The sequence below is a fragment of the Aulonocara sp. 'chitande type north' Nkhata Bay genome, linkage group LG8 (assembly GCF_057382095.1).
Source record: "Aulonocara sp. 'chitande type north' Nkhata Bay isolate Kocher_YH1m ecotype deep benthic linkage group LG8, A_spYH_male_GT1.1, whole genome shotgun sequence".
In the NCBI taxonomy this organism is placed as follows: Eukaryota; Metazoa; Chordata; class Actinopteri; order Cichliformes; family Cichlidae; genus Aulonocara; species Aulonocara sp. 'chitande type north' Nkhata Bay.
This window is the reverse complement of record NC_141351.1, coordinates 18,109,536-18,181,624: the sequence shown is the minus strand read 5'-3', so window position 1 is coordinate 18,181,624 and position 72,089 is coordinate 18,109,536. Positions and strand designations below refer to the sequence as shown.

At 38.7% G+C, this 72,089-nt stretch overlaps 4 protein-coding genes across 10 annotated transcripts in view; 3 read left to right on the top strand and 1 right to left on the bottom strand.

Annotated features, from left to right (window-relative positions):
• LOC147323589 (uncharacterized) overlaps nt 1-4,745 on the top strand; it is a 5,388-nt gene extending 643 nt beyond the window's left edge. The window contains exons 2-6 of one of the 2 annotated variants that reach the window (XM_086304028.1): nt 106-234; nt 441-634; nt 1,132-1,279; nt 1,375-1,579; nt 1,661-4,745. In XM_086304028.1, the coding sequence (XP_086160154.1) occupies nt 483-634; nt 1,132-1,279; nt 1,375-1,579; nt 1,661-1,965 (810 nt within the window). In that variant the 5' untranslated portion in view covers nt 106-234; nt 441-482 and the 3' untranslated portion in view covers nt 1,966-4,745. Of the gene's footprint in view, nt 235-440; nt 635-1,131; nt 1,280-1,374; nt 1,580-1,660 lie in introns of both variants that reach the window. The other variant, XM_086304029.1, reaches the window with a different exon arrangement.
• Nucleotides 1,129-4,740, bottom strand: LOC147323590 (uncharacterized). Its single transcript, XM_086304030.1, has 6 exons — nt 4,414-4,740; nt 3,842-4,104; nt 3,456-3,646; nt 3,229-3,322; nt 2,854-3,047; nt 1,129-2,233 (listed from the first exon to the last, which is right to left on the bottom strand). Exons 1-6 carry the CDS (start codon nt 4,609-4,611, stop codon nt 2,046-2,048), a joined length of 1,128 nt encoding a protein of 375 aa, XP_086160156.1. The 5' UTR covers nt 4,612-4,740; the 3' UTR covers nt 1,129-2,045.
• Nucleotides 4,746-21,364: 16,619 nt separating the features above from the next.
• Nucleotides 21,365-53,300, top strand: LOC147323588 (melanopsin-like). The gene is made up of 11 exons (XM_086304027.1): nt 21,365-21,721; nt 28,160-28,296; nt 28,437-28,570; nt 34,024-34,227; nt 36,284-36,455; nt 36,689-36,850; nt 37,597-37,704; nt 40,470-40,641; nt 40,737-40,925; nt 46,011-46,082; nt 50,368-53,300. Exons 1-11 carry the CDS (start codon nt 21,599-21,601, stop codon nt 50,566-50,568), a joined length of 1,674 nt encoding a protein of 557 aa, XP_086160153.1. The 5' UTR covers nt 21,365-21,598; the 3' UTR covers nt 50,569-53,300.
• A 2,472-nt stretch (nt 53,301-55,772) lies between these two features.
• On the top strand, nt 55,773-71,288 carry ldb3b (LIM domain binding 3b). Of its 6 annotated transcripts, none has more exons than XM_086304024.1 (10): nt 55,773-55,864; nt 56,085-56,408; nt 59,634-59,785; nt 60,254-60,329; nt 64,007-64,029; nt 65,987-66,184; nt 66,827-66,850; nt 68,861-69,027; nt 69,189-69,225; nt 70,663-71,288. In XM_086304024.1, exons 2-10 carry the CDS (start codon nt 56,313-56,315, stop codon nt 70,757-70,759), a joined length of 870 nt encoding a protein of 289 aa, XP_086160150.1. In that variant the 5' UTR covers nt 55,773-55,864; nt 56,085-56,312; the 3' UTR covers nt 70,760-71,288. The 6 variants fall into 6 exon arrangements, with proteins under 6 accessions (XP_086160150.1, XP_086160146.1, XP_086160152.1 ...); XM_086304020.1 differs by lacking the exon at nt 64,007-64,029 and adding an exon at nt 60,704-60,948; XM_086304022.1 differs by lacking the exon at nt 64,007-64,029 and adding an exon at nt 60,704-60,948 and having other exon boundaries at nt 55,830-55,954.
• The last annotated feature ends 801 nt before the right edge of the window (nt 71,289-72,089 follow it).

Here is a 72,089-nt window from a genome sequence, read left to right as displayed (position 1 = left end):
TGTACAGTTAATTAGCACAATACTTTAGCTTTACACATTTGCTTTCAGAATAAGCTACTTTACATTTGTTGTTCTAGTAGTAGCATGATCTTTTATTTTAAACAGGTGGGCCCAACATATGGCCGCAAAATGATGAAGGGCTATCTGTCCACAAAAGGGGTACATGCTGCAGAGGGACGAATTGGGTAAATTTTAAGAGAGGTGCATCAACCTTATCATGAAGCAAGACGCCAGGTAGCCTATGTTATTTAATCTTCCACTAGAACTGTATTCCAATGTTCTTTGTCATATTTGTGATATACATCATGTAATGGTAGGGCCTAATTCTGTTTAACAGATGTACGCCCTGCTTTAACAGTTACTTGACTCTTCCTCAAACGTATGATCAAATCTGCCTTTATCCAGTCAGCTGTCATTTATTTTTGTGATTTTTTTGTAAGGGAGCTCGGAATCTTAATCCCACACCGTACCATGCTGAATGCATGGGGCACAAGGTTCACCTGGACCAAAACGAGAAACTTGTAATGTTTGGAGTCACCCATGTTTTAGCTGTAGATGGATTCAGTAAAAAGATTGTGAGTCATTCCACAATGCCAATCAAAAACAACTTGAGCATCTATGAATATGTTTTCAGGTAATACAACCTCTCAAACCATTTATTTCATCTTAAGTGTTTTGATGGACATGTTAGTCATATTGGACATGAGCTGCACCCAAATTTACAATATTTGAATTTAAATTAGACATGCAACAGATGGGTCTGGTTATGTTCCTGAATATAATATATTAAGAACTTACCAAACATTTTGATCAACATTTTCTATTAATGTAAAAATAAATAAAATGGAATTGCACATGAATCATTTAACTACTTTATTGCAATTAATCAGTGTTCATTTATGAATGGAACAAGGTTCTTGGATTTCCACATATCTTTCAATTGTTCTGACATACATCTAAAGTCTGAGCATGACAGTGACATTGCAAAGAAACTTAAGAAATATATGTTGTCCTACTACAACTAAAATATTACCCAAAAAAAAACATGAATGAATACATTCAAAATAATAACACCTTTGCTGGTCTTAAAGCAAAATAGTTAATAAATGTTCTTTATTTTTCCTGTACCAGACCTGCAGTGATCACCTATGGTATGTGGGACCAGGTGCGAGTAGACCATGGAAAGGAATTTTATTTAACACTGTTCATGCAAGAGATGCTGTCACATCATCGCTTCAATCAGGAGAGACTGCCTTATTTACAGACCTCATCCACAAGAGTAAGATTTAAGTACCATTAACATCAGCTGAAATTCTTATACTATTACGTGTACTACTACGTACATTTAAGACATGTTTCTTTTAACTCTTTTAGAACCACACAGTTGAAAGGATTTGGCCTGAAATCAACAACCGTGTCAACTACCCACTAAAAACTGCCCTACTCCAGCTGATGGACCAGGAGGAGATAGATATGGAGGATAACCTTGTGCGATACTGTGTGTCCAATCTAACCTGTCAGCTGTGTAACATTGGTCTTGCAAGTGTGGTAGAATCATGGAATGCTCATAGAATCCCAGGTAAAAAAAAAAAAAAAAAAAAAGTCAGATTGCTTACAACCCTGATAATGAACATTTAAACACCTCCTCTATTTTTTACAGGAAAAGGCATACCAAATCACTTTGCAGAACATGGGTGTAAAAGAAGAATTTCTCCAGAGCTCTTGCCAAATGCACTTGAAGCAGCAGACCTTTACAGGCAGCACTTGGGATCTGCACTCAAAGAATATTCGACTTTTGGAGTTGATCCCTTCACAACCGAACAGGACAAACTTAGAACAGAGAGTCATTTTGCAGAAAAATATCCTGATATTTCACATTTGTTTTTTAGAGCCGTAAATGGTGACTTTATGCCATACAAAGAAGCTCTGCTCTGTCTCATAAACATAACTCAGAGAAATGTATGAACCACTGCATCTGTAAACTGTACAGAACAGACAAAAAAAAAAAATCAACTGACTGTAAACATTTGTGTGTACACACTACATTACTCCTCTGCAAAAAAAGATTTCAATACAGAAAATGCAGCTGTTAGACCAGTAATTTGTAGAACTCCGTTGTTACTCTCCCTGCATTTTGCACAGTGCTGTGATGTCTCTTGCCACTGTTCCACACATGTCTTGCAGCCAATAATGCTTCTGCAGCACAGTGAGAACACTGGATCCTCAATGATGTCTGCAAAAGTAAATCAGATAAGTGAGACTGTTATCCATTTATGTTGAATTTAGTTCAAACTATAGGTTCAAAGTCAGTCTTGACATAAATTTACAGACAGCATGCAGAATATTTTTGGTTATTCTGTAATTCCTCTTGTTCACGCTGTTCTGAGAAAGTCCCTGTCTATATTTTTGTCTATAATTGATGAGGGGCAAAATCAGTACATTTTCTCAATTAGCAAGCAAGAAAAATGAAAAAGTTACAGGTACTTGATTCAATATATGCAACTACAGTCCCATTTTAAATGTGAACTTTTTAGTTTTACATTACTGTGAACAGTGTACCGTCACCCATACTGACATTGTAATCAATTTGAAAAGCTATACTTTCATAGTCAAGATTGCAAGGAGAACCCAAATTAAATGTGCATGTAAACTTTTGAATGTTATGTTACAGTAGACCTGCATCTTGATTGTCTGTGCCTAAGTATTTAAATGGACACTGCTGAATAAAGAGCCTATGTTTGGTAAAAAAATGTTTGTCCAAAGTAATGATTGAATGTGGTTTGACATTGTTTTAATTGTAATTAAAATGTTAGTGTAGATGTAATGTATTTACTAAGCAACATTTGAACATACTCATACAAACCACGCAGCTAAATCCCTCCTTGAGTGTCTGCAGCTTGGGGGTTGTGACTTTCTGGGCAACTGCAAGATCAGTGAGCTCTTTGATTGCTGCTGTGACAGCTGGCAGACTTTGAGATGCCAACACCAACTCTTCTATTTTGTCACTCACTTCTCCCAAACTGGCACTGTCATCATCTTTACGGCTGCTACAAATAAAAATGGATAATCAGATGTCAAAGCTACTTACTGGCTTAAAGAAACATCACATCACTTACTGATAGATGATGATTTATGTAGTGATGTCTTACTGCTATTATAGGATTTAAATCAAATTAATTCTTCTATATTGATGTTCATCCTATAGTATATACATATTTATTCACATACCTCAGTTTCTTCCTCTTTGTTCCCTGGAGGCAATTAAAGTCTTGTTCAGGCACAGCAAGAATTTTTCGTGCATTTTGTCTCCAGTACTGTGACCCTACAGATGAAAAACAAAACCAAAGAAACCTGTTTAGAAGCCAATACCATATTACCCAATAAATATTACAAAGAGTCTGGTAAGACATGTCTCTCCATAAGATATGGGCTTTAGCTGTAATATTATGGCTCACCTGTTGTGCCCTCCGACTCCAGAATTGCATTGCCCTGTGCATCTGTCAAAATTATTGGGTTGTAATTACCAATGGCATCTTGCACTTTTCCTACTATCCCTTGAAGCGTAGCCTCAGACTCCAGGAATCGTACAACCACCATTCTATTGGGAATCAACCTCCCACCAACTACATCTGCAAAGTACACTGATCTGTAAAACAAAACATAATAATTTTACATATCTTGTAAAAGACAGCAGGCCACAAATCCATTCAGTGATTGCTATAGGCAAATTGTACTAAAACAGCTTTGCTATTCTTAACAATTCAACTATCCATGCACCTTATGTTTCTTTTTATTTTGCCTGTTCTGTAATTTAATATTCAAGAACACAGACTCATCCTACCTCTGAAATGTTTTGGAGGACATAGGGGAACTTGAAGTAGCCTGCTGTGAACGTGAAGGTGCAGACGCTGCCACAGCTGGTGCTCGCATAAATGCAAAACGCTGCCCGCTGGAACCTGCTGTTGGAATTGACTCCATGTCTTCTCCGTGGACTTCATAGTGACCTCTGGGTGTAAGGTCTAATGCGCTGAAAACACCAGAGACCGCACCGGGGAACATAGCCACGTTTGAATCATCCGTGATGTACAGAGTATGCGCGGATACCTGTTTAAGAAAAGTTTCCGTAAATCACGTTGCTCTGCTAACGTGTTACTCCTGTGCACACGGTTAATAGGCTCTAAAGGCTTACTTATTAGCTAGTAGCCGGTAAAAGTCAATGAATAACTATTTACACATTAGCACATGTGCACAATTCACATATTAGCACAATGAAGACGGCTAGACATAGTATTAGTAAAAGTAGGCCTACATGAAATCACCAAATGTTAACGTTAGCCGTTCCGCAGTAAGGAAGAACAATAACGTTCATAAAAAAACTGCTGAAAGCAAAGTTTGCGAAGTTTACATATCTACCTGAAAGATGCGACCCAGTTTTTCTGCAGTCATGTCTTCGTCCCGGAGTGTCACTCTCTTAGTTTTCCTAAAAACAACGTAATGGTCCATCCTCTGTTTATTCCAGTGTAACTTTAAGGCCGTCGATCTCTTGTGTGGGGGACGGTGTGCGCGCGCCATAAAAAAACGCGCAGAAGAAGTACTTCCCGTTTCAGACATTGAAAATGCGTCTATTTTTTTGTTTTTGCGCTAGTATACTTTCATTATTTGAATCACGAAGAAATCCAAAAAAGCACGTCTAATTTTAAGTGTATGACGGCTATTTGTTACCACCGAATGAAAAAACAAGTTATTTTCGCCCATTTTATTCTTTATCAAAAATTAAAAAAATGAAAATTCTTTTAAATATCATTTTTTCGTTTTGGTTTCTGAAACAAAACTTCAAATACCGAAAAGTACACGGACCAATTAGAATGAAAACAACGGAATTTGAAAACAAACAACGGAATTTGAAAACAAACAACGGAATTAGAATGTACAGAACAGAGTTTGAATTAAAGCAACAGAATTCTAAAACAAACAATAGAATTTGAAGTAAAAGAGTAGAATTAGAATTAAAACAACAGCATTTGAATGAAAACAACAGAATTTGAATGAACAAACGGAATTAGAATGAACAGAACAGAATTTGAATGAAAACAACGGAATTTGAATGAAAACAACGGAAGTTTAAAACAAACAAAAGAATTAGAATGAAAACAACGGAATTAAAATGAAAACGACGGAATTTGAATGAAAACAACAGAATTTGAGAACAAACAATGGAATTTGAATGAAAACAATGGAATTTGAATGAAAACAACAGAATTTGAATTAAAAGAACAGAATTTGATCAAAAACAACAGAATTAGAATTAACACAATGGAATTTGAAAACAAACAATGGAATTTGAATGAAAAGAGTAGAATTAGAATGAAAACAAAAGCATTTGAATGAAAACAATGGAATTAGAATGAAATGAATAGAATTTGAATGAAAAGAACGGAATTAGAATGAACAGAACAGAATTTGAATCAAAACAATGGAATTTGAATGAAAAGAACAGAATTTGAATGAAAACAGTGGAAGTTTAAAACAAACAACATAATTAGAATGAAAACAATGGAATTTGAATGAAAACAACGGAATTAGAATGTACAGAACAGAGTTTGAATGAAAACAACAGAATTTGAATGAAAACAACAGAATTAAAATGAAAACAACGGAAATTGAATGGACAGACCAGAATTTGAATCAAAACAACGGAATTAGAATGAAAAGAACAAAATTAGAATGAAAACAAAAGAATTTGCATGAAAACAATGGAAGTTTAAAACAAACAACAGAATTAGAATGAAAACAAAGGAATTAAAATGAAAACGATGGAATTTGAATGAAAACAACAGAATTTGAGAACAAACAATGGAATTTGAATGAAAACAATGGAATTCGAATGAAAACAACAGAATTTGAGAACAAACAATGGAATTTGAATGAAAACAATGGAATTTGAATGAAAACAACAGAATTTGAATGAAAACAACAGAATTTGAATGAAAACAGAATTTGAATGAAAACAACAGAATTTGATCAAAAACAACGGAATTTGCATGAAAACAATGGAATTTGAACGAAAACAACAGAATTTGAATGAAAACAACGGAATTTGAAAACAAACAACAGAATTTGAATGAAAACAACGGAATTAGAATGTATAGAACAGAGTTTGAATGAAAGCAACAGAATTCTAAAACAAACAATAGAATTTGAATAAAAAGAGTAGAATTAGAATGAAAACAACAGCATTTGAATGAAAACAACGGAATTTCAATGAAAACAATGGAAGTTTAAAACAAACAACAGAATTAGAATGAAAACAATGGAATTTGAATGAAAACAACAGAATTTGAATGAAAACAACAGAATTTGAATGAAAACAGAATTTGAATGAAAACAACAGAATTTGATCAAAAACAACGGAATTTGCATGAAAACAATGGAATTTGAACGAAAACAACAGAATTTGAATGAAAACAACGGAATTTGAAAACAAACAACAGAATTTGAATGAAAACAACGGAATTAGAATGTATAGAACAGAGTTTGAATGAAAGCAACAGAATTCTAAAACAAACAAAACAACAGCATTTGAATGAAAACAACGGAATTTCAATGAAAACAATGGAAGTTTAAAACAAACAACAGAATTAGAATGAAAACAATGGAATTAGAATGAAAAGAACAAAATTTGAATGAAAAGAACAGAATTTGAATGAAAACAACAGAATTTGAATGAAAACAACGGAATTTGGATGAAAACAACGGAATTAGAATGTATAGAACAGAGTTTGAATGAAAACAACAGAATTCTAAAACAAACAAAAGAATTAGAATAAAAAGAGTAGAATTAGAATGAAAAAAAAGTATTTGAAAGAAAACAACGGAATTTCAATGAACAGAATAGAATTTGAGAACAAACAATGGAATTTGAATGAAAACAACAGAATTTGGATGAACAGAACAGAATTTGATCAAAAACCAAAGAATTTGAACGAAAACAACGGAATTAGAATGAAAACAACGGAATTTGAAAACAAACAACAGAATTTGAATGAAAACAACGGAATTAGAATGTATAGAACAGAGTTTGAATGAAGGCAACAGAATTCCAAAAAAACAACAACAATAGAATTTGAAGAAAAAGAGTAGAATTAGAAGGAAAACAACAGAATTAGAAAGAAAACAACAGAATTAAAATGAAAACAACGGAATTAAAATGAAAACGACGGAATTTGAATGAAAACAACAGAATTTGAGAACAAACAACAGAATTTGAATGAAAACAATGGAATTTGAATGAAAACAACGGAATTTGAATTAAAAGAACAGAATTTGATCAAAAACCAAAGAATTTGCATGAAAACAACAGAATTTGAACAAAAACAACAGAATTAGAATTAACACAATGGAATTTGAAAACAAACAATGGAATTTGAATGAAAAGAGTAGAATTAGAATGAAAACAAAAGCATTTGAATGAAAACAACAGAATTTGAATGAACAGACCAGAATTTGAATCAAAACAATGGAATTAGAATGAAAAGACCAGAATTTGGATGAAAACAACGGAATTTGAATGAAAACAATGGAAGTTTAAAACAAACAACAGAATTAGAACGAAAACAACGGAATTAAAATGAAAACGACGGAATTTGAATGAAAACAACAGAATTTGAATGAAAACAGAATTTGAACAAAAACAATGGAATTAGAATGAAAACAACGGAATTTGAAAACAAACAACGGAATTTGAAAACAAACAACGGAATTAGAATGTACAGAACAGAGTTTGAATTAAAGCAACAGAATTCTAAAACAAACAATAGAATTTGAAGTAAAAGAGTAGAATTAGAATTAAAACAACAGCATTTGAATGAAAACAACAGAATTTGAATGAACAAACGGAATTAGAATGAACAGAACAGAATTTGAATGAAAACAACGGAATTTGAATGAAAACAACGGAAGTTTAAAACAAACAAAAGAATTAGAATGAAAACAACGGAATTAAAATGAAAACGACGGAATTTGAATGAAAACAACAGAATTTGAGAACAAACAATGGAATTTGAATGAAAACAATGGAATTTGAATGAAAACAACAGAATTTGAATTAAAAGAACAGAATTTGATCAAAAACCAAAGAATTTGCATGAAAACAACAGAATTTGAACAAAAACAACAGAATTAGAATTAACACAATGGAATTTGAAAACAAACAATGGAATTTGAATGAAAAGAGTAGAATTAGAATGAAAACAAAAGCATTTGAATGAAAACAATGGAATTAGAATGAAATGAATAGAATTTGAATGAAAAGAACGGAATTAGAATGAACAGAACAGAATTTGAATCAAAACAATGGAATTTGAATGAAAAGAACAGAATTTGAATGAAAACAGTGGAAGTTTAAAACAAACAACATAATTAGAATGAAAACAATGGAATTTGAATGAAAACAACGGAATTAGAATGTACAGAACAGAGTTTGAATGAAAACAACAGAATTTGAATGAAAACAATAGAAGTTTAACACTAGGTTTACTAACCTGCGCTGCTTGACTACAGCACAGTGCTGTGCATAAAAGCAGACTGACCCAGACGGGAGAATCATTTCTTATTCGCATTTCTGAAAAATGCACATCAGGATGGCCTCCGTATCACTGCCACGCAGGAAGAACCTCTCCGCGCAACAGGCTTTGGCCTTGCTTCAGGAAATGGATGAAGCAGATTCTGATGGAGGAGAGGTTTCATTTGTCCAGCAGGCCACTGATACCTCCTCAGAAGAATCTGAAAAGGAGACGGAACAAGAACCCAACATGCCACCACAGAAGAGGCCCCGTGGTACTGGGAAGCCCAGCAAAAGACGGCAAAAGACGGCACTGTGTGGGTTGAAGAGGACATTGGAATGCCCAGTGCAGTAGCAAATCGTTTGTGCTTCACTGCGCAACCTGGACCCACAGAGTCTGCTAAGGTTTGTCACAGCCATAGTAGATATGATATTGATATAAACCCATTTAGAGTGAGATTCATGTAAATTTACCATTCTCTATTTGTTTATCTTCCGACAGCGTAAGATTACAAGTGTGCTCCAAAGCTTCCTTTGCCTGTTAGATGTGGGAATGCTGCAGACCATCAGAGAGTGCACGGTACATCAAGCCCGCAGAACAGAGCCGGACTGGAATTTGTCAGTTCATGAACTGATGGCATTCATTTCAATCCTGTTTGTAAGAGCAATCATGTGTCCTGTTGGTGCCATTGTGGATTGCTGGTCAGAAGGATTTCTGGTGCCAGTAATCAAAGAGACAATGCCCCGAGATAGATTCATTTCAATTATGCAACACCTTCGATTTGATGACAGGGACACGCGGGCAGAACGGGTGAAAACAGACAAATTTGCGGCGATCTCCGACATCTGGACAAGCTTCAACGAGAACTGTGCTAAGAGTTTCACTCCAGGAGAACACATGACCATAGATGAACAGCTGTTCCCTACCAAGGTTCGTTGTCCATTCACACAGTATGTTGCAACCAAGCCAGACAAATTTGGGATCAAGTTCTGGATGGCCATGGATTTGGACACCAAATATGTCTGCAGTGCATCTCCTTACTTGGGAAAGGCCCCCAGTCTTCAGAGGGGAGAGAGGCTGGCAGAGAACGTGGTCATGAAACTGATGGAGCCCTTTTTGGATGATGGGAGAAACGTCACAACGGACAATTTCTTTACTTCACTGTTACTGTCGCACAGACTGCTGCAGCGCAAAACAACGTTACTGGGCACGGTGAATAAAGTCCGGCGTGAACTTCCTCAACTTACAAAAGATACTGCAAAGCGAGAGGTATTCTCCACTTCAGTGCTTAGAAGTGGCGGTGTCTCCTTGACAATTTATGCACCTAAAAAAAACAAAACTGTGTGTGTTCTAAGTTCCATGCACCAAGACGTGATGATCGGTGACGGCAAAAAGAGGAAACCCAACACGATAACAGACTATAACCACATGAAGGTATGTGAATTTGTGTACAATTTTACACCAGTGCCACAATGTTTTCTGATGTGTGCTATACAGGCCTATAGAAAAAAATAGATACTCATGACTCTCTCTCTCTGGTTTTACAGTGTGGTGTAGACGTGTTGGACCAAATGGCATAAGAGCAGCAACACGCAGGTGGCCAGTAGCGGTTTTCTACAATATGCTGGACCTGGCGGCGGTGAATGCCTACATTTTGTACAAGGCATGTACAGGGTGGACAGGCAAAAGAAGAATGTTTCTGAGTCTTCAAGCTCAGCAACTTCGTTGCCGATTCATGCAGCACAAGGAAATATTAGCACAGAGGCAGGCTGTTGAAGCTGCTGCAGCTGCTGTGCCAGGGACTGTAAAGACAACGCAGTGCCAGGTGCAAAAGAGCTGCAACAGGAATCGCAGCAGGTTTACCTGTGCAACATGTCAGAAATTCACCTGTGCCAAATGCAGGGATGATGGACACTGGGTCTGCAAACGCTGTAAAGTTTGAAACACTTTGAAATAAAACAGACTTGTGTACCCATATATTGTGAATGTGTGTCTTTTGTATGTAGGTTGTAACACAGAGGTTTGGCCTGCCTTGGATCTTAGTAAAGTAAGTAAGTAAGTAAGTAAAATTTATTTATATAGCGCTTTTCACAGATAAAAATCACAAAGTGCTTTACAACACAGAAAATAGGAATATAAAAACAATATAACAGTAAATAAAACAATGTAAAACAATAAAACTATAAAAACAGCATAAGAAGAAATTAATCAAATGCTTTTCTAAATAAAAATGTCTTCAGCTGTTTCTTAAAAGAATCAATGGAGTCCGTGCAGCGAAGAGACAGTGGGAGAGAATTCCACAACCGTGGTGCCACAGTCTGAAAGGCCCGATCACCACGAGTTTTAAAACGAGTGCGCGGTACCACCAGCAGTCTCTGATCTAATGACCTTAAAGCCCGAGAAGATGTATGTGGTTTCAGCAGGTCAGATAAATATTGAGGAGCCTGACCATGCAGGGCCCTAAAGGTTAGAACTAAAATTTTAAAATGAAACCTAAAATTTACAGGCAACCAGTGAAGGGATCTGCATTGTCATTGCAAAAAAGTGGACAGTGCAAGACAAAAGCAGCTAAATAAAAACTGTACAAAGAGCACGGTATAGAAAGTGCACTATACAAACAATCTGGAAACACAAATATGGACACGTGTATTCAAAAATATTGGTGTGTGGATACACACACACACACACACACACACACACACATCTATATCTACATATATATATATATATATATATATCCATCCATCCATCCATTCGCTTCCGCTTATCCTTTTCAGTGTCGCGGGGGGCGCTGGAGCCTATCCCAGCTGTCATGGGGCGAGAGGCGGGGTACACCCTGGACAGGTCGCCAGTCTGTCGCTGGGCCAACACACAGGGACAGACAACCATTCGCACTCACATTCACACCTAGTGGCAATTTGGATTAATCAATTAACCTATCCCCACAAGCTGCATGTCTTTGGACGGTGGGAGGAAGCCGGAGTACCCGGAGGGAACCCACGCAAACACGGGGAGAACATGCAAACTCCACACAGAAAGACCCCGGCCTGATGTTGGAATTGAACTCAGGACCTTCTTGCTGTGTGGCAACAGTGCTAACCACCGTGCTGCTATATATATATATATATATATATATATATATATATATGCATATTATGTAAGGTGTGGCTATATAAATATATGTACAACTCTGTGTATATGTGTTTATGGACAGGCATGCAATGTAGTGACAAGGATTGACAAGAACTAACATGGTGCAGTGTACGCTGCAGGTAAGGAAAGAAAGTAGCCTTGCAGGGAAGGAAAGACCTGAATCTCTCATGGTTGGGGGTTGGGGGAGGGTGTCTTTGCACAACAAAAGCAGGAGAACAATAGAGCTGAAGACCTGTGAAAATCTCAGCGGGGTGCCAAGAGGTGTTAGGGTCGGGGGGAATTTACGCAAATTTGCGCAGGCTAGTAAATCTAGTAGTAGGGACTTGCACCAGGGAAAAAAAGGCTCAGTAATTCTAGTGTTAAATATCTTGTACTTTGTTTAGAGATTTTTGTTGACATCCTGAATTTCTGTGTAGCTTTGGTTGAACTGTTGTGGCAGCTTTTCTGCTGATTAGATGATGCCCTCGCTTTTTCTGTCTCACTTTCATTTGTTTGAGTTAACATGTAATGATGTAATGGTCACTGGGTCTGCAAAATTTTCCCTCAATTACATAATTTCTGACTAGCTAAAGGTCACTGAAAGAGTGCCTACTGCTGCTGCTCTGTGCATCTATTAACTTTTCAGTTAGATAAGTGTTATGATGATGAATTGTTCTTAATAATATTCTTGTATAGTATTATGGTAGGACATCAATCGAGCAACCTGTAGGTTACTTAGACAGCTGCTCTAACCTAAACTGCCCACCTAATTATTAAACTGCGCACCCACATACCCACACCCACACATGATCTAGATCTGACCCTGTGCATAATGGTAAAGATGGCGACTGTCCTACCCCTGCCCTCAAACAGCCAATCAGAAGCCAAAGTGGGAAACATATGAGCCATACTTTTTGTTACACTGATGCACATACACAGTAAAAGGTCATAGCAATTTGACTTGTGGATGGTTGATATATATAATAATGAAGTCAACTGTATTTTGTTTATTTCACGTAATGTATCCATGCCTTGAATTAGCACGGCATTTGTTTTGTGTGAGGCTTGAGGGACACTTATCATTGCTGGTGCTCATTACAGTGTAATGTATATGTAGTGTAATTCTTGCATGTGTACCAGGATATTAAAGTTTCTTAAATTTCATTTGTTGGCAGAGTTAGCGTTGATAAATGCAAAGAGATTTTATGTCCTCGTGACCAATGATATTAAACTAAATAATATTTGGATAGGGGCTTTTTAAATAACTGACATGTGAGGCTTTATATTTTCTATCAGGATTTTGCTCTATAAAAGGTAAATTAACTGGTAGTTATATAGCACTTTTCTACTCAAGTATTCAAAGCATTTTAAACCACATGTCTTGTTTCCAACATTCACACTTAAAAGAATGCACACACCCAGAGAGATTTTCTAAATATCAGTCATTTTAGATCTCTCGTTTCAAATGACACCAAGCTCAGGTGTGACCTTAGACTTGGGCACTTTCAACACACCTGACTGCAGTTTTGTGTCGGTTGCTGTCTTCTGAGTTTGTAAACAAGCGCCGACGTCTCAGAGCTGTAATTTCTTTCCTCTTGAATCGAGAAAAGAAATTATTTCCCATGGAATCAATTTAGCAGGTCCAACAGGGAACAGGGAAGAAGGGTTCTCTTCCATAACCCTCGAAATATCAAGCACTGGGTTTGAACAACATGTCAAGAAGCAGCCAGAATTTGGCTCGGTTATGTTTGACAGAAGTGGCTCGTTGTCCTCTGTGGTTCTCCCTCCCCAGCACTGCAATAAACATTTTTCATTTCTCCATCTGGAGGCTCCTCTGTTGGACAGAAACAGATGAGAGCATCTAGTAATCAAACTGTCAGGCCAGTGTTGCACAAAAGCCCCATCGTACAATATGTTGAACTAAATGGCCCACATGATCATTGGTCATCCTATCGGGTCTCTTGTCACACACTATAAACAAGAGATCTTTAGGACCTTATACACATACTCCTCTGCGCTTTTCATTGCTTCTGTTCTATCTTAATACACTGGCAGTTTGTGTATCTCTATTTATCATGTATTCCTCCCTAATCTATAGCTGTTTAAATTTTCAATGCATCTCAATCCTTTTACAGCAAATCTTTATTTTACTTTAACCAGTGTTTAACTGCCCCTTAGAGACAACAAAGACTCAGTTTGGAGGAAGTATCCTTGCCGTTTTTCAAGGAGATAGATCTTTAATGCTTTTCCTTTTATCCATCTGACGTCTGTATACTAACAGACTTCAGACTTACTGTGCACCATCAAAATGAGGACCCAAACCTGGTGTCAGCAGGTGAGGCAGACAAAGGGAACTTTAATGGCACTTAAAACAAAGTGGGAGCAAAAAAATGGTTCAGAAAATTGGCAAAAAACCCAACTGAAGACTAACTACAGTTTATCCAACAAAAAGATGAAACACAGAAAAGGGACTTTACTAAAGGAAGCAAAAACAAAGTCAAAAGGAGGTATGGATGGAGATGTGAATAGCAGCTGGTGAACAGACAGACTGTCAAAGCAAGCAGGATTATAAATATGGTCTAAGAACAAAAAGGACACAGATAAAAACTAATTAGAGTGTAGCAACCAATTATAAAAAGCAGGAAGGAAACAAAGATGGGAAATAAACCCATTGGAGACCACATATATTCTATGGTGTGTATAGTCCAATTGTTGCTGTGAATTGTATAAATAAAGCTGATTGGCAGTTATTAGCTAACAAGTCTTGCCACACTGAAGTCATCTTGATGAAGCCTCTGGGCAGTTATTTTGAAGCTGCTGTCTCCAGAACCATAATTGTAAGCTACAGCTACAAAACTGAAGGTCAAGTCTGATAAAGAAATGGTTTTTGGTGATTTTTCCCCAGAATAAGGTTTAAAAAGCCCTTTTTCCCCAGCACTTAAAATTCTTCCTTTTAAGATGTACCATTAAGAGAGGACTCAAAAGCAGCATGCAGAGGAAGGCTAAAGTGATAACAAAGAAATAAACTTTCTATAGCTTCAGTAGAAAAAGAATACAGTAAGAATAAAATGCAAAGTTAAGTAAAAAGCAGTTTTGTCCAGCTCAAAATGAACTATAGACTAAAATCTTTTTTTAACCTTCAGATCTGTAAAGGGTCATGCTAGATTTTACTATTGTAATGCACTGTGTACTGTTGTTAGTCAATTGTCTCTTGCTCGTATACAATTAGTTGAAAATGCTGCTGACAAATTATTATAAATATAGCTTTAGGAAACTGCTGATCTCTGGAACTGTGGTTGGGAAATAGGTTGCTGTTGTTTTATTTTATGTAAATATTGAGAATGTGTGTAGCATCAATCTCTAGTAAATGTAAACTCCAGATGTGACGAGGAAGAGCTGACTTTAAATGACGCAATCATTGGGGAACAATTTGTGATTGTGAATGAGCGCTCTTTACCGGTTTCACACTACGGATAATCCTCCATCATAAAACATCATACGGCCGAAATTGACTTACTTTTTAATTCAGAATGACCCAGAATGAGTGAGTGACCCCATAAACTCACCAGAAAAGTGTTCAAGGAATTCAAGAGAGGTGTTTTACGCATGGACTGTAGACATGCGACCACTGTGCATGTGATGCTAACTTGTCTGCCATTTTGAAAATGCAACAATCATGGTGATTGTTGCAAGTGGGGTAAAGCGAATAAGATCCCAGTAACACAGGCATAGAAACCGGTCTGCGACCATCTGGCAACCACCAGTCATCATAAAGGAACAAATGAGTACTCTATGACTGATTGCAAGTGGAGATTTATGGCAGTCGCTGGGAAAATGATTGCTAAAGTCACAGTTGTACAAGCTTGCAAACCAGACCGTAAGCCCCTGGCAGCCACCTAGCTCTAGGAAAAATGTGTATTCACTGGTTGGCAAAACCTCCTTGGTCACAAGCATGTTATTGAAGTTGTAGTTTGAATGAAAGAGGCAGATTGTCTACAAACACTGTCTAGTTCCTCTCAGAGCTGCAGTGAAAAATGTGACACTAACACATGGAGACCGCTTCGTTTGTTAAAAGTTGCGCCCTTTGAAATATTTAGAATTTTCAAAAGGCATTGAATTTACTTTGAAGGCAATCTTTCTCCATTTATGTTATACTCTTCCAATCTGTACTACTGCTCAGCTAGTAGTTAGCTAGCATTTGCTGGCAACCAAACTTGGAGGTATTTTGGTGAAGATCTTTTTTGTGTCCAATTTCATCCTGCAAGAACCAACCTCCACAAACTGCCGCCAACCACTTGGGGAACACATAAGGAACCAGCCTTAAGTGGGATTAGAATAACTTTGGTGATTAGAATATTCTTTCTCGTGCTTACGACATAAAGGTATTTTTTATCTTTAACTATTTTTAATCATTTTTCATACAAGAAAGAGAAAGTGAACCTTGAACCAGGGTAATAAACACCCTTTTTGACTTACTATGAAATGAAATAAGGTCATTGCTACAAGCTCATTTTTATCCATCTATTTTCCGCCGCTTATCCAGGTTTGGCTGTGGGGGCACCAGTTAATCTAGTTGTTCCCAAGCTAGGCAAGAGACATGATCTCTCCAGTGAGTCCTGGGTCTTCCCTGGGGCTTCCCCCTGAAGGACATCCTTAAACAACTTATCTAGCAGATGTCCAAGAGGAATCCAAATCAGATGCTCAAACCACTTCAACTGACTCACTATGATCTGGAGGAGCAGTGGCTCTGCTCCAAGTCCCTCGAATGACCAAGCTCCTCCCCCTATTTCTAATGGACAGCCCAGCCACCTTTCAAAATAAATTAATTTATACTTGTATCTGTGACCCCATTCTTTCAGTCACTACCTAGAGCTTGTGATTATAGGTGAGGGTAGGAACATAGCTCAGCCATTGAATTGATAGCTTTGTATTTACGCTCAGCTCTCTCTTTACCACAGCAAATCAGTAAAGCGTCACTCCTGATGTTGCACCAATCCATTTGTCAATCTGATGCTCCATTCTCTCCTCACTCATGAACAAGACCACAAGATATTTAAACTCATTCACTTGGTGTAGTAACTCGTCCCAGACTCAGAGTGGACATTTCAGCCTTTTCCACACGAGAGCCTTGGTCAAGGTGAAAGTGCAGATTCTCATTGCTTGAGCCACTCCTGTGCAAGCTGGAAGCTACCACCTGATCAAGGTCGAGCTAAGGATGAACCTCTTTGCCACTGAGCACTTTTTTAACTAATCAGTCATGCCCCATGTCCTTAGACTCTGCTTCCATTACAGAATGGATGACAGTGGGACTGAGGAGATCCTGGAAGTGTTACTTCCACTGCCTGACTATATCCTCAGTTGAGGGCAGCAGAATCCCACTACCACTGTATAGAGTATGAGTAGAGTGTCACTTCACCCTCTTGATTTTTCTAATGTTTTATGAGAATCTTTTTGAGGCTAGCCAAAAGTCTTATTCCATGGTCTCACCAAACTCCTCCCACACCTGTGTTTTTGCATCAGCCACTGCCAGACTTGCACTCTACTGGGAGCACCTGTCAGCAGCCATTGGAGTCTCACGGGCTAACCAACCCTAACAAGTCTCATTCTTTACCTCCAGTGTCTACTATCTGGTTCTAAGATTACCGCCACAAAAGGCACCACCAACCTTGAAGCCACAACTCTTGCAGCCATCTCAGCAATGGAGGTGGGGAACATGGCACACTCAGACTTAGTGTCCCCAGTCTCCATGGCGGTATCTGCCAGTGGTTCCCAGTGCACCATCACTATATGTGTGGGTACGCCAATGCTGTCCAGCAAATTGCTTTGATTTAGCATCACTCTTTGTCTTGCCCCCCACTCAGGACCAGTTTGCCTTGAAAGACCCTATAAAGGCCAAATAACAGCAGAGCTCCTTGGATTACTGGAATGCACAAACCCCTCTATCACGATAAGGTTGTAATTCATTGAGGGAGCTTATGTTTATACTTTAGCTTATTGTTGCACTAGCAGTTAAATTATTTGTGTTTGCTTATTTGCAATGTACTGAGTTAGGTTTACTTTCACTGGATGCTGCCTAATAGGATTTTGTGGTTGTCGAAACTGATATATTGTTTATTTACATGTAAAACAACAAGCAAATATGTAATATATGCAATATCCTGGATACAATGGGTTGCCTGATCTAAAACCAGGTCATTTTAATGTAACCTAATTATTTTTGCATGTGAGGAGCCTAATGGATGACGTGGAGAAAGAATAACCTGTATAACCTGAGCAGGACTGAGCAAGAGAGGGAGGAAGGGCAAGGATCATGCCACACAGAGCGGTACTGTTTAGTCCTGTGTATTAAATGTGTTATTTGTATAATGCTACTGTTGTGTGAGTCCAGACCCACATTCTGATCCTCTTAATATCAGCCAGTACTCTGAATCATGGGACCAACGATTCTGTGGGTGTTACAGCAGCCAGAGGGCCTCAAATACACTCTCATAAATACACACGGTACACATAAAATCAAAATAAACAGCAAGTATGCAGGAAGGATGAGTTTATTTGTTAGAAAGTTCAGTGCAAAGTCTAGAAGACAGAAGTAAAATGTTTAAACATCTTGAAACCCTAAACTTGTATGTTGTATGAATGTGTGTGGACACTTGGTTGCAAAGAAAGATACAGAAATGTATAAAGCATGATGCCCTCAAGCCACAGACGTCCGACCCGAGAGAGGTGGTAGATACTCTTCACATACAAGATTGTGGTATAACAGAGGGGAGTTAACGTAAGTAGGGTTAAGACAGTTAAAAGGGCACTTATGGTGTATTATAGAGCATTAAAGGGCTTTAGTAAGTATTTTCAACATGTTATTGTTGAGAAGTAAAGACCGCAGCAAAGACAGTTATATAAATGTTAAAATGGGTTACAGGGGAAGGATTTAGTCTGCCTTAATGTGCTAAAAAAAAATAAAAAACAAGTCCAAAGGCAAAAAGGGCAGTTGAGGTAAAGAGAACAAAGGGAGGAAGGGTTTCACATGAAGAATCTCTTGACAAATTCGAAGAAACACTCGAGAGTTTCTACGAATTTGTCAACATTTTTCTTTTGCTGTATCAATGAGTGCCTCTTCCCTTTCCCTGTCCTGAGACTGTTTTCCCCTACTTCTCAACAATAACATCTTGGATCAGCAGAGATGCAATGAATGCTTTATTGTTCACCCCGGAGCTGGTGCAGACGAGACCAAACATGCTCCTGCATGGTAAATGTATCGGTCTTTACCACTGTAGTATCACTGCTAACCAACATTACCTTCCCAGGAGTCATAAGACAGACAAATCAGTGCACCCCTGACCTTTCTCAGAGCTTCATCTGTCTTCCCATTAGTACCACAACTGTTACATTTTGTTGTTGAGCAATCTAAATTTTGGCTTCCAGATTTATCAGCTATTATGAATATCTAAAAAGTGATCTTACAGATACGTTGGTTTATACAGTTTTTGTTCACTCTGTCCAGTGTGATAGCGCTCTGCCTTCACTGAGCCTGATCTATGCTTCCCCCGTTTGTCCTTAAATGCTGTCTTGCAGGTTCCTGATATGAAGAGTTAATTAGTGCAGCTAGTAATACTTCACAACACATGCTGAACATTCAAACACTCACTTAACTCATTTAGCACACTGCAACCCCAATAAACACACTGCATGAAGTCATTGTGGCTTCTGCTTTTTTGCTGTTTTGGGTAATAAATTGGTAAATTTTGGTGATAGCTACATCTTTCCTACTATTTGTCATGACTCATAAGGCAGACACTGACACCACCAACAAATGGAAGACAAACCAAACATTGCAACAGTGGGAGAACACCAGATATCATAAAAACAGTTAGCATCACTTGTTGATTTCTAGATGCCGCATTTTAAAGCCTCAAAAGTGGCATTTGTCCACCACCATGTTGGTTCATACTGTGCATCTGAGGTGTGACTAGCATTACTGACCATGGTGGGAGTTGCACCAATCAGACATGGCTGGAGTCATCCCCACTCCATCATCAAAGCTTTCTTTCTTAACCTGGTAAAGGATTTATTAAAGCCTTTTTCATACTTTAATTCCTCTGCATGACACATGTTAGTAATAAGAAACGTATTTGTTAAGGTGATAAATTACAAAGCGCCTGTTTACTTGCAGAGTGAATATTCATCTTTGGTCACAATAATTTAATAGATGCCACAAACAGGCAATGAGAGAAGCATGTGGGAAAGAATGCTGTTTGACATGGAAGGACAGAGGTTGCTTTCACTTTGTTTTTAACTTCTTTTGATCTACTACTAGATGTCACTGGACAAGCACTGCTTGCTTTGCATGCCAAGTCAATAAATAAACTATATGGGTGCAGTGCACACACCAAAAATCACATATTGTCTCTATAATGTATAATAATTCCAGTAAAATGATCCCAAAAGCACAAGTAACTGCAGCTGAGTGGCACAGTTCATTGACTTGAATTAGCAGAAGCCAATAGTAGACAGCTAGGTGTTGCCACAGTGGCAGCCATGCACATGGCCACAATCCAAAGCTTAACAATTACACTCAGAGAGAAACTATTTACAGAGATCAAGACTGGTTTAAATGGTATTTAGGCATTTTAATGTTATACTTTGTGTGAATGCACCTACTTTTGGAGCTACCCTCAAATGGCCAATGGATAAACTTCAGCTTTTGGGGCTTCCGCACTGGCTTCATCTTTCAGCTCAAGACTTGAACAACAACTCTTTTAGTAACATTAGTAAAATAAAACAAAAAAATATAGCTTTATAGCAAAATAAAGCTAAAAGGCTTCAATGAAGAGACTTTGAAGCAACTGCAGAGCAAGCCTCCAATCGCTTTCTTTATAAAATTGCAATTTACAAATATTTCTTGAAACAATGATCTGTAAGTCATAGCTAAGTAGGCTAATGATAGCAATACACCTCCTTAGTTCACTATTTCCCAAGTGCACAGGAATGTGCTTACAGGAAACCAACCAGCCAGTAAATCCAAACAATTCCAATTGTGATTCACAGTAGGATTGGACACAAAAATGAGAAGATTAAGAGGCAGTCCCAAAATCTCTTTAAGTCATCATATTTCTTTAATACTTCATTTTTGTGTGTTTTTTTTTTTACTTCACTTCCTTTACAAGTACAACATTAGAATGAAAATCTAACAAGATCAACTCAAATACATTTTTCTTTTCCTCATCGATTAATGTATCCCTTCATTCTTTAGTGTTTGCAATTGGGTCATTCACAATGAATCATTTCTCAGCAACGCAATAAATACAGATTTTTACTTAATGTTACCTAAATGCATGTATTTTGCGAGCTGTAGCTAGCCAACATAAAACTTGGTTCTCCCCAACAAGAAAAGCAATAAATGACCATTCAACGCCATATGTGGAGGAGGCAGCTAACAATCTAGTGAATAATTCTTCTTTTTGTTTTTTCTTACTTTAACTCTTACCAGTAGGAACGACATATAATAATTCCAACCCAGGAGGGAGTAGGAAGAGAAGCTGTGCAAACAGGCAAATCTGGAGAAACACTACTTCACTCATTCCTCGAAGTTAAATAAACAAACAAAAACTAAAGCCCGCTTGTGTTCCTGTACATATGCAGACCCACTGACACACTCCGAGGCAATCCCGGGAAGGGATTGGGCGAGACACACGCACAGATAGAGAGAGAGCAGGTCTTTCCCACCCTATCAACAGCTGCTGTACTAACAGCACATTTCTGTTAGAGTGGGATATGAAAGCAGGGTAGGAATAATGACTGGCCACTTAGACTCTTAGACCACCTCATATATAGAATCAGCAGTTGACAATTCCACTTTATCACACACACACATCTTTATTTTTTCCATTAACCACCTTGGATCTTTAATGGATTCTAAGCTCCTAATTGGACCGGTGTTCCCGACACCGGACCCGACTTCCCGTACACCCTGGAATATCACCTCCATCAGCCCTCGCCGGCCCATGGAGCTTTCATCGATGGCTACAACTGTAAGTATCGCGCTACAACTCTTGATTTCTCCTTTCTTGTTTAAATGACTATCCCTCGACTGTACTGGAGAGCCCCTGCGCGTTGCATCGATGCGTAAAGGAGGCGAAAATGTGAACCAACCCACCCAAATGGGGAAAAAACGGGCAAAGGAACTCGCTATTTTTTTTCATTCAGAAAACGTGAGATGTTTGAGAGTGAGAGTGCGCGAGGTGTCACCTCTCTGTGAATGAATGAATCGCGGCAATCTCCCCATGCATGCGTATCTGCGCTCTGTTCATTCAGCGCGGGACCTGAATGAAAGCAGGAGCGCAGCGCAAATCCCGTCATCACCGGTGGTTCTCTGGCTTGCTCCGCTGAGGCTGTAAAGAGATGCTGTGGGTGTATTTAGGGTTTAACTTCTGTGGTGAGAGCGCGAATCAATTTTAACCTGCTCCTCGTGTAGTTTTCTTATAATAGTCCTCATATACCAGTTTGCAGGGACATCATCCACTTAATAACTAATAACAGTTCTTTAATATTCCAGGTGACTTAACGTAACTTTACTGTTTTTTTGGGGTTTTTTTTTTGTAAATTCTGTCCGCACAGAGGCACATGGAAACAAACCGATAAGTGATTTTAATTGTTTTCTTGTAATTGCTTTAGAAATTTGTTTTAAAGTCGTCCACACCTCTGTTACCTTATTTACAGTTATTTTCAAGCTGGAAAGCATTACCCAGCCTCAAGTATATATCAGATTCTATTTCTCTTTGTCTCCCTCTCTGATTCAGAGTAGGATTAGTTTACCCACCGCATCCAAAAAATCCCAAACAGATCTGTAGCATCGTGATCATCTAGACGATCTGTGTGTACTGAATATAGAACACAAGATACTGTTTAACTTTGCCCCACATGAGCCCATTTTGACCTTGACTAAGAATGATTTATAAAAGGAGATTTAAAGATGTACTGAGAAACACATGGGTGAAGTGATACACTGGATGTAGTTCAACAAGTGGGAATGGTATAGTTTGGATTCTGAATTTGAAGCTCAGACTTGCAGCCTTTAACCACTGTATTTATGTGGTCTGGTGTTCACGGGAGTGCTGGGAAAAGCTGATAACAGAGCCGTGCCTGGGGGTAGCTTCTGGAGAAACAGATGGGATCTTCTGCTCCGGATAAAAATGTGGTTTTCATTTTGATCTTCCTCTCTAGGATTCTCTTTTCTTCTTTCCACTGTTTGTGGCATTTTGTTAATTATCTATCTAATCCGCAATCTCTACAAGGACATAAGCCAGTTTAAAATGTCCATGCGTGTTAGTGCGCATGGATGCACATACATTTGAGCACAGCTCGTGTGAGTGCTGATATGATACGTGCATGTGGCTTTGTGTCTTAAAAAGGAGACTATGATAGAGCATGAGTGAGTGGGTGGCCTTTTGTAATCGTGTTTTGATACCTGGTAAACACAAGAGTTTGCCTCTGAAGACGCAGACAACCTTTTCTCTGCCAACATGCTGATAGGCTGATTAACAACTTGCTCTTGAGGTGTGGCAGATTCAGTGAGCAGATAATCAGCTGAGCAGTTACTGCAGCATTTATCAATCCCGTTAAGCCTCAGAACAACTGAAGGAAAAAAGGCTATTACCACTTAAAAGAGATAGAATAGGCTGCTGGATTGCAGTTACTGATTATTTGTTTATGTTTGCATTCAGTAGATATGGGAGTGACAGGACATGATTAAAGTTAAGTCAACTAAGCCCTAGAATAAATCCAGAATATGAGGTTTTAATTGTGCAAATATACAACCTTAACATATTTTTTAAAAACTGGATGGACGTTCCTTGCAGCAGCCTGTTGGTCAGTTGTGGTTGTGAATGTCCAACACACATCAGTGCACTAACATCAACACAAAACAAAATCCAATAACTAATTTTCTTAGATGATCTTTTATTAATTCCTGACAACCAGATTTCACCCAGATATTTTACTCACAGAAAAAATCTTTTAAGGGATTATGCCAATATTGTTTTTCTGAACTGCTAAACAAAAGCATCAAAGGCGCTTGATTAAAGATGAACTTATAGTATTGAACTGACTATAAGATCCTCTTTAAATATAAGAGATGGTTCCTATTTCCTAATATGTGCAGAAGTCTATAGCTCACTGATATCTGAGTGGCTACAGAATTGTTTTTAATAAAAACATAGAATCTCCTGCAGTTATGTTTATCATATATGGCTGCATCAGAGGGATGTTGATTTAATAATTTTTGCACACAGATTCATCAGTGCCTGTGCATGTGTGTGGGGAAGATACTGAGCTTGAAAACTCTTTATGTTTACAGATATTTAAGAGGGACCTACAGTGCTTTTTCTTATTTTCGTCAGTACTGACTGTTACAACTTCACATTTTCAAATTAAACAAATCTTCAAAATTGAGGTTAGCATTTGTAAGTAATCGGTGTGAGCCAAAAGCTCATGCTTCAGAGCTCAGTTTTTTCTACTCTTCGCTCATTGTCAAAGAGAGGGGATATCCCTAATATGGTCATCTGGAGCACACAGCTCTGTCTGTGAGCACAGCAGCTCCACCCACCTGCTGTTCAAACATTTTGTTTGTATGGAGCGCCCAATCAGAATAAAACAAATACTGATATAAATATGAGCATCTATGTTCTTCTTATTTTTATTATTATTAAAAACAAAAGAAATGACTTAATTTCATTCAGATTCAACTCCTATAACTTTTCTTCTTCGTGTTCCTCTTCTTCGACGTCTCTCACAATCTCATATATCCCTTATCTTAATTTTATGCTTCACTTCATTTATTTTTCTTTGCCTGTCTTATCTCACTGTTCATTAAACAGTCACTAGACCACTACATTTGTATTAGCTGTTTTTCAGCGATGAGGAAAAACTCAGCGATACTGGTGCGTCTGGCTTTAGTATGCGTTCACAGACATATTAACTATCAAGAGTATAAAGATAACATTTTAGTCTGTAAGTCTCATAGGAAAATGCATAGAGGACGAGGAGCCTTCCGTGCTATGCAGCTCGCTGTTTCCTTCCTTCCTCCTCGTCATGTGATCGGCATTAATCTGGTCCTAAGCTGCTCAAACTGGGAGAATGGTGACATCAGAGGACATCAGAGGGAAAGAAAGGAGTGATTGAGAGATTTGTAGGAAAAGTCAGGAAGGTGAGAAATTATGCAAATTGGGAATCATCAGTGGCCATGGAGGAGAAGCAGATCCAGCAGAGAAAAACTGAACTGTGTTATCCAACGCATCCCTCATGACAGCATCATGCATGCATGCAAACTTCATTTTCCACCACATTTTCACTCATTAGCCTCCATAACTGTGCCTCAATTTTCTCACTCTACTGTTCCTCCATTTAAAAACAAGAGCTTGTGACTCTGCAAAAAACCAAACAAAAAACAGCTGAAACGGATGTCAAATAAGCAGAAAAAAACAGATGCACACTTAAATGTGGCGTCCAGGATTAATGAAAAAGATATGCGTGTTCCAGTTGACCGGTAGGGCAGCTGAGGAAGATTTAGTTCAGCAGAGCTAGTTCTGGGGACCGTGTGCATATGTGTGTGGGTGGGTGTGCATCTGTCTAAAAGAAACACAGGGAGAGTCAAAAGGGAAGTGTTCATGCAGGCGGGTGTGTAAGGATTTCTGATATGAATTCTGAAGTGGAGCTGTGTGCTCTCAGGTGAAACAGCGTCTCAGAAAAAATAAGGTGCTGTCAAATGAAAACCTTTCATTAACACGCAACTTCTTCTTCTGAGGTAAAAAAAACCAACAACAAAAACCCCCCAAAACCCAACCTTGGTTTATTTCAGTTCATTTAAAATGCCAAGTGGTTGAATATAACTAAGTGCATCTTTTAGGGATAAATTTGTGGCACTTTCTTTAAATTGATTCTTTGTATTTGACTTTAAACCTTAGGACTCAATGTAATGTATTTTAATATAGATAAAAGGGCTTCTTGTACAAAACTGCACAAATTCTGCAGCCCTGCTGAATGTTAGCAACTGTAACAAGATTGCATCCAGTTTTGAAGATGCACTGACAAATTTTCCTGCTAATAAGTGCAAATGCAATGTTATCAGTTAAGGTACTTAGTACTGACCAAATCATAGCCAACCGTGGCATGAACTGAATCATGGATTTGACCAAAACCCCATAATTCTGCATGCACAGCACTGTGCAAAAGTCTTTAGTCTCTTTCATTTCTTTATATTTAGCTTCCAAAGAGCCCAAATTTTGGGTCATTTTATTTTTAAAGTGGTCTTGAGAAATAGTGTCAAGGCTTTCTGATGCTACGCTAAGTTTTTCTTTAGACACTGGCTGCTTTTCCACCCATTTTTAGTCTAGTCCACGTAGCTGACCATTTTCAGAGGAATACATTTTATTTTTTTAAAGTCATTTAGCACTGACCTATGGATTATTTAAGAAAGAAAGAAAGGCACTTAACTCACGTTTTGTACACACACACACACACAAAATCAGGTTGAATCTGTCATAAATAGCAAAGATATGGTAATTTGTGTCATGGCCTGTGATTCAGCCATTTTAGGTTCTTAGTTTCAGTTCTTGATTATATTAAAGTTCAATAAGGAGCGATCAATAGAAGAAACTGAACATGATTTATTGATATACAGAATTCAATTAAGGTATTTGTTGATTAAACTCTGATGGCCCATCATAGCAAAACAGAATCCCAACAGTCATATCAATTAGGGCAGGACCCCCGTGTCAAGTTTACCTTTGTGTCCAAGTTTTTTGATTTAATTGTTGTTACTCACTTCCTGTTTCACGTTGCTGTCTAGTTTTCTTGTGTATTGTATTCAGTCTCACATTTTCCCCTGAGACTGTGCTGATTGTGTGCACCTGTGTCTTCCCCTCAGCTGTGGTTCATTCCCTTGATTGGCTCTTTGTGTGTGACAACTACATCATCCTTTAGTCCTTTATTTAGTCCTTTGTTAAGTCATCTGTTTAGTCTCCCAGTGTGCTACTTTGGGTCACTTTTCTTGCTGGATTTATAGGAGTTTATGTGTTTATGGACTTCATTATTGAACTTTTATCCACCAATGAAGGTGTGCTTTTTGTTTATTCCACCTGTCTCCTATGTCTGCATTTGGTTCCTTAACCTGCAAACGGTAACAGTTCAACGGGCATAAAATTTTATTTTTGCACAAGAAAAGTAATTCCCTTTTGGTGCATATGTCAGCATGGTGTGCAGTGTGTCTTTAAAGAATGAAGGCAGCTAGAGAAGTGGAGTACAAAAGAACAAGAAGAAGAAGAAAAAACTATCTACAGCAGGTGAACAGCATCTAAAAGTCACGTTCTTAAGAAATAGGAAAAACATCTAGCAAGGACTTAACAGCGGATATCTGGCCCCTCAGCTGATCCATCTACTGTTCACTGAAGCCTCACCAGAAATGGTTTCAGTAAAAGAGACACTGTCAAGCAGTCCGTCTTTAAAAGAGATAAAGGGAGAAAAGATGGAGATATGCCAAACTACATAAGAACTGGACTGAAAAATAGTGGCAACACTGACTTTTTATCAATAAAAATCAACAATTTGAACAATGTTTAGTCCAAATTGTTGCCAATATGTACACTGAGTGTCTGCAGCCATATGTAAAACACGCTGGAAGCTCTGTCATGGTGTGTGGCTGCATTTCAATCAGTGGTGTTGGGGATCTTTGTCAAAATCTATGTAATTGTGAACAAAAAAAGGGTGCAGCAACATTTTGATCAACCATGCAATACGATTTGGAAAGAAGTGTTATGGCTTCATTTTTTTAACATGACAATGACTTTCTACCAATGCAGTAAAAGCATACCTGGATAAAGAAAAAGAAACACACATACACACACACACACACAATAGAACACTATCAGTCAAGCATGGCCACCTCAGAGCCCCGACCTAAACATTTTTGAAGCATTGTGGGATCGTCTTGACAGAGAATGGAACAAAAGGCAGCCAACATCCAAAGAAGAGCTTTGTCCTTCAAGTAACCTTGGCAACTGTTCGTGAAGACTTCTTAAAGAAATGAAAAGAAAACTTTAAAGATTTCAGCCTGTGTTTAAAAATGTAGGTGGTCGTACCAAAAATGTATTTCGCACATTTTGTGCCCATTTCCTCCTTTCTAGCAATTTTTTTTTAAATGAGGGGTGGCTCAAGACCTACTGTATACATAGTTGTCTATATTAATTACAGCTGAATAACAGCTTAAGCCCATTTTTTACATGAGTATTTGTTTTGTTTTCCTTTCCACTGCAAGCTTCTATTCCTCTCCATTTAAGATTTAATGAGATTTAAATCATCCCAATTACTACAATAATTATTATTTTCCTTTTCTTTTTCAGTTTTTCTTTAGATTTTGAATTCTTCACTGTCCTTTCATGAATTAAAAGCAATTGCTTCCTGTTGTCCTGTTGCAGGGTTCCATGGTCAGAGACGACCCATTTCCAACCGTAGATGTTCCAGACCACGCTCACTACACTATTGGTGTTGTCATCCTTGCTGTAGGCATCACAGGCTTGCTGGGAAACTTCCTGGTCATATATGCTTTTTGCAGGTATTTCTTTTCTGCTTATGTGACTGATTTAAATGAATGTCCCACAGTTACTTTTGCATATGCGTGTTCTGATAATAGAATATGTTGTGACTTATTTATTCCCAGTTCATTAAGCATGACAGCTTTATGTTTGTATGCAGGAGCCGAAGCCTGAGGACACCATCCAACATTTTCATTATTAATCTGGCAGTCACAGACTTCCTCATGTGTCTCACGCAGACGCCCATCTTCTTCATCAACAGCATGCACAAACACTGGATCTTTGGGAAGAAAGGTGCAACACTGTGCACATACAAAGCTTAACATTTTTAACTCAATTACGTAACATGTTGCACTTACAGACTTTACAGACTTTAAACAGTCTTTTATATGTGCAGGCACGCACACTTTGAATTCCACCTGTAACTTTAACCTTTTCATTGTGACATACAGTTCAGTGAATGTTCTCACACAGATACACACACAGAAACACAGCTGTCACCCCGTATGATTGCTTTTCTGTCACAGTTTAAAATAAAAAACACTGTGCAGTAGGGTTACTCATAATCAGATGTGCAGGATGATAGCGTGTTTTACATGAATGCATTCGGAGGGAGGTATCATTCATTAGCAGATGTCGTATTGAGAGGTTTTTAAAGAGGCAACACACTCCACTGATCAAACACTGGTAGTCGAGGTGCCTTCAGGAGGTGTCCTGACCTTGATGAAGACAGCCAATGGCTGTCAGAGCTGGAGCTCAAGTCTCAGCGGTGGTTACTGCAGGGGGGCGTTTGCTTCCTTTTTTTTTTATTCTAGCCTTGGCCATCCTCCTACCCAGTTATCCTTTGTAAAAGACAGAACAAGATTCAGATTATGAAATGAAAAAATAAAGCAAGTAAACCGGGTGAGTCTTGCAATTTATGTGTGTTTTTTTTAAGGTGCAGTAAGTCATTTTTTAAGATAATTTCACGTGAATAGAATATCCATGTAAAATTAAACCTAATGTGTTCTAAAATAAAATAAAATGAATCCATTAAAAATACATATGAGTGAGCACCTGTTTGTTGAAGCCAAATCATTGCCCCATCATCTTAAATATAGTGAGGTGGACATTTTTTGGTAATAATGTTTTATGTATGTGGCTAGAGAATCGAGCACATACATTGAACACTTAATACGTTTATTTTATTTTAAAGATTACAGATAGCTCTGTTAAACTGTATATGAGTTTTTGACATTTTTACATGTATAGTTTCATCATCGCTTTCTCATCACGGTTATTTCCTCCCCCACCATTGCACTCTCTTCTTCCTCATCCTCTTTCTCGTCAGCTTAAGCCTCATCTCTTGAATTTAAATCAGGGTTTTAAGACATGACAATGTGCATGAACATGCTTATTTGTTCTCAATATTTTTGCAATTACATATTGTCAGCAGAAAGCTAACAACAAGCCAGCTAAACAACAACAGCTGGTTATAAGCTAAAGAAAATATAAAAGCTAATGTTAGGCTTGAGTGTCCCAAAGATTACATTTTCCATCTGATAAACACATAAATAATTTTATTACATTCTCACATCATTGAGAGTTTATTTGCTGCAAGCCAGAGTCCATCAATGTTAGATCCACTTCAAAGAAAGCTGGCTAACAGTGTCAAATATACTCAACAACTCATCTCAGGATTGGTGTCACTGGTCAGAAGTGAGCTTCACTGATACATCAGCTCATATCAGATTGCTTTCAAAAGGTTTTATAGTCTCCTCTGAAGTAAATATACCGGAACACATATTGATAGCTGAAGTAAACAGTGGCCCAAAAACCTACACTCACTGCAGATGAACAATGGCTAGAGGTGTTTGTCCCACAGCAGACACAGTAGCTAAGATTATGCATTTGACCTGGGAGAGGTAAGAAAGCTGTTTTTATTTTGGGTGCAATCTGTAATGTACTGACATCTAGTGGCAAGATGTTACACACTGTACCTTTAAACAAAATCTCAATACATTAATTAATAATGGGATTTTTCTGTTGTGCCTTAGGGCAGATGCATGACAGATGTAATTGGGAGAGGTTAAATTAATACATGGAGTACATTTATTAATAGCGTTAGGGTTAGCCCGAATTGTAATCTGTTGTTTGCAAGCTGCATGCGGCTCTTTAGCTGTTAAAGAGCCATGGGTTGCCAACCTCTGCTCTAGGGATTCTGTGAGTGGCAGTTTTAGGAGGTTAGGTGGATGATCTGTCAGTCTGTCTATTGCAGGGACATTGATTTTCCTCAAAGAATAAACTTTAGTGACCATCTGGTTTCTTCAGTTCAGGCAACAATTATACACAATGAAATGATGTCATCTATTAATTCATTTTCTTAATCGCTTGTCAGGGTAGCAATGTGGTACCCTGCCCATCCTGGGCTGAGAGGCAGGGTACTCCCTGGACAGCTCACTAGTCTATCACTAAGAAAGATCTAAGATAGAGACACAGACACTGAGTAACCAATGTGTCTAACAAGCAGGAGGAACCCACACAGGCCCATGGATAATGTGACCCCAGCCAGCTGCTGGATTTAAATCCAGGACCTGCTTGCTGTGAGGCAAACACTGCCCCACTGATGAAATGATGTCACATAGATTTGATTTGATTTACTAGAAGACCACAGAGGTTGAAGTTACCCATATTATTCCAGTATGTTTATATTTGACACACATTTATTGACAAGCTTTCAAATGCAACATTCAAAATGTTAGAAACAATAGCACATTTAATTTCTTGCACACGATAACATGCTGAGTGTTTGCCACTAAGCAAACCACAAGTCTTCAATGTTGTTTGGACAGATGATACCAAAGTAATGATGTTTGGTCATAACAGTTAACAGTCAGCACCAGTAACCAGACTGAAGTGTTGTGGCAGAACCTTAAGAGAGCAGTGAATAGACAAATGCAAACCCCATGAAAACAAACGGGCTAAAATTCCTTACCAGCGATGTGAGAGATTAATAAAGTTATACAGAAAACAATCACTTCAAGTTATTGCTGTTAAAGGTGTTTCAGCTAATTCATGGGGTGTTCTTGGTTTTTCACAAGATTGTAGGAGACCACCTACTTGTGTCAGTCAATAGATCGATAACATTCAAACTGGGTGGTATTTTTAACACATTTACCCACAAGTGTGGGTGTAGAGTCGCTATAGTTTAGGGCTATGTAGCTATCACCTGAAGTTTAAAACTGCTTCACAAAGACTGATCCTATACAGCTATCAAGGCTTTTCAGTTTCTTGTTATCGATTTAATAGCTTTTACTGGTGTTTGTGACATGTTTTTATACATGAATGAATGAATGAATCCAGGGGCTTAAATATGAGAAATATGAAAAATGTGACTGATGGTATATTTTGATTTGAGTATCCTGTGATATAAATAAGCTGCTAGGGGAAAAAAATCAAATGAAAACAAGAAGAGCAAATGAAGTGAAACTCAAAGCAAGCAGGTTTTACATTCGATGGACTGTTGGCTGGTTGTTAGAGTGAATTGTTGTCTGTCTCTCTGTGTGGAAACCTTATGATTGACTGATGGGTGTTCCTTGGCTATCGCCCAGTATCAGCAGGGATTGGCTACTGTACACCTGCAACATTATTTGGTGAAGCGACAAAGAAAATGGATAAAGATAAAGTGTCACAAGATGCCATAATTAAATGAGCTCCAGCCAAATTCCAAACACTGCAAAACATTTTAGATATCATAGATTATTCAGCATTTAAAATTGTTGAATGTATTTATTTGTCCACCTTGGTTCTAATGAATCTGATGCTTTCACATGCCATACTTTTTCTTCTTCTGGATATTCACTGGACGTTGTAGTTTAACTTATCTACCATATGCAAATGACAATTTTTATTATTTTGTTTTTAGATTTAAATGTCGGTTTTTATTGCATATTTCCACATTTTGCATAAAAACTATCTCATAAATTTTTTCCCCTCTTATAAAGCATTTGGACTTCACTATGCTCTCAGCATTGTTGTTACAGCAAATGCCTCAGGACTTAAAAATATTGTTCTTCTTCAGAAAACATCTGCTGTTTATTGTGAACCAGTCTGGAATTTATTAGCTTCAGCATTTGGCTTTTGAACACACGCACACACACAGATGTGTTGATGTACACTATATTAAACTGCCTTAATCGCCTGCATTTGTTTGAGTTTCATCACAAAGCCAACACAGAGTTTGTCATATGCTTGGACTTGATGTTGTGATTATATGACGTGTGACAGGTCAATGGTAATTACAAAACTACAGCCTGGAGGAAAAACAGCTGATGAAATGATGAGTGAATGCTTGTCGTTTGTCATGCGTGTCATCTGCATGAATATATTTCCACAAGTGTATCTATTAGATTTCCTCATGGATACATTAAGTGTAAACATGCCAACAATGTGTCTCTCTAAAAAAAGACAGCATGTTAAAATATTCTGACACATTTTTCATTATATAAACATTAGGTTTCACACTCCCTGCTTTCTATTTCCCTCACATTTTCTCTCATTTCTAATTCACCACATACACTTGTCTGCAAATGATGTTAAGTGTAATCGCTAACCTAGAGCTCTTTTCCAGCATTTCATATCTCATTTATCTCATTATACTTCGAAATGTAGCATGAAATTAAGTGCCAATCAGATTATTTAAATAAACTGTTTTGGGTCTTTTTTTACCGTGATAATTGAAAAAAAAAAGGATCGAAAAACTATGAATTTCATGCTAACGCTGCATGTGACAACAAACTGTACATAATAGATGGAAATAGCCATCATGATGTCAACCACCTGTTTGTGAGGTTCCCTTACTACCTACTGCTGCTTGTGTTGGTATCCACTTGTTAGTCATAGCGACCCTTAAGACATTCCTTATCTTTCACCTGCTCCATCACCAATCAATCACCTGCCTCCATCTCACCCTATTCCTTCATACGCTCTGTACGTCCTCCTTCACAACATCCAAAAACCTTCCCTGTGCTCTTCCTTTTTTCCTCCAGCCTGCCTTCAAACACGCTGTCTCCTCTTTCTCTTTACTCAGCAGTATCCTAGTTACAACAAGCACCTTGCCGGTCAACAGCACTCGTGTCTGTCATTGCTAACACAACAATGCCTGCATGATAATGGCTATTTTTGATTTGGCAATTATTTTATACCAAATGTTCTTCCTGATGCAACTCTCTCCATTTATTCTGCCTCGAGACCGTCACGAGGAGTACATCTGTTTGCAGCCCTCATGGCTAGGTTGTGATGTGGAAGTTCTTCCTTATAGGGCCTATATAAGATAAAGCACTGTGAAGGAACTTGTGTTGCAAATTGGTGCTATACATTTATAAAAAGGGAACTGAACACTTTACATGTTATGAAGCTGCAGAGCTTTTAGCTCTTTTCCTACTTGTACCATGCTTTTTGGATTATTAATAGCTGGAAATTTCAACAGGGAGCAAGCCTCAAGTGGTAATTGAAGAATGCAGTTTTTGTCACTTGACTCTAAGAAATTCTTACAGTCCAATTGTATAGACTATGAAGCATAGATCTCAAATGGTCAACCAGCAAAAATGTTCCCCTTAGGAATAGAAAGCTAAACCTAACTAAACATTGCAGTTAGAGAGTTAACCACTTTGTCTGCTATCACTGTAGTTTTTACTACAATTATTTGTGATTATACAATCAGATGTGGTCAGTATTAACATGAGCACATGTTGACATTTCCTACCCAGGTTGTGAGCTGTACGCCTTCTGTGGAGCTCTCTTCGGTATCTGCAGTATGATGACACTGGTGGTGATTGCAGTGGACCGGTACGTGGTGATCACCAGGCCTCTGGCTTCCCTCGGGGTGATGTCTCGTAAGAAAGCATTCACCACTGTGGCTGTTGCCTGGCTCTATTCAGTGGGCTGGAGTCTGCCGCCCTTCTTTGGCTGGAGTGAGTACAATTTTATTCAGTGACCTGGATGTTTAATAATGATTATCAGTGTGATATAGCGATATAGTTTTTGAATCTCTGTCTAGCTACTTATTTCCAACTGATCTAACTAATGGCAGCATTTGTATTTCCTGATGAAAAGTGTGGCATTATTTCAAAGAGATCTTGGTTTGCCTTTTCAGCACGGAAAAAAATGAACATTTCACGTGAATCATTAAAACACTTGATGGATATGATAGTGGAACAGTTTTACTGAGGCTCTGCAGCCTCACACGTTTTATGGTACCACATTTGCATCTGTTTGTGAAGGTACTCGCATTTGCAGAGTACACACAAAGGGGGATGCTACCAATGCAAATATGCTTGTGTGCAGTCCTCCAAGGACCTGACACCTTAACATTGATTAAGCTATGCGAAGGTTAAACGCTGACTGGTTGAAAAGTGGACCATAACAAGAAAAAGGAGCGACAGCCGAGTTCAATACAAACAAGAGAAGAATGGGGGAAAAAATTTAAGACAAAAAGTTCAACATGAGAGGCACAGATGGTGGACACTTTCCACTGTTTTTAGCTGTTTCACTATTTTAACTCTTTGCATGTAACTTGGGATGCATGTAACTTGGGATGTTGTTGGGCTAGGCCCAACAACATCCCAAGCAGAAGTATGGTTGCTTGTGACATTGCCACCTGGTGAGAGTAAACAGCTACAACATGTAGACAATGGTCTGCAAAGCTGTGCGTACCACCACAGAGCTGTGTTTGAGCCATCGCTCTCATATTAGCTTTTGGCTTTTCCTGTACTGTGTTTGATTTAGGGGAGGGGTATTTCTGTCCACATCTTGTTCAAGTATCACAAAGTACAACTCCAGCTGTGAAAGCAACTGCTGCAACCCATGAAGAACAAGTCTACATTATTAAAATCATAGACACTTAAGCTTAGGCCTGTCCAGAAAGTGTGTGAGGACTGATTAAGACAACAAAATACAGCTAGCAATTATGATTGATAGAGGTGTAGGGTAAGAAAAAAAACAAACAAATAAATGCATACAATAGTAAGATTTAGACACTTACATAGCCTGTCACAGCATGATGTCGCCTCCACAAAGGACTCCATGGTGGTAGTACATAATGGGTTACATGGCAGCACCATTGAAAGCCTCCCTTTTCTTAATCTCAATAAATCCAAGCTTTTTCTGAAAAGGTTGAAGGTTTTAACTTAAAATCTACAACATGGCTTCTTATTAAGCCTAACCATAACATAACCATGGCTGGAAATAAAAGTAAACTCGAACGTGTCACTAATACTGATTGATTAAAAATAAAGGTGCTTTTGGACAATGTGCCAGAAACAGTGGAACCACAGGGGAGATGTGTTTGACTTGAATGTGCATTGACTCATTCTTTATCCAGTGCCACCACCACCAGGGAGTGTGTATACCATGGCAAGGCTCTTAATTGATTTTCCATTGGTATGTTATGCATTCTTAAGAAGCTGTGGTCATTTTACAAATTCAAGTCTAGTCTCAGGGAGTGACAATCAATGGAAAGCCCCACAAACAATGGCAAAAAAAACCTCTTCAGGATTTCAAAGAAATATCTCAGTGACTCCAATAAAATACAGTGAGAGAGGATAAATTACATAAACAGTACAAACCAGTAATGCAGCTTAATTCTGTATTCCCTATTTATGCTTTGTTACCTGTATTTCCAAAGGCTATTGGCTCTTTCATTCATTGTCTTCAAGGTTGTTTAGGTGTTTAGCAGTTATAGGATGGATTTCCTTCCATACATCTTATATAAAACAGTGTTTTCTTCCATTTTTCTGTCCACTGAATAGACAAAATAAATCAATGTGGTAAAAGGTTGGCCATATAGTAAACTCCATTCATACAAGACTCACATACTCTACCGGCAGCCCTTTATTGAAGTAGTAGGCACAAACATGTTCAAAATGCAGAAGTATGAAGTCAAAGACTTTTCAGGAGCAAAGAGGCAGGAGAGAAATGTCAGATTTAATGATGTGGAAAATGACCAAAAGAGTTTATGTCCTCCCAAAGGTGCCTACGTCCCGGAGGGTCTGATGACGTCTTGTTCCTGGGACTACATGACGTTCACCCCTTCCGTCCGCTCCTACACCATGCTGCTCTTCACCTTTGTCTTCTTCATCCCTCTCTTTGTCATCATTTTCTGCTATTGCTGTATCTTCAGAGCCATTCGACACACAGCGCGGTTGGTACTGTTCATGCACACACGAACATCAACACCATTTATGGCTATTATTCTCGAAGGTCTCCTCCTGTGACACACTCCCACAGCTGTGTGAATATCAACAAGTTAGCCATAAAAATGAATTACAAACGAGGGTCTGTTATCACAGTAAAATTACAATTTATATTATTTATTATAGACGACGGCTTTCGATAACTATTTTTACTGGTGGTGGGCATGTCTGTGCGTCACAGGGCAATAACAAAGATCAACTGCGAGGGGACCAGAGACTCTGCAAAGAGGTTCCATAAAATGAGGAGCGAATGGAAGATGGCTAAAATTGCACTCATCGTCATCCTCCTGTTTGTCATCTCCTGGGCCCCTTATTCCTGCACAGCCCTCACTGCATTTGCTGGGTACGTGCACAAGTGTGTGTGTCAGTGTCTGCTAAAGAGACATCTTTTTTCACAGTCCAGTGACGTCTAAAATTCTCCATTAGGACGAAAAAACCCCAAAGTTGAACACTTTACTCACAATAAAGTACTGAGTTTATGATTGAAGATGCCATTAAAGCTGTTTCAGCCAAAAGCTATTTATCTATGGCTGCGTGGTTTTAGTCGTAACAAGACTGTTAATATTCCTGTAGGAAGTGAACTCCCGTGATGGATTACCTAGAACAGAGTATTCATCAATACACATGCATGACAGAACCAAACCTTTGTTTTTTTAAGTAGATTTGTTCCAAACCACCATATTTCTCTCAATACTTGGTAGACCAATAAGAAACTAGGAAAGGCTGCATACTGGATTGATCAGGTGGACAGTGACACAACTACCTGCTGCCTGTTCTTTTGCGATGGACTGTGCTGCCTGTCCAAGAAGTACCCCATCATTGTCCCAGTGTCACCTGAAGTATAGCCTCCAGCCCACCGTGACCCTGGCTGAACAAGCAGTTAAGAAAATGTTGGGGTGAAGTGAGGGATGAATTGAGCACTAAATGCAAGCCCAACTGTGTGTCCCAGTCCTGTGTCTCTGCACTAATTCTGCACAAGACAACACACGCCCACCCATGCCCTTGTCACACAAATGTGTCTCATTTCCTTGTCTCATTTTTCTTCCTGCCACCATCTGTCTCATCTCTCTCTCCCTCTCTCTCTCTCAGGTATGCAGACTTGTTAACTCCTTATATGAACTCTGTTCCTGCTGTGATTGCCAAAGCATCAGCTATCCACAACCCCATCATATACGCCATAACACATCCTAAATACAGGTAGGATGTAGCTGCAGTAACAGTTAAAAAATAATGGTGTTCTTTCTCAATCTCCTCGCACACAACAGCGGTGAAGAAGCAGACGTTACACAAGGTGTCAGAGTAATAATTAAGGACATAAAAATAAAAAACTTTTTGCAGCTTCAGTATGTACACAATGGCACACCACAGTAAGAATGTAAGAAAAGAAAGAAAACATCAAGCTACAAAAAGGAATAATAAAGCAGTGTGACAGAGAAGTATAATTGGTATATAGAGAAAGTAAAGAAAAGATACAAAATAATCATTTTGAAGTATTTTAGTAAAGGTTCATGTTGTCTCTGTGTCCCCCCCCCCCCCGGCTCAGACTTTTTTAAAGAACAAATTTAGCTGCTTCCATGCTCATGTTAGTTATCTCTCCAAGTAAATATTTCATCTTATTTGGTTTGAGAGTGTGTCAAATTTGGTATTGCTCTCTCTGCATGTGTGCATAATTGATACTATGTTGCCAGGTTTGTCATCGTCACCCATATAAATGGCTGGGATGTGTTTCCTTGGTCTATAGTCAGTTACATCTGATCAGCTCTGATTAGAAAGGGAGATTATTTTTGGAGTTTTAGCAAAGATGTTGCTCAGTAGTTGATACTTTAACCGATGGCACAACCACAGAATGATTAACATGTGTGGTTTACATTATATCAGAATAAGGTTTCATTGTTCTTTAATTATTTTAAAAGGGTATAATTTTAGCTTGGGGTGTGAGAGGTCAGCCCCCAAAAATCTACAAATCTCTCAGGAGCCCAGCATATACGATGTCACAAAGTTTCTACAGTTCAAAGAATTTTGAAGAATACAAAAAACAAACATTAAAAAAGACAAATAAAGGAGATTGGAGCGCCAGAAACAAACAAACAAAAGAAGGTTGAAGGCCACCCACCCAGTGTGTGATTCGATTAAATCGCCTTATCTAAACTTGTGTTAATAAACCAAACTAATGAAATTAAAACGGAAAACAAGACAACCCACAACATTCAACTCAGTAGAATATTGAACGTTTACTAAGCAGCTGAAGTCAAAGGAGGCCAATGTCAGACCAGAGAGAGAGGCACTCCAACCATCCTGACTTCATATGCAAGCAGATGAGTCTTCATAGCTAATCACTACTCTGCATGAAACAGAGAGTGCTAGAAAGCAGGTTAATAAAGATGATCAAATACAATAACCAGAGGGTAAATGTGCCATCGCACAGAGGCGCATGACACTCCCAGTGACTCCTTTGCACTTCTTTAATCACATTCTAATATAAAAAAAATTGCGAACAAGCTACAAGTCTGGCCATGAACACTGGCCATGTGTTCGGCACCTCCTGCAACCTCCTGCAACACATGACACTCACACACACACACACACACACATACACACCGATCCCACAAGAAAGTCCGATGCAATAACAATTTGGAGGGATTTAGATATATGTTACTCTGTAGAACATTTCAGTTCCAATCCTATTTTTCAGACTTTTGACCATATTTTCTGATTTGTGGGATGGTAAAAGCAGAAATTCAAAATCTGTACAAGAAATGAACAATGAAAAAGAATGCAAATGACTTCACTTTTGTAAAAATTTATTTAAATATTCAACTGGGGAAAAATTCTGATAATATTCATTAGCAGGCTATACTTTCATGTACACAATGCGCTTACTTTTGTTTTTGGCAGTAGTACGAGGACATTTGGCAGCAAATATCCTTGTATTTTGGAACTTTTGGAATTACTAACTTTCCAATTAGTAGATGACCTGCACTACCTCCTGATTTACAGCTGCCCCTAAAATTGTTGCCATGCTTACCATGAACATGCCTACGCACTAGTGAGTGTAAGTTCAAGCAAACTTGATCTGAGCAGACACTATGATCCCGTCTCCCCTTAAAGTACTCATCATGTCCATTTTATCATAACTTTGCTCCTTATCAAATTATTATTTTAAAGCTAATCCTTACATGGGGATTCATTCTGCACCTTAGCAACGGAGCCAATTCGTGTTGATTTTAAAGACACTACAAAGTGCTGGGTGAACATCAGCCTCAACCTACTTTATAATTTATTATCATTATTTTATTACTACTGTTTATTATTTGATCCTGCTTTTGTGTGGTAGTTGGCACATTCGCTTAACAATCAAAAGGTTCCAGCAGGAGACAAAAATCCCTTTCAGGTTTTATCAGGGAGAGAATTCCAGGTGAAACCACATCAAACATGCCAAGCTACCTGCTAACAACCCTACCCCACCCCTCACCCCCAAGTGAATAAGGCTGAAAATAGCTTATTTGGTTTTGTTTTGTGTTGTTACATGAATCACCGAAGCAACTAGAAACTGAATAGTAGTAAATGCATTAGTAAGGCAATAATTAAATAGTAGTAAAAGAGCAGTACACTGAAATAAAGGAAAAAACTGACTACAGTGACAACATGGGCAGTCTTGGTAGTTGTACCACAACCCCTTAAATGCACAGCATTAATCAAACTTGTATAGTGTAGAAAAGCACTATACTGTATATATATCTAGTTCATTTACCATTTACCAAACTTTAAGGAGCCAAGCCTCATGACTACTTTATTTTTTGTGGTATTCTCATCTTGATAACTTTTTAACATCCTAATTAAAAGCTGACATTTGTCTAATTCAGCTCCAGCTTGTAAGGATGTCATGCAGCCCCACACTTCACTATCATGTAATTAAAAAAAAAAAGCAATTATGGATTGGAAAATTTCTCTGTCTCGTTCAGGTCAGCAATCAGCAGGTACGTTCCTTACCTCGGGGTATTGCTGTGTATGAAGAGCAGAGACCGTTTCAGCAGCAGCAGCTTCCAGTCCATCCGCCGATCAACCCTCACCAGCCAGTCAGAGTTCAAAGGCCCCAGCAGGACTCACAACTCTTCCCAGTCTGAGAGTGAATCAGTGAGTGTGGCTCATATTTAATATGTTTTGTATTTTATGTCCTTGTACAAAGGTTTAAAATATGGATTGCTGATTTCAGTCCTTTTCCATCTCAGGCCCAGTTCTCAGACACGGAGGAAGACTACTCTTCACGAACTCCTGTTAGTCGTCACTTGTCCGGTGATGCCAAACAGGTGCGTCACGCTAGCCAGAGGTCAAAGGTGAGAGGGTATAACACAGAGTACGAGAGAACCTCTGCTCACAACGCCACTGATCCAGCAATATGTCACCTGTCACCAATCACTGTGAGTATAAAAGCCTCACTTGTGTAAAGGTATTGCTGCTAACACGACAAAAAGTTCCATGATTCCAGTCTACTTGATTTTAATTAGCTTTGTCTCCCCTTCATTCTCATCTCCTTGTTCACTTTGAAAAAACCTTTCAGTGCTCAATAAGTGGAAGTCTCTTTCTGATCACCTGCACAGTGTCCTTCATTGTATTAAAAGCCTTCAGCCTGTGTTTATTTTGGGGAAGAGAGTTGCACAAGGTAAAATCTGTAGAGTAAGGTAGGGAGTCATTGCAAATTATGTTTGGCTCCTGAAAGAAGTAGAAAGAAGTTTTGATGCATTTTGAATGGGTGTACAATGGCCGGCTGACACAACACCACTGTTGAGGTACTTTGTATTGAATATTCCCTCTAAGTAAAACTGCACTGAAAGTCTTTCCCTTGCAGATGAATTCATAGCACACAACCCGTCGAATGACAGTTTAACTGCTTCTGTGCTTGCTTGTGACCAGATGTCCCTGTTATTGGTTCAGACGTAACAAACTCGTTCACTGACACAACTGTTTGGACACAGCTCTAATCACCAGAACTCTGATGTAAAAGTTGTTTCTCGAGGACAGAGTTTACTTTCTGTGCAAATTTGAGGTCTGCTGTGAAACTGCGGTTAAGCTTGTGCTGGTAGTCTTGAATCGGAGGTGATAACTTTTTCAAATTTAAAACAGATAAAGTGTTTTTCTTTCTATTGGCAGAGTCGCTGGATTTTTTGACAGCACACATAGAATATATTTACTATATAGTAAACCCAAAGATTTATTTTTACACCATATGGTATTTCTAAGTATATTTCTGAAGTATAGAGTTAAAAAGGGGTGAAATAAGACTCAGGCGATCATTTCTTATAATATTTTCATGATACTTTTGATGGAAGGTTTTGCTTCTTGTTTGTCCATCAAAGCTGATCTAAATCCTCTTAAATTGTTGTTTGGGAGCTCGAGACATCGTCGATGTCATCATTGTTTAATTGCATATAACTTAAAGAGGACATATTGATGGGAGTCCACTTAAAATCCAGGCTAACTCAATGTTATGACCAGGGACTGTGTAATTGTGTTTCTGTGGTGCCAGAAAATAACGCTGATCTTGCTGGTTTGACTTTGCATTTCAGTATCACTCATATTGTCTGGTTACCAATGGGAACAGCTTATTTGACTTTTTAAAACAAATTCAAACCACAGAAAGAATTTCATAAAGAACAAGTACCTCACGGACTGCTATTGCTTTTAAATGACTCTCTGAAGCTGACATTTGCGAACTGTCTCAGTCTGAAATCTTCATGTCTGGAACTTTATTGTGATCACAGCTACTTTAAAATCAACCTGCATATAAACTCTGCCATCAGAAATACAGTAAAATGAAGAAAAGAGTGTCATGTTGGAATCAGCATGTATTGATGTCTACAACTCTGCATTATTACTCTATCACTAGTGACAAAAATGTAACTCACAGTTTCTCCACTGAGGGACATATGGTGTAAACAGCCAAGTGAAAGTGAATGTAAACCCACATAAAGTTTGTTTTTTAGACAGTGAGGGAGAAGCCAGCGACATTGAGGATAGAGAACAGGGGAAGATAAACAGTGGGTGTCATTGGAGCGGATTCAAACCTGGGCATATGGGTCGCTTGTTCAAGCCAGTGAGCTAAATTAGCACCCCACAAAGTGCCACTTTTAATTGCAAAACTCAGTAAATGAACAGCTGTAAGAGTTCACAGTGCAGGCAAATTTCTAACAAATAGGCTGTTAAATGGACTATAAACTCTCACAGTTTACAGCACATAAAGAACTCAAAGGAAAGTTTTATCCAAAAGTTTAACCTCCATCAATGTATTTATTGATTCAAAGGCTGGAAGTCACCTGTGGGTCAATCCATGTGGTTGTCATAGTTACATACTGTAAGTCGATCTGTTTGAGAGTAATAAACTGTCAAGGAGCATAAACAACCACCAGGTCACGACTCAGTTATACCACCATGGTTTAAAGAAGTGGAACATGCCTAGCATCCTCTTCTTCTTCTTCGCCTTTTTATTTATTGGCTGCTTCCTTTAGGGGTCACCACAGCGGACCGTCTGCTTCCATCCTGTCATATCCCTGTTAACCCTACCTTCACTGCATCCATGAATCTTCTCTGTGGTCTTCCACTTCCTCTGCTGCTGGAGAGCTCCATCTTCAACATTCTTTGCCCAATATATCCACGATCCCTCCTCTGCACATGTCCAAACCATCTCTAACTCTAACTTCCTCTGACATACCCATTTCTAATCCTTTCCCTTCTGGTCCTATCACCTTTATTTTGGAAGATTGTCACTAGTACATTATTAATCCTCTGCATCTTTCCTCCATCCTCGAAGCACCCCTACTATCTTCTCAACACACCCTTCATTTGTTAGATGTCCATCTCTCTTGTACATGGGGGAATACTTGTATTGTCATCATATTGGTTTTATACTCTAATTCAAACTAGGGAACAACATAACTGTGGGAAGGCATGAAAGGAGTCAAATGTTGATGCCTTTGTCACGTGAACGATTGCAGAACTGGGAATGGACCATTTTCAAAAACTATTGCATCTCCTCCTCTCTATAAAACCCTGCTTTTCTCTGTGCCTTTGAACATGTCAGCCTAGAACGTCTATAAACACTTTGGATTTCTGATGTGGACAGACAGCATAAAGCGGCCCTCACAATGCCATTCACACATCCTTTGACAGACAGCTCAAAATCCACAGTTTATGAGTAATTTGTGCTAACCCACATGTGACCTCAAATACTAAATGCCTGAGCCTCCCCACCAGACAATCACAGTTCTGTAAGCCTTTCTTACCCCCCCCTCTCTCTCTCTGTCTTTTATTATTGAAGATCAGCTTGCAATGGCATTTTGTCATTTTTAGCTGGCTGTGACCTAACTAAAAATGACAGAAGTTGCTGGCAGCAAGTGAAATTGGCTGTCGAGTATCTTAAAAATAAACCCAGCATTAGTTTTCATTCATATCACATCTATAATTTAAGCTTTATCGACTTAGTCACTTTATCAGCCCCTTCAAGCGTCACACATGTGTTTAATTTGCATTTATGTTGTTTAGGATGTTAGAGTAATGTCATAAAATTTGTCCAATAAAATTTGAACACGAGTAGATAATTTTGCATGGTAGTGTTCACAAACTAAGAAACCCAGCGTACACAGAAGTTACCAGGTGTGTAATAGTTTCTGGTACTGGAGGCCATCCACACCAGCTGTCAGCGATTGCTCTAGCTTTTGGCAACTAAGTGGCAGAAGCCAACTGATCTTTTTATGATTGATCACTCTTAATGCACTCACATGCACAAGACCACCTTAAACTGAGAGCTTCCATTGTCCTGTGTTACCCAGTGTTGCAACTGAAACCACCATGTAATTGAATCATCATGAAAATCTATATTTTAACTCATAAACCATTTTAAACCATTTTTAATTAAAATAAATTAATGTTTAGTGTTTAGAAATTAATGGCTCATTGGCTGGTGTAGGAAAAAAATTATAAACCTCTCAATTCTGACATGTTCAGAAGCTGATTAACAACAATTTATTATTTAACAGCTTGTTCTGAATAATTCCTCAGTATCATCTCACATTCTTGTGTCAAGTGTCGCCCAGACATTTTATTTGTTTCATAAAAACCTGAAAAAAAGCCTCATGCTGTTGACAGGCCAGTGATAGCAACAGGTCTTTTTATGTGGGACATGCAGTATATGGAGCATTTCCGTCTCCCTCTAATCATCTTAGTTCACAGGAATAAAAATAATACAAGCAATCCACATGTATGCATGATGCAAACACACACATGCAGGCAAACCGCCACGCAGGTCAGGTTCACTGAGGACTCTGATACAGAGGGTGCAAACACTAATCCAGTAATCTGGGACTTTCAGACTTAATCCACAGTTTGCATGATGCGGCCCCGTGTTTAAAAGTACTGCACTTGTTGGCAGTGGAAGAAAGCCCCTGACTGCTACCTCCATCTTTAGTCAGTAGTTTGTATACATGTTTACATGACATATACACTCACACACTGTTACCTATACACAGTCATCATGACTGTCAATTTCAATTTATGAGAGTGTTTAAGAGGGCTGGCATTTTAACTGTACGATTATTTTTGTTGATATAGTTTGTTGTGCTGTTAAACTGCACTGAATTAAACAAGGTCCTGTTATTTAGCCTAGCATCAGTCAACATAATAAAATTTAAGTAAAAGACTACTTTGAACAGATAAGTATAAAGACTGAATTGTTTCTTCCATTTTCCTATTGAGCTAAATATATATATATATAGATATATATAGATATCTATATATATAGATATATATAGATATATATATAGATATAGATATAGACATATATTTATAGATATATAAAATGTATTAAAATTTCATAGCAATCATTATATATATCCAAACTTAAAAAAAAAAAAGAAATTATGAGTTTCTTTTTTGCATTGTTGTGAAATATAACGTTTTCACATGTTATAAAGAAAACATTCTTCTAAATAAGAATAATAGTTTAGTGTGTGTGCACAAATATGTTAAATTGTAGGAGTGATGGCCTTTTTGTTCATATTTTAATGAGCTATACTTGTAGATTATTTTATGTATCTGTCTCAAATTACAGATCCTGATTCAATATTCATGGCAAGAAAGACCAGTGAAAATTTTAGGAATTTATCTGTGATCGTTTTTGTGTTATTCATTTTCTGAGTGCAAAAAAATGGTCTGAAAGTGGGTTGTCTGACCATTTTTAAAATATATTTTTACCAGTGGTTTGAATATTTGCAATTCTGGTTTTATATACCCATATTTAGACCGACTTTAAAACTTTTTTTATGCAATTGGGGCTGCTTAATTAGAAGACGTTCTAATAATTTGCTGATTTGAGAGGGACCGATCCTCATGTTTTCCTGCTTTTTTGGGGCGGGTCTGCATTCAGTAAAAGTTACCTGAAGGCCCAAATAGCACAAAAGCTGTTGTGAGTATAACTGATAATAAATGGCTGTGTTTATGTGCACACTCTTCAGGCTCTGACAGAACCTGAAGGCATCTCCATGTCGGACATCAGTCTGCAGCCAACCAGCAATCTGCCAGCTTCTGTAAGAATCCACCGATCACCCTTTTTCTTTTTGCCACACATGTAGTAAATAGTTTTTTTCTACTAATAAATAGTATCTGTGTACATTAAACATACTTAAACAACCTCCATGATCCAAAAACTTCTAGAAATGTTCTTTATCCATCCTCTCAGAATAACTGTAAGAACATCATATAGTACAAATCATTAGTTCACCTTTATTTTTTAATGTTGTTTTTTCTAGCATGTGTACTTCCGTCCATTATGGTTTGGTCCAGCTATTAATTTGGTTTATCACAAACTTCAAACTAAAGTACTACAGTATGAAGCACATTCTCAGGGCAGTGGATTCCTGCCAACATAACAAAAAAAGCAATCTTCATGTTTTTTATTAAACATGTTCCACATTATATTGAAAAATCTTGATACATACTCTGCTAAATTATTTCACTTTACCAAGATTCCTTTCCTCTTACATCACATTAGCTTTTCATGTTGCTGCAACAAGGACAAGACACAGTCAGGATGTTTTTGTGTATCATGGCTTTGGACTGCTTTCATACTCTTTTGTGCTCCTGGAAATCATTATTGTGTTTGTATTTGATGTCAGATTAGATCAGTGGCTATCAATGGGAAAAGGATCCAGTCAACACATCAGTTGCTTTCATCAGATTAAGTCTGTATGTTGTTACAAGCACAAGTACTTATAAGCTGAAAATGCATAACAGTGCTGCATGTTTCCCTGTGCCTGGATTGTTTTTTCCCATGTTAGGTTAATTGAGGTTCTAGGCTGTAGGTATGGATTTGAATGTGAATTAACAGTCTCTGTGTTGTTGCTGTGATGGTCTGGTGATCTGTCAGACTGGCATTCAGCAGTTCAGTACGGTGATTAGTAAATGTACAGTTTTCTTTTGTCTGCTTGTAAACTTTTCACTACATGATTCAGTAGCCGGTGCAATCACCATTAGCAGCAATAACTTGAAGTAATCATTATTTTGTATTAGTAATTCGGTTTTTCACATTGTTGTGGAGGAATTTTGGCCCCCTCTTCTTTCCAGCATTGCTTTAGTTCATTGAGGTTTGTGGGCATTCATCCACAGATCTCTTAATGTCCTGCCACAACATTTCAATCGTTTTAAGTTCTGGACTTTGATTGGGCTGTGCTGCCTTCTTTCTAGAGAAAAGATATTACTTTTGGCAGTTCTTCCAAACAAGACATACTTTTTCAGTCTTTCTAATTGTACTGTTATGAACTTGAACATTTTACATGCTAACTGAGTCTGAGTCTGAGTCTGAGATGATCTTTCTCTGAGCATTGAATTGTGTATCCACTGGTCTGAATGTTCCAGACATGCAAACTGCTAAAACTTCAGCTGCTATAGAGGTGTTCACACTGATGTTCAATTAGTTGTGTACAACTGATTAACAGCGCCTGACTGACACTTACTTTCCTAATTCCTACAGAAGAAGTAATGGTTTTAAATTTTCTTTTTCATCGTGGGGCTGACTAGATTTGTTGCAGCAGATGTATTTTTCTGTTCATATTAAGTTACTTCAGCATAACAGTATTTCACTTAACATTGTTTGAATGTATGAATATACACAGATTAAACCATAAAATGACATTCCTGCCAGTGCCAGTGTTTATGCACAACTTAACCTTGTTCAAGGAGTTTTCAGTATTTGTTGCTGTTGAATGAGAAGCCACTTCTTGCTCAATAACTTTGATTTAATTTTTTTTTTAAGTTTTAAGAAAATCAAGAACGCTTTGTGTTTTAGCCTGACCTCTCAACAAGTAACCTTCACCATTTAAGCCAACTCTGCAGTAATGAGGGCGGAGGACAAGAGACGCATTATGCACAACATCAGTGTGCATGCTTAAGTATGCTTGGGCAAGATCTGAACTCTGAACAAGATCAGCAACTGTGTGTGAAAGTGGCCGATAGAAACAATTATGAGGCATTTTGTCTAAAGTGCTTTGATTTTTTTCAAGCCGAGTAGCAAAGTGCTAAAAGATAAAGATGAAGATGAAAAAATATTGCCAAGAACAACCTGAGTTTGAACAAGTTACTGAATTACATTCACAGAGAAATTTTTAATGGCAACTTTACAACATAAAGTATATAAAATGTCTAAAATGATTTACTTGTTACATGTGGTGTAATTTGAGTGTATTTAGCTCTTTCTTATGTTGTAGGTGTCCAATACAGCTATTTGGTCAAAAGTAAGGTACCCTTTGGCATTTATACTGCATTTGGACAATGTAACAACTTTTTTCCCCCTGAATCATATCTATCCTATCAAAGTGAAAGTAAAAATAGACTGACTTGTTCCTTCAAAATCCTGCTAATTTTGTATCCATTTAACCATTACCAAATTTTATGGATACAGTAGAGAAAGTGAAAAAAGAAAAAAATACTACTACTATGAGGAATATAAATGCTCGATTCAATTCATTTACTTCAAGGCACTTTATATTGTCAGGCAAAGACCCTACAGTAATACTGAGAAACTCCTAAGAATCAAACAAACCCTTATGCTAAAGCACTTGGTGACAGTGGGAAAGAAATACTCACTTTTAAAAGAAATAAACCTCCAGCAGACTCAAGGGTGGACAACAATCTGCCACGACCCTTTTAGGGGTGAGGAGAGGAAGACAGAACAAAAGATATGCTGTGAAAATGCACAGAGGGGTATAAACACATAGAAAACAAAAAAATTGGAGGAAGAAGAAACACTCTGGAAAGTTCCCAGCAGCCAAAGCCTAATGCAGCATAACTGAGTGAAGATTAAGGGTTACCTGATCCAGTTCTAACTATAAACTATATCAAAAATCAAAGTTTTAAAACTAATCTTAAAAGTAGAGAGGCTTTTTGTCTCCTGAATCCAAAGAGTGAACTGAAAGCTGAAGGCTATGCCTCATATTCTACTTTTAAATGCCCTAGGAATCACAAAAAAAGCCAGTAGTCTGGGAGCAAAGTGCTCTATTGGGGTGATGTGATACAATGAGGTCTTTAAGATAAGATGGAGCCTGATTATTCAAGACCTTTTATACGAGGAGAAGGACTTTAAAATACATTCTGGATGCAATAGGGAGTCAGTGAAGACAAGACAATGTGGGTGAAATGACCTCTCTCTTTCCTGTCCCTGCAGCAGTTTTGATCAACTGAAGGCTTTTCAGGGAGTTTTCAGGGAGTTTTTCAGCACAGCCGGATATTAACGGATTACAGTAGTCCAGCCTAGCAGCAACAAATTCATGAACTAGTTTTTCCTTACTATGTTACTGGAGCCTAAGGTAATGCCATCCAGAACAAGTATCTGGTTAGACATGATATCTCCAAGTTTTTTAGGGCCAAGTGCAATAACCTTTGTTTCATCTGAATTTAAAAGCAGGAAATTTGAGGCCATTAGAGGTCTCTGAAACAGTTTAACTAATTAGTGTGTGTTTTCTGAGTTCATGGATAGATAAAGCTGGGTTATATCTGCATTGTAATTCCTTTGAATGACACTGCAGATAATCATTTAGAATGCAAACAGAACTGATCCTCACATAGAACCCTGTGGGACTCCATAATTACCTTTTGTGTGTGAATATACCCCTGTGGGTAAACTGCCCTATTTTCTGAAAACACTTTCCCGATGAGTTTATGAGCCCCGTCGCGCTCTTCAGATAATACTGAATAAAAAAACAAGTCCATACAGGTCTACTCAATTGTCAATTCTGCAGTACACACACAGGATTGAAACATTGTTTCCCCCACTTATGGTGTGCAACTACAAATTAAAAGATCTAATCAAGTCAAGAGCTATAACTGCTCTGAACCTCTATTGTGCTCCTGGTCGGGCTATTGCTTGGAACAGGAACAAGACAACTGCTATCTTTAGTATTACAAAATTCTCCCATTGATTTCTTTTTAGTAATAGTGTGCACTTCCTATACAAAAGCACAATTATACTTAAATATACTCAGCTACACTACTTTGTACCTCTAGAGAAGAACTATTGATTTCGTGAGGTTGACCAAGTTAAACTATCAAACTTCATTAAGGGCTCTGTCAGAAAGCCATTCATCAATCTATCCAATCAATACCTTTGATCAGCCGTGTTGCTCTAGCAGATTAAGTGGAAAAGAGCTGTGTTAATGTAAACTGGACAAACATCTGATAACATTTTATTCAGTGCTTTCTTAACTAGCAACTCTCTGTTTCATTCCGTTATTCAAATTTCCAACCACTGACTGACAATGGGAATGATAATACGTGAACACCTGAACACCTCTTCTTGTCTCTCGCTCTCTGTTTGCACAGCTGGACAATGTCATGAGGGAGTCAGGGCCAAGGACTGTGTGCAAGACCACATCGTCTGTCATCGTCACCTCCATATCCAGCCCGTCAATATTGCACAGTCCCCCAGGTTACCATGGCAACTTCAAATTGACCAAAAGTCACAGCCCAGTTGCCAAGGAGACCCTTGACATAGCCATGCTGGAGACAACAGCTTTACCATGAACAGCCAGAAAGGAGTGAAAGCGTGTGAAAGTGTGCGTATGTATGCTTCAGTATTTCTCCCCAATTGGGAACTTTTCTTACTAGCATGCTGTTTGCGGGTTATGATAACTGTGGACCCTAGCATTGTTTTTATGCATGCAGTGTACAAGTATGTGTGCGTGTGTGCCCAGTAAATTTATGCATGTGTTTGCACTCATTTGGATTTTTGTCATTTCTGACATATCATGGTGGCTGGAGATTGTTTACCTCAACTGTAAGTAAACTAGCCTTAAACACAAAATGTGAAAGGTGGAGTCGCACTCGGATCACACCTGACCTTTCTAGACATGCTTTCCGGTCATACTTTGTGAGATTTGCCATAAACGGAGATGTTCTTTCTGAATTATTTCAATTTCAAAGTGAAATGTGAATATTCTTTATCTTTACATACAGAAGTCGAATGGCTACTGATGTCATCAGTTTATTCTGCGGTGTTACAACTGAAAGTTTTAAAAAATGTTGAGATTTTATTTTGTGCATAGCGTTTATGTTAATGCGTAGCTACGGAAAAGTGTCAGAATCCTACTTTTGAATTAAGAACCTATTCATGCAAATGAAAAGCATGTTTTCAAACCAATTCTACAATAAAATAGAATCAGAGTTCTTGTTTTTCTTTTACAGTGTTTGCCGATTAAAGAATGTACTCTAAATGATGTATCTAGTATAAATAATGGAGCAGACATTTTGTATATTAAAACTGATTAAAATGACTGCTGATAATGTGGAAAAACTGGGCGCACTACTGATCTCACACGTTACCTATTTAAATCACGTTAAAATTGTAGTGTTCAGCTCCTGCTCCATCTGTACCCACACAGTGTTTGCTGAAAAGCTCTACGTGTTGAAACCTGCTGAAATTTCAGAATGACAGAAACAAAGTACAAAACTTTAATGAAAAGTGTAAAAAAAGATATACAAAGGTCCTCCACAGTTAGGAATTCACCTATGAAGATTAAAGCATTTTTTGTGACTAATCAAAATCGAAAACCTCGCCCACACCCACCAATATTCCACTTCAAGGTTATCCCCCTTGAGCACCAATGGATGGCTTTGAGCACTTCTGCTATTTTTAGATTGCTCTATGCAATTTTTGTATGCCCACACTAACTAGTTAACCACTTCTATTGTTCAAATTAAATTTCACTTTGAACAACACAAGTTCACAAAAAGCCAAATCTGCTGAGTTAGGCCTCACGCCGAGAAACTGCTAACAACTGTTTGGCAACCAATGGAAGAGCAAAATAAGTAACCTGGCAAATACTTGCCAGGTTAGAGAATACCTACCTACTTTTCAACCAGTTAAGTGAAACTGGTTGAACAGAGATATATGGTACTGCAAGAAAACCTCCTAGGAACTGCTAGCAGTTTTAAGTCAAAGATGTAACTTTTGAAACGTGTTGATTTCAACAGTAAGGCACAGCTTTAACTTTGAAGATGAACATTCTTTGTTTCTCGTTTGCATTATAAGGTTCACTGCCACATGGTTGTTAGTTAGCAAGTGTTTGCAGGCAAATCAGCGCAAAGCAGCAACAAGGAGGTTTTTTTCAATCAAAACCCTCTTAACAATTTATTTCACCTAACAATTGCTAGCAACCACAAAGTCATTGGGGTAGTACAACCAAGTCTGAAAAGTTGAATGTGGCTTGTAGTGTAAAGTGCTTTGAGTGGTTAGTGAAACTTAAAAAGCACTATTTAAATGCCAACCTTCTCCACATGATAGCTAGTTTAGTTTTGCACAGAATTTGAGGTCTGCTGTCTCGAGGCCGTCAAAATTTGATTTCTGGGGACAGAATGTAGCAGGAGTGCTGGAACCCATCTGATTGCACACAAGGACATGGCCTTAGAAGGATTAAATTAGAAACCGATTAATTAAAAAACAAATTAAAATGCACCTGCTGGATTTGTACCACTGATTCCATCTTTATCTGACTTAACATTAAAAAACAAGTAACAAAACTTTTATTTGACATGTTTCTAGACTTGGCAATCAGACACACATATACACACATGTAACAGGACAGAAGAGAAGAGTAACTTTGTCATTGATTTTTCCATTCATGGTGACATCAAGCAATACAGATCATACTCAGCAGGTCACAAATGGGTTACAACAGAACAGCAGGTCACCCAACAACACAGTATGAGCGTGTTTGCACGTGTACTGGATGTCCTAGTGTATTTTGCATCACCCCAGATGCCATAATTTAACATATAGATGTATAGGTGACAGTTTGTGAAATTATTCTTTCCCCTAAACATGTTTAGTTCACTTTAGTTTAGTACCGTTATCTCACAAATACAACACTGTTTGTCCACCTCCATACGTGTCCAGTTCCTTTTGAGAGTCCTCAGGTTGCTGCATCATTGACTATGATTGTAAAAACCTTTTTCTTCATGCCTCAGCATAAAATCTAACTCTTGATGTCATTTCTGTCAAATAATGTATTGCGGATTCAAATCTTAGCTAAAAATGCAAGACTTTTTAAAATCTGTTTTCATTATTGCTCATTTGTCTTGTAGTATCTGTTAATGAATGTATTAAAAAAAATACATATTTGAAATATTATGACATGAAAAATGTAAATATTATAAATATGTTGACTTTAAAATCTGCTTTGATGAAGTGAAGGTAAATTTGTTTTCTTTGTATAAAATGTTTTGTGTTGTTTTTATTTATTTTTCTAAATAAAAGATCTCGCTAAATTCTGGAAGGTTGGTTTTGTGATCTTTAAACTTAGTATGTCTTAACTCTTATAGTAAACCATATGCTCTTAAAAATTGCCATTACCAAGTGCTGAAGTGATTTTGTTCAGTTTGTTAAATCTCCAAGCGTCAGATGGTTTTATTCAGTTTTAAAAACTTGGTCTCAAAAGGCAAAACGTTTGTAAGATATTAAAGGTATTTCACATGCATTAATATGCCCATGTGCCCATGTTAGTCTTTTTTCAGTTTAATTTCAGTTGTCTTTAAACACATTACTTAAGTCAACATAAGATGACAATGATGATGATGGATACTTTATATATCATATATTTGTGAAATTCTTATGTTAAGTGAAATTAATGATTAAATGTGGGTTAAAAGAGTTCCGGAGATCTCCCTGTGGACAGTTACCAGAACAGGAAGTGGTGTAATAAAGGTGCTCTGTTGCCTGTCCACTAGGTGGTGCAGTGGGTGGTCAAGATTATGCATGATGGACAACAGTTTGTTCCGTGACCTCTTCTGCACCGCAGCTTCAAAAGTGTCCACTGTCCAGCCAATCACTGCTAATCCTGATCAGTTTATTAAGTCTGTTGGCATCATCAGCTCCAATGCTGTTCTCCCAGCAGATTGCAGCAAAGTAAACTGCACTCACCACAACAGACTGACAGAAAATCTCCATCATTTTCTGGACATATTGAAGGATCTCTGATTAGTAAACAGAGCCTGCTCATCCCGTCTGGTATACAGCCTCTGTGTTGTTCATTTTAACTCCACTTAAAGACTAAATTTTGTCCAGTTTGCCCAGAATTTCTTGTGTGTCGGATCTCTCAGGTGTCTCTTAATGGTGCCCTTCAATGTGTGTCTGTAAGCTGTTGTGCATAAGTGGTATGAGAAACAAACAGAACAAATGAGCTTCAATGACATCTTTGCTATGTGATCATGCTTGTTATTCATTGCAGGAAAGTAATTTCCGAAAAGTGTTCACACTCATGTGAGTGTGTGTTTCACACTCCTCTGAGACATTCTTAGTCAGTTTGTTTTTCATTGCTGACACATGCATAGGATTCATCACACTGTAGATAAGCCCTAATTATACAGTAACAAGTGTATTTACAGCTCATGCACATCAAGAAAATAATAGAATACATAAATGCGCACACATTTGCATGACAAACTAGCCAATCCCATTCACCCATTCCAAATACAAGAACGTTCTCCAGCGGCATTTAAGACACACTGCACAGCCAACAACACTTCACAACAGTATAAAAACACTTTTGGTGTAAAGTACTCTAAAAACACAATGAATAAAAATACATTTATAACAACAGCGGGCAGTGAGAACCCCTCCAGAAAAAAAGTGTGTGTTCAGGTCACTTTAATTTTTTTATATAAATGCTGCAAAAGCCAGTATATTGAGCTTTATTCTGAGATAAGTATACTTAAACTCTAGTGTCTCTTCCATGCCCATTGAGGACATCCATCCATCCATGCATGCATACTCTTCTGCTTGTCCTTATCAGGGTTGTGGGTGGTCTGGTGCCTATACCAGGTATAAGCACCAGACCGCCCGCCAGAGTTAGGCCCTCTGACCACCGTATACTGGTGGCAGTATAGGAATAAAAGATCGCTGACTGAAAACTCTTCCCTGGAACTGAATGTGAGCCCAAAACCTTCAGCTGTTTTCAAATATCTTATTTCTCTTTTTTGGACAGGTGTCTGGGATAGATTAAAACCAGGCGTGATTGTGCTCTAATTCTATCAGAGAGGCCCAGTATGTGACCACGCCACATACATGACTAAGAAATATGATTTAATCAAGTGGTGTCAAAAATGTTTGACAGATTTGTGCGAGTATCATCAAGGTGAATCCATAATCACTGCTGAGCACTGCCTCGAGGAGTAGATTGGCCAGGCTGGCTCAACTTCACTTATTGCTGTTTTTCCACACCACATGCACATGAAACCAGGTGTTTAGTCTCACACCACTGCAAAAACCCTGCCAGTTTGAAGGTGTGTGACTCAGAACTGATTCACAAAAATAATGGGATGTGGTATGTGAAATTAGAAAAACATGCAGTCTGTCACGACCTATTTAACAATGCCTACGTCTGTTGTTTGTGTTTGGTTGTGAATTAAATTGCTTTGTATCACACACACACAAACACACACACACAGAGAGTGTCGGCAACTTAATCAACTGGGTTGGTGTGTTGCTAGAAAACTGGCCTTTGGTAATTTGTTGTTTCCTCTCTCAAACAAAATGAAAGACTGAGAGCCTGAAAGGCAAATGACATCAGCCCACAGACACTGATTACAGACAATAGAGTGCAAGCGGCATGTACTCATAGCACTGAGAGAGAGAGAGCCAAAGAGAGGCAGAAAGAGAGAGAGAATGTGTTGCAGTAAGAGGGGTCTATATTGGCGATATGAATCGGCAGTGAAGCATTCTGGGGCTTCGTGTTACAGGCCTTATACGGGCCAGGGCCCCTGTGTCTCTGGCTCTCTCAGCTATTCTTAGGCTGTCTGTCCCTCACCCTCAGCAACCCTACAGGCAAGAAACTCTTCTCCACATTAATACTAATTTAAATGTTCATTTTTGCCACTTTGCATTTGAGTGTTATTGATATTTTTTGATTTCGGGGTAAGAAGTCAGACTTTACTGTTTTCTGCAGTAGCTCAGCCCAACTCTTCTGTGTGTGTACCTATCTGCACGTGTGTGTCTGTGTGCACAAACATATGCGTGTGTGTGTGTCTCCATTTGTGTATCTCAGTGGTTCCATAGCACCTGACCTGACCCACCCCAGGGTGTTTGTCCTGAGAGCTGGGAGCAGAAGGGTTGTGAAGCCAGGGCCAAGGGAGGTAAGAGCAACCACCGAGGCACCGAGCGGGACAAAAGGATAGCAGGGGTAGGACGGAGAACAAGGGCACAGCACACAGGAGGGGAAACCGCGCAGCCAGCAGGAGTTGTTTGCAGGAGGAGTGTTGACATTTAGCCGAAGATGAGTACATACACAGTGACTCTGAATGGCCCTGCTCCGTGGGGCTTCAGACTACAGGGAGGAAAAGACTTCAACATGCCCCTCACCATCTCCAGGGTAAGGACAGAGCGACCCTCACAGATTTGTTGTGCAACATAAAGAGAAAGTAATGAGAAATGTGACACTAACGAGACAGCCTGTAATTAGCTTGGAAAGGGAAACCAAAACTTCAGACATCTCAGACTGTGTGCACTGATTGGCTGGCTTAAAGCAAATTGAATAATTCAGTGGTGATAAAACACAAAATACACAGTTCACAATACTGTAAGCAAATGATTAACACCCTCAAACAAAACCTCTGTAACCTTTCCCTGCTTGGATAACTTAGTAAGCATCTTTTTATTTATTTGTTGTTGTGTCAGCAGAAAACCAATCACACAGCACATTCTTCAACTGTTTAATAAAGTGCCCTTAAACCCTTAAATGTAACCTAAAAAGCCTAAAAATCTTGTATTACGCAGCGCAGATTAGATTATTTTTTCCTGCTCTGACTATATTTGACATCTAGCTTGTGTTTGTGTACGCGCATACTGTATATCTGTGTGAGCAGGTGTGGTTTGTGTGTGTGCTTTGGTTATGTAATGTTGCTGTAAGCAGTGATGGTAGGGGGCCTCCGATGTAACCTCCATGGAGACTTCGAGAACAGCAGCAGTGGAAAGATGGGAATAGTTTCACTGCTGCCTGACTTAACGCTGAGTGCTGCTGGCACACTTCAGCTAATTTTCAAGAATACCTACATTTCATCTTGATTAATCACTTTTTTCCTCATCCAAGTCATTAGTTAAGCAAGTGACTATTGAAGTTATTTTAACTGTCAAAACTGTTACTAAATTATTTAAAATAAAAGTTAAAAAAGTTTTATAAGAACTTATAACAAGCATAATTTTCTTAAAAAAAAACAAAGCAAAATCTAAAATTCAAGTTAAAAGGAAGGAAAGACTATAACCACTTAGTGTTCAGCAGAGAGACTTTCTCCCTTTCTGATTCTCTGGCAGGCACCACTGGGGGTGTATTTACAGCATTCCCTTTAAATAGCTTTAGGGGAGAGGTGGATGGATGGTTGGGAATGGGACAGGAAAGCAGCGAGCATTGCGAGGAAGCTAACGGCAGCTTGTGTTACCTTTAGTAAGCTTTCTCGTGGTCAGTTTCAGTTTCCTCGTTTGGAGCTGCTCCTGTGGAGAAACAGATGGGCAGGGGGTCGATTTAGGAAATAACAGAGAAAAGTAGGAATGAGGTGGATGCTTGCCTGAGAGTAATCTCTGCTCCCCTCCCACCTCGAGCCCTTCATTCCTCAGGCCTGATTGATGCTCAGCTGGTAATCAGGCTCTGTTATATTGATCCAGACATCTGTTACTTCATTGTCTTCTGATCCCCGTCTTAGGCAGGCGAGGGGAGCTTTGATCTGTGTCCAGGGTAAGATTGTATCATTGGATTTGTTCAGGTTACCTGTGATTGGTCCTGACAAGTTAACATAAAACACTGCAGCTTGACATGTCAGCTCAGGGTGACATTACAGTTTGACGTAACACTGCAGAGGTTTGGATTTCGGACTTTTGCCAAGAACTAATAAAAGGAAAGAGGAATGAAGACATTGGATTTCCTTACTTCTTGTTATCCAAGCCAAAGCACTTGCCACTAAGAGTGATATTTATTTATATATCTATTGTTATTAATTAAATATATTGATGTTAAAATGTTCTCATTGTGCTTGCCATAGCTGAAATTGTTTTAAAAACTTGACTCTCTCAGAGTTTCACCCACACCACTCTGGTCTATGTGCATGCTCTCTTGAGACTGACATATTTCTAAAGGAGTGAAAACATCTCTCACCATGAAAGCATCTCTCGTTAGTGCATGTGGAAAAAATAACCTAACAATAGCAACATTATGCCTAATATTTGTCCAGCTAATTGATTCAGTGCAGTCTGGCATGCTGTATAAAACCTGCAAGTAACATTTTTTTCCACATGAATTATTCATCGTTCATTTTAAAGACTCTTATTTTGAAGGATGAACGTGTTATATCTAAGGAAAACATGCGTGATGAATTGTTTGGGTGGTGTCGTGCGCTTCGCTGAACTGAGGCAGCAGAAATATTACTTCTCCTTCACCTTGCTTTTCTGGCCTCTTGCACACACGCACACACAAAGACTGAAATGGAAACACTAAAGCAGACAAAGCAGACGTAAAGAGGAAATAAAGACATGACAACAGTGTGAAAAGACACAGCAGACCAATGATAATGTGATCAAATCTTGGGGGAAAAAAATGCTTTGTAGTGAGTTTGTAGAGGCTATGATTAAAATAAACAGAAAAAAAGAACAATCAAAGAAGTTTTGCATGAATGTCAGTAGTAGGTGTGTGTGTGTGTGTGTGTGTGTGTGTGTGTGTGTGTGTGTGTGTGTGTGTGTGTGTTTGAGAGATAGAGAGGGGGCTCACAGGGGTCAATCACTGGCATCAGGAGCATCGCTTATTTTCAACTCTTTAACGAGTTGCCTGTAAGCCTAGACCCAATACTGTATAACCCAGACCGCTGAGCTCACTTAAACCTCCTCTCTGTGTAGTTTAACAGCTAAAACGAGGCTTTGTTGCACAGCTAGAAGTATACTGCGTTGAAGGTCATACATGAAGGATAACTGAAAGTGACAAAGAAAAGTGATGTAATGCTTTACATAATCTGAAGAATAAAATCTTTTTTCTTGTCATTCAAATTCAAGAAAATCTTCCCATCCCTCTGTTAAGGACCTTCTTCTCTTTCTCTCTTGTTCTGTGTTCTCTAACCGACATGAGACATGTCAATGAAATAAGTTCAGTGTCAGGAATAAAAGTATTCTGCACGCTTTGTGGCTCTGAAATGTTGCTGCTTTTATTTCACTGTTTTTTCTCTGCTGTTGACACTCATTAGACTCGTAGATAACAGTTGGTTACGCTCTGTCAGTTAACATAACTCATCTCCAGAGCTGAAGGATTACTTTAGTTTGCTTCATCGGCTTTTCTCTCCACTAACTTTAAGGCTTATTTACTGTGCCGCTACACACACACAGCATTAATAACTGAGTGAAAAGAGCAGCTACAGTGGAAGCGGAAGTAACACGTCGGCTGGGCGGTTTAAGGCCAACATTAGCAGGCAGATGAACAAACTGTTTGAATCGTATCTTGTGTTTGTAACTTTCTTAAATGCAGGTCAATTTGTACTAAGTGTAACTGCATATGTTTGTCAGTTTTCTGAGGAAGGTGTATCAGTGGCTCTAGCGTGACCTGCTCTGCTGACCCTTTCCTTAGATAACTCCGGGCAGCAAGGCAGCGGGAGGCAGCTTGACCCAGGGTGACATCATCTCAGCTATTGATGGGGTCAGCACCGAGGGGATGACGCACCTGGAGGCCCAGAACAAGATCAAGTCTGCCACCATCAAACTCAACCTCTCAATGCAGAAGTAAACAAGCAGCACACTTATATCTTAACACCCACCCCCACAAACTAAAGTAGGTGATGAAGAAGAAACTTTTAAGGGACTTGAGTTGGATTTGCCTTGTCAATTTGGGCGTTTAAGGAGGAGGACAAAGTGATGAAAGTGATACTTCAGAAAATTAAGGTTCCACTTCACACTTGAGTAAACTAACAGATCCGGGATTGGCTCTGTAACTAGCTGTGATTCCGCGAAATCCCTCTATGTACACACTCAGTTCAAATCAGTTTAATTTTATGAGAGTCTCTTCAATCCGCCTACACAGTTTCCATTTAGACTAAAGGTGAGCACATGAGATTTTTCCAACTTCTAGTTATGCATATGAAAAACTGGCTGATTCTGCAGCTCTAACACCAAAAAAGTGACATGAGGAAAACACATCTGACGTTTTCTCCCTGAACAGAATTTTTTATTTTTTTGCTGTATAATCTACAGATCAAGACGCCCGGCCCCAGTTCCCACGGCAACTCCAAGGATGGACTCACCTATGCCAGTCATCCCTCACCAGAAGGTATAAACACAGCCGCTCTATCATAAAAAAACATACCTAAATGACACACGCAGACCTACTGAATATCATATATGTTGTCTGTTAAATCCTGTGTGTTGGTAAATGTGTTACGTATCCTCGTCTTATACGTGTTTGTAAGAATATGATTAACTATTTTATAATGGTGCCATCAGGCAGTGACCTGCTGCCCTCTAGTGTAAAATATTCACAGTGCAACTGAAGGGGAATCACTACAGGGAGGTCAGAGGTCAGCAAAAGAAAAGCAAAACACCAACAGAACAACTGCTAAACAAGCTGCTAGCTTTGGTTTAATTTAAAAGATTCATTTTTCATCTCTATATATCCATCTATCTTGACATTCTCCCATTTTTAAGGCATTACAAGAGGAACATTTTGCAGGAGAAGTTCAAAAGAAGGATCAAGAGTCTTGTGGAATCCTCCTGGACAAAAAACCCTGCAAAAGAAATCTCTTCCCAGCTTCAAGATCTCCACCAAGCCAACGGGGGCAGTACAATTCCCCAATAGGCCTTTACTCCCCCGAAACTCTCAGAGATATGATTGATATGCAGGGCAAAATAGGCGAGGGATCAGCATCGGCCAGAAGAGTTTCATCGCTGGGGTAGGTTAGCACACTTTAACCACCGGTTAAATAATACGGAGAGAAGAAGATAACTAATCTGGGGGGGGGGGGGGAGCCAAACAGAGCTCACCCAAGGAATGAAGCCACACCTCCCTCATTTAACCAAAGATTAACAGAAAATATACTCAGAACTTTCCACTGCTATTCCAGTACGCATAACCTCTCACACGTGGCACTATTTTAGGAGCGTGCATACAAATGCACCTGGCCTGCATCCAGGTAACAGAACGGGAGGAGCGCAGGATCATTTGAGGATATTTGGAGCCTCTTTACTAAAGGTCACATTCCCTCAGTACTACATTTAAATATCTCAGAACAAAAACTGACTCTTCAAGATGAAAACATAAAGCCAGTGAAATGATGCTGCCATCAGCAACATCGTCACCAAAGAAGTCTTTTTGCTGTTTCGGCTCCCCAAGTTGGTTTTTTGAAGATTTTATCATCTGGGGAATGCATCCCTCTTACTACACACATGGGAATGAAAGCCCACAACAAAGGTTTTATTCTTGTTTGAAGCAGAGACATGCTGTTTTTGTGAGTGTCGCTGATGCGAAGGTAAAAGCTCTGCAGGTATAGCAAAAACAAACCCGCTGTACAGGTGCTGACTTACGGTTCTCTGAGCTCATTCAAAAAAACAAAAAACAAAAGGTGTCAGATTCGGTTTGTTTTTTTATTCAATAGATCTAAATAATTAGGTATTAATTTTGTTGTTTTTTGTTGCTTTTTTATCTTTGTTTTCGCCTTCTGGCTATCTGTGTGTTTAGATTCAGAAAACAAACCAATAACATTTATTTTGATTAAACAATTCTAAGGGAAAAATGCAGAAACATTCATTAAAAATTAAAGTCAGAATTTGTAAAACTGTTTTGGTTTTTCACCCCTAAAATAGCAACAATGTTTTTCAGTGGATCACATATTTAATATGTTTCACCTCAGTGGTCAATAGAAGGTAGTGGACACGCTATTTTTTTTGGTTCTGTAACTGACTAATCTTTTCTGCTGTATTGTGCTGTTATCACTGAATTATTCAGCGTAATAGTGGCCATTTATTTCAGCATTGTGCTTTTCTCTTTCTAAATTTATCAGTTTTGAGAATATAACTGTAGGGCCCCACTATAGTAAATTTTAGAGTTGATATTCATGTAATGAAAGACGTCCTTATAGAGGGTGATTTTCAGCTCCACAGAAAACCAAGGGATTGACTCAAAATTAGTTCCAACGTCGAGGGAAAATGCCACTATAATAATAATTTTTCTTCTGTGTTCACAGTGCATTATTGGGCTACATAATATATTTTTTGGACAAAACATAATATAACACATTCTGCACATTCTTATATATACTTTCTAAACAGATACCAGAAAAACAGCACTTTCTTCAACTCATATTTCCACCTAACAAAGCTCAGGTTGGCTCCATTTCTTTCTTATTCTTCTTTTTTGGTGTCCGTAAAGTCATATTCATGTTGCATATTTGATCTGGAAGTTCCCATACCTGGAGTCTGGTGGGAGTTGAATTATGGCCGCTGTTGAGCGGTCTCTTCTCAGAAGGATGGCATGTGTTTGCGTGAAGTCTCAGTCATGGAATACGTGTAGAGTTTAATTAAGGGTGTAACGTGTTTGGCCTCTGACATATCACAGCCACGTATCAGTCTCCCCCTAATCTGTTTCCCCTCTGCTGAGCCCTTACAGTAACAGCCAATGGGAAGTCAGGTGTCAGAAAAACGTGCTCCATGCAGAGCACAGGATGATGACGGCAGCGTCATGCCAGCAGCCCCACCTCACTGAGTACATGCGGACACACACACACACACACTCGGAGAGGACGAGCAGCTGTTGTACGCAGTTATGGAATGTTCCGCTCTGGTTACACACCATCATCCTGAATCCCCTGAAGGCCAAACCTGAGAAAGGACACCCCGTCTATAGGGAGATGCCCCATACGTGATATGTTTCACTTTACTGTACCCTGAACACATCCATGTACTGTAGAGACAAACATTTATGTGTCTCACCACTGTGGAATTGAACACATTTACACTGACAATATGAAGTTGGCAATGATTCCTCGCATAAGAGGAAGTCAGTCTCTCTGAAGATTGAAATCATTCAGGCTTAAAATCTCACACGATATTGGTTATGCTGCACTATGTGTAGCTCATTAAAACTATCAGGCACTCTGTTTGTCCTCTCAGTTTATTTTGAAAACAGCAACAGAACTCACAAATACTCACAAACTCAAAGCACATTCAAACTGACCTCTGCAGTAGGTGAAAATTTAATAAAACTATATAACTGTGTCTGGGATAGGCCCCAGTCTATTAGCGGTTTATAAGCTAGATGCATGGATGGATGGACAGACCGAACTATTGCCATATCATTAGCCTTGTCTTGTGCCCATATTAAAATGAAACAACACTGAAAACCACCATTTGTTCCAAGTAACCCTGAGAATAAGAGTGAAATGGATGCAGATTTATGAAGGTGAATTTGTGTGAAACTTTACAAACTCCTGTTTTAGCAGGTTTTAAGAGCCCAGGGTGTAACCTTTTATACATGAGACAGATTCTTGGCAAAAGCTAAAGTGAAACCAACATAAATATTTCCATATGCAGGGTTAGAAATCTGCAGTAACTTGTCTGTGCCAGCCTGTGTTCATCTATCTGTAATGTCTGCTGTTCTGACATAAGTTGAGCGGGTGGTTTGCGTTCTGTTTTGTGTGGTTGTGTATATTTTTGTCTGTTCTGCGCTAAATGTGTCTACATCCCTGTCGTCCTGTGTCATGTGACTGAAACACTTCTGCTCCTGTCAGTCACTCCTGAGGTTTCAGGGGTAGCAGGGAAATATCCCAGTGATGGGAAAAAGGCTGCTATTTTGACCAGTACATGGGATTACACATGAGCACTGTAGCCGGATGGTTTCCTGCAACGCACATAGAGCTATTGTTATCCACAAAAAATACCTGTAGTGATTCACCACATTCCCCCCTTTTGTCTATTTGTCTCTCTTTGTGTGTCGGTTCCTCTGGTGTGTTACAGGTTATTGCAAACACAGCTGCAAAGTCAGTACCTTAATTTATTTTTACAGCATTTCATGTGCATGAAGTGAAGCGCAGCAGTATTAGCAATTTTCGATCATCCACTCGTAACTTTGGTGTGAGGTTGTGGGATTTGTGTGTTTGTGGTTGAACTAAAGCTTCCTTGTAGCTGTTGGGCTGCACTGAGCGTGGCGTTCACAAGCTAAAAATTCAAGTCATGTTAAAATCATCTGGTCCCCAGAAGTGGAAAATGGCAGACTACCACATTACTTTGGTGACTTTGGCCAGAATCTCTACTTTTCTCCATGTCACAAGAAATGACTGTGCATCGTTCTTCACTTTGTTTATCTGACAGCTCTGTTGCCATTTACTTTATCATAAAAATGTAACATGCCTGCCAAGATTACATTGTAGCCAAGAGACGAGTTCCAACGTTACTTACATTTTGAGACAAAGAAACCAAAACAGACTGTAAATTTTAGCGCTGACACAATTTTATTTCTCCCTTAAATAATTATTTCATTTTCATTTCATTTCATTAAGTTTATTGATCCCAAAGGAAATTGTTTAAGGCTGCCGGCATTCCAGCATCAGCACTGAACTCATAATGTACTGAGACATTTACCTGCATTTCCACTTCTGCTGGTCCTTTTAATCAGTTTTACTGTGTGTGAAATTCATAACAGATATGTTATGTATTTGCAGTACTATGCCTATATCAGTATAACTGAGTGCATCATTTTAAACATGCCAGTGATGACCTGTCAGTTTGGCCTGCTGGGTGCCTGAAACATTAGCATGTTTGGTTTTCTTTGGACTTGTTTGTTTGTCAAGTAAAAGCTAAGAGTTTAGAAATGTTCAAGAGATGATGTCAAAGACCTTTTAGTTTCTGTTGACATGCTGTGTCCCAATTCCACAAATATTAGAAATATTAATTCACTGGTATTAAATATTTATCCAGTAGGATCTGAACATTTGCCGCACATAGTACACGAATAATGCTGTGTTTAGTTCCCCTCTAAAGTTGGGTGTTGTAGCTTGGAACAACGTGATTCCCGATTTGAGCATTTTCAACTTGGAAAATCAAGAAACACTATTTTATTTATTTATTTATTTTTTTGCTCCTTAGGTAAAGCCTGTCATGTGTGACAAGCACTTAAAAGCCACCGCAGCCCATAATCGATAGAGCCCGGTCAGTGATCTGTCTGTGGCTTATTTATTAGCAAGTCACAAATATGCAACAATACAGATGAAACGTTTTACTGTTTACATTCGCTGCTGCCATCTAGAATAGTTTCAGTCGAGATGGTGGGGTTGCTCCAACTTTCCAAGTTTGAAATCCGATTTTAAGGCAGAGTTCCAGGTGAAAGTTCCATTTCTGAACTTGGAAATTCTGACTTCAGCTGGATTGCACTGTAAGAAGTTAGCATATGACATATGCAGCAGCTAATGTCCCTTCCAAACAGTGACAGCAGGATGCAATGCTCCCTGTGTCAACTAGATTATTTTAAAATATACTTCATTGTGGCTTCAGCATTAAAAGTGAAAGAGCTGTTAGGTTGTCTCTATGTCTATGGGCACTTAAATACTGTTAATAAATTGTGAACTTTTCAAGTGATGTTTGTAGACAATCTCAAACTTTGATGGTGTAAGTCAACATATGTGGCATGGTGGTGCAGTGGTTAGCACTGCTTCCCCACAGCAAGAAGATCTGGGGCTCGAATCCAGTCTGGAATCACACATTTTTCCATGTTTTGGATCTGGGACACAGCTACAGTACAGAGTGGTGTATATTTGCTAACCACTACAGCGGTACAACAGCCCCCCCTTTCTGCCGATTGCATGACTACACCTTGACCTTGCCTTTTCGTTCCCCTCATATCCCCGTCTGTTAACGCCTCATGTTTAAACCCTTCACCCCACACCTGAAACCTTCTTCTTTTACCCACTGACCTTTCACCCTTTCCACCTGCTCTGACAGTGTGGAGTACACCCCCAGCTTCAACCCCATTGCTTTGAAAGACTCAGCCCTGTCCACCCACAAGCCCATTGAAGTGAAGGGTCCAGGAGGAAAAGCCACTATCGTTCACGCTCAGTACAACACACCAATCAGCATGTACTCACAGGACGCCATCATGGACGCTATCGCAGGGCAGTCACAGGCAAAGGGACACGACAGGTGAGGACACACAACTAAACCAATCCCGCCCCCAGGTGTTTTATACCTCTTTTGCACTCACCATTTGATGACATCACACTGACTGAACAAAGCCACGTGTTTAGAAATTAAAGGGTCAGTTACTCAAATGACAAAAATCCCCATATTCATTCACTCAATCTTCACTTGCTGGTTATATTAAGGCACTAAAATCTACTTTGATTGTCAGATTGGTTTAAAATATGCCTCTGTGTGTAAATGACACACCAAAAAGTAGTTTGCAAGTCAACTTGTGAGTTATGAATGAGAATCCCATTTTACTGTTGCCATAACGCAGTAGGTCACAGCATCACTGCCACTATGAGATGCCAATGTGTCTGATAAAACAGCAGTGGTTGATGAAACTGACCTTTTAACTTTTGCCTGAAAAGCTCCAAATAAGGTGGAGCTTCTGAGCATACGTTAAGCCTACGCTGCTACAAATAGGGTGTCTATAGTGGTGTAGTGTATGCCCGGGCTTTTCCTTGTTGTCTATGTCCATGCCGAGTACTCCTCCGTGCCTTCACCCACTTTCCTCTGCTCATTCCATCCAACCAACCAACCACACCCGCGCTGTCCTCCACCCATCCCTCCCCATCCTTCCTTCCTGGTTGTGAAATGAAGTGAAGAGGCAGGCTCCCCCTTGGCGTAAGTACAGCAGAGCTGCTTTTCCGTCTCGCCTCTCCTCATCCGTGCGTCTCCTCTCGTCTCACGACTTCATAATAGCTTGCGCATTGTGCCATGTGTCTCATAAACTAATGCCCGACTGAAAAATGTCTGAAAATCCTCCAGCCTCCTGTATACAGAATTTATGTTTTTATGTGTTTGTCTGAAACATCACATCAAAGTGTTTGATGCACACTAACCATGAGGTTGTCATGGTTATGTGTGAGGAAGTACCGTGGGTACTTTGGCCTTAGTGTGAGAGTGCAAGTCGAGTTTAGAGTCATACTCTGAAAAAAGGAGCCAGTATCATCACAGCTTCGGGAACCTGATGGGATTTCATCTGATGCAGTTTTATGGCATGGGAATGTTCTGAGTATCACAGGTTTTTAAAACATCTACTGAATCACTTACTAACTGCTGTGTACATGCTCCTGAGTATTTACTGTCATGAAGACTACAAGACAGTAAATACAGGCACTTAAGGTAAAACTATAGATCAACAGAACAGAATTGAATATGATGGATTAACACATAAACTATAAAAATGTAATAATTAACCTTAATGTAAAAAATGCCCATGATTGTATAAAATTCAATATTTAGTGGGTTTTCAGTGGGTGTTAATACTGCAGATTTCAGCAGGTCTTTCCAGTTTCAGGTCTGTTACACACTGAGATTAGAGACTTTCAAGAACTCCTAAAAAGCAAAGAATTATAGACACATACAAATATGCATACAGTGCTGTGAAAACCTCTTTGCCCCCTTCCAGATATCTTCATCTTTTTCATATTTGTCAGACTAAAATGTTTTAGATAATCACAGAAATTTTAATGCTAGACAAAGATAACATGAAATGATGCAAAACCCTTGGCAGAAAGAACTGCAATCAAGTTTTTTTTGATAACTTTGAAGGTTTTTTTTGTATTATTATTAGCATGAATAGCCTGTTTAAGATCATGCCAAAGTTTTTCAGGTCACTGCAACCTTGATTTGGGTTTTTTGTGCCATTCAGAGATGGACTTGCTGGTGTTTTTCGGATCATTGTTCTGCTGCAGCCCAAGTCCGTTTGAGCTTAAGGGTCCAAATTGACGGCCAGATATTCTCCTTTAGGATTTTTCATAGAGAACAGAGTTCATGGTTCCATCAGTTGCAGCAAGTCGTCCAGGTCCTGAAGCAGCAAATCAGCCCTAGACCATCACACTACCACCACTGTGCTTGACTGTTGACATGATTTTCTTTTTATGAAATGCTGTAATGGAACTTAAATCTTGCAAAAACTTTACGTTTTGGCTCATCAGACCATATATTGTTTTCCCAAATGTCTTGGGCATCATTAAGATGTTTTTTTTAACAAATGTGCAGAAAGCTTTTGTGTTCTTTTTTTGTCACCTGTTATTTTCTCCTTGGAAGTCTCCCATGGATGCCATTTTTTTTCCAGTCTCTTTTTTGTTGTTGTTGAACCATGAACACTGACCTGAACTGTGACACGTGAGGCTTGCAGTTCTTTAGATGTTGTTCTGGGTTCTTCTATGACCCCTTGGATGAGTCATCATTCACTCTTGTTGTATGTTTGGCAGGCAAAAGTTTCACAACTTTACCACTAATTGATGATTTAACAAGGGGCAATTAGTTTTTCACACAGGGCCTGGTAGGTTTGGATATATAACTGTATTTTGTATTTATTTGGGTTTTGTCTAGTATTAAAATTTGTTTAATAATTTGAAATATGTCAAAACTAAATGTAAAAACTAAGAAATTAGGAAGGATGCAAATAATTCTTCACAACACTGAATTAAAAGAGTGATGCTTTAGGCAATTTTACTTTTTGTTCCAATATTTGTTTTTGGTGTACAAATATTCTACTACTCTAATATCGTTAGGTGGTAGTGTATCATGGGCACTTAATACATGATCTAGTTTCAGCTTTTAAAGGTTGGGCCTTAACATCCATCATTGTTCCGATGACGTCTAACTGAACTCTTTGTCCTGCAGTGGTGTTCTGCCCATCAAGGAGCCTGTGGTAGATTGTGCATCTCCAGTGTACCAGGCAGTGATCAGGCCAGGAGAGCCCCTGGACATGACTGACTGGGCTCGCCGCGCTGCCAACCTGCAGTCTAAAAGCTTCAGGATTCTGGCCCACATCACCGGCACCGAATTCCGTCAGTACACTGACTCCACCTTATCTTCTTGTCCTTTCATCCTTTATGATTTCATACCCTCTCCCTGAATGTGCCCGATACTTCTCCTTCCAAATCCTCAATTAGTTATCATCTCATTGAGAGATCTTACTAAATGCTCTTGTTTATGTCTGTCAATGCAGTGCAAGACCCAGATGAGGAAGCCCTGCAGAAGTCAAGGTAAGAGTGGTCTTTTAATGGTGCGTGACCAGTCTACTGACAGTTGGAGACATTAGAGAGGTTCAGATACTTTAGCAAAATTGAAAAATTACATCAACTGGCATCAGCTACCTTGTCTTAAAGAAAAATGCATAGAAAGCTAAGCTGAACTGAAGTGGATACTTCAACTTAAAAGGGTTTAAGAAAGGTATTGCATTAACTGTTTATTGCAGCCATTTTTATACATAGCAATCCACTTTCATATGCTCAAAAGTAACTGGACAAACCAACATAACTTTTAATGGAAGGATTGTTTCTAATGCTTGGATCCCTGCTTGAAACCCTGCTCTGCCAGGCCTTTACTGCAGCCAGCTTTCCTTCTGCTTTAAGGGTCTCTTTGACTTAACTTTTATATCTAATAACCTATTTTGACACTAGAACATCATCTTTTGAATTTTGCCTCAGCTAATTATTCATTTGCACTGTCAGATTAGTTTTGCAGCACTTGGTTGAATCTGAGCAGAGAGCTCAGCTGCTTCTATTAGGAACGTATCAGCAATAAATACTAGTAAACCAGCTCCACTGGCGTACTATATACGCCCATGCTTCAGTACGCTGGCATGCTTTAGATCATGACTTGCTCTTTTCCTTCTTCATACTCTTCTCCTTCCATCATTTTTGTGCAAGTTAATCTTGTACGTCTTGAGAGTTGTTTTTTGACAACCTCTAAAGAAACACTTTACTATCATCAGTTTATTTCAGAAAGGAGAGACACCAAGATACAGAATACAATTAATCTATTTGACGATTAGACTCTGATGACTCCCAGTGATAGGAATTAGGATAGGACCCCCTGGAGTCTAAGCCTCCATCTTCATCTTCATCGTCACCGGTGTTTAAATGAAGCTCTGAGTGACAAGAGTGGGACAGAGTGCAGGCTGATTGGCTCAGAGAAAGTGGGCAAGAAGATGATTGGACTAGAGCAAGGATGTTGCCATTGAGTTTGATAGCATGGAAACCTGACAGTGATCGAAACAATATCCTCCTGAGACCCAGCCTATTCATTTTTGTCCTCTGTAATGGACATTTGTTTTTAATCTGTATCCTTTGACTTATTTGAGCGACCCTACTAAGTCTCAATGTGCTCAATAGAGGACATTCTGGCATTTCCAGTGATATCTCATGTTTGGGTGGTCTCTTTTACCTCCAAGGAGGAAGGAAATCACGAAAACAGAAAAATACTTTTTTCCTCAGTTCTCTGGAATCCACTTGGAAAAGTGGTGCACTATGTTTAAAACTGGCTTTTTCTTCTGTAATACACTTTGATGATGTACAGATGAAAAATTATAAAGAAGTGTGTCACTCTCCAAATATGCATGCACCTAACCGTAAACTAAAAAGTGTTATTTATTTAATTTCTTTCCCCACGCACACACATATTGTTTTCCCTACCATCAGAGAGAAGTTTGAGTCGGAGGTCAAAGGGCCCCGCTTTGCCAAGCTGAAGAACTGGCATCATGGACTGTCTGCACAGATCCTTAATGTCCAGGAATAAAGAGGAGAAGGTGAAAACAAAGGGAAAGAGAAAGAGAGAGAGGGGGGAGGAGGAGAACATGTAAAGGATGACATGGACAAAAGGAGGAAAAAGAGATAAATTATGGAGAGAGATAAGGAGCAAGAGGAGGAGCAAAGTGCTCGGGAATGTGACATAGTATTGTAGCCCAGATTAGTTTGATGAAAGATACTAAATGTTAGTGTAAGAATGCTAAATGTTAAATGTCAAATATATCTGTCAGCTGCTAAAACCTGATCTAGCATTTGGGTTTTTCTTTCCTTGTTTCCTTTTTGTTTGGGTTCTGTCTCTCTTATGTGAAAGGGAAATTGTACAAAAAATGAAGTATTCAAGTGAAAATGCAGAAATTATGTTTCTTTTATGCACCAGTACGTAAACAAACATATGAATTTTAACACTATGTGCATGTTTGTGAGGCAGCACACATAGAGATGTATCTAAATGCACCAATACAGTATGTAAAAAAACAAATGCACTGATATGAATGTGAATAAATGTTTTCTTAAAACAATACGGCTGAATGAACTGCTGTAAACCGCTGGAAACATGGTGTGGTGCTATGATTGAGACGTTCATCAATCGTGTTTCCTGTCATTTCTGTTCCTGATGGAAAAGCAGAAGCAGTCTTTGACTTTGCAAACCAGGATAAAAACTAAACCAAAAACAAAAGAGCATCTAACAGCTTTTGACAGGATAATAAGATGATTGTTTATTTGCTTGTGGCACCGCTGGCACTGGCACAGCTGTGATAACAGGGCTGACAAAGCCTTAGATATGAACACAGCATGTGGAGCCACAATCTTCAGCTTTTATTTTAAAGCAACGCCATTAAACTTTTTCTTATTTTCTAACATTCACTTCTCAAAACAAATTAATAAAACACTGAAAACATATCAGATCTCAATGGAAAAATGGAAAAAATGGTGCTCAGTAGTTTGTATGGCCCCCATGTGCTTATATGCATGCATAACAGTGACAGCTCCTAATGGGATGACAGGTTTCCTGGGGTTTCTCCTTCCAGAGCCTGGGCATTGTCGTGCACCAGGAGGAACCCAGGACCCACTGCACCAGCGTAGTGTCTGATATTGGGTCCAGAGAGTTCATCTTGATACCCACAACAAACCTTTTGGCAATTGCATCTCCTGGAGGAGTTGGAGTAGTTGTGCAACCTCTGTAGGGTCCAGCTATTGCCTTATACTTCCAGTAGTGACACCGAGAACAGCCAAATGCAAAGCTAATGAAAAAACGGGAAACATGAGGTGGGAAAAAATATCAGTGACCTCCATCTGTAAAATCATTTCTGTCTTCGGGG

Coding starts and splice junctions, on each gene's coding strand:
- LOC147323590 (XM_086304030.1), bottom strand. CDS start 4,611: ATGTCTGAAACGGGAAGTACTTCTTCTGCGCGTTTTTTTATGGCGCGC. Junction 4,105..4,413: donor AACTGGGTCGCATCTTTCAG/GTAGATATGTAA, acceptor TTTCTTAAACAG/GTATCCGCGCATACTCTGTA. Junction 3,323..3,455: donor GGAGTCGGAGGGCACAACAG/GTGAGCCATAAT, acceptor TTTCATCTGTAG/GGTCACAGTACTGGAGACAA.
- LOC147323588 (XM_086304027.1), top strand. CDS start 21,599: ATGGATTCTAAGCTCCTAATTGGACCGGTGTTCCCGACACCGGACCCG. Junction 34,228..36,283: donor GCCGCCCTTCTTTGGCTGGA/GTGAGTACAATT, acceptor GTCCTCCCAAAG/GTGCCTACGTCCCGGAGGGT. Junction 46,083..50,367: donor CCAGCAATCTGCCAGCTTCT/GTAAGAATCCAC, acceptor CTGTTTGCACAG/CTGGACAATGTCATGAGGGA.
- ldb3b (XM_086304020.1), top strand. CDS start 56,313: ATGAGTACATACACAGTGACTCTGAATGGCCCTGCTCCGTGGGGCTTC. Junction 60,330..60,703: donor CAGTCATCCCTCACCAGAAG/GTATAAACACAG, acceptor CCCATTTTTAAG/GCATTACAAGAGGAACATTT. Junction 66,185..66,826: donor CAGGCAAAGGGACACGACAG/GTGAGGACACAC, acceptor TGTGAAATGAAG/TGAAGAGGCAGGCTCCCCCT.